This window comes from Agelaius phoeniceus, chromosome 19 (assembly GCF_051311805.1).
Source record: "Agelaius phoeniceus isolate bAgePho1 chromosome 19, bAgePho1.hap1, whole genome shotgun sequence".
NCBI classification, from domain to species: domain Eukaryota; kingdom Metazoa; phylum Chordata; class Aves; order Passeriformes; family Icteridae; genus Agelaius; species Agelaius phoeniceus.
This window is the reverse complement of record NC_135283.1, coordinates 194369-266052: the sequence shown is the minus strand read 5'-3', so window position 1 is coordinate 266052 and position 71684 is coordinate 194369. Positions and strand designations below refer to the sequence as shown.

The window sequence follows — 71684 nt, the reverse complement described above, 5'->3', positions numbered from 1 at the left end:
TCTGATACCTCCTCACAGGTAACCTGGCCTGGTGTCACTCAGTCACCATGGCAGGTACAGGAGAACATCACCCATCCCAGAACTGTAACACACCTGCTCCACTTCCTCCTCTCCTAGCCAGGGCACGGTCATTTGGGATATGAATACAACAAGAGGGATTAAATGTTAATCTGTCCATGGCATATAAATAAAACAGAGCAATTATTATGCTGGAGGAAATAAGGTGAGGGATTATTTTAATTTGATCTAGCTAGCAAATATATTTTGACATTGTAGTTCAAAGATTAAGCATTCCGCTCCCATTAGAGATAGAAAGCAGTAATTAGAAATGAATGCAATGAAACCTCAATTTCCTTTCCACCTGTTTCCCACTGGAACAATTGCTGTGTGGAGCATAAGCAGAGAAAGGAAGGGAAAAACATCAGTCTTGAGAAATTGTGCTTCAGTTGGACTGATTCTAATTATTCCAAGATCTGTCTCTAACAGCTTTGCTAAACTTCTTGATTCCAAGTGATATCACAACAAGTTGGAAGATGAGAAATATTTTCTCAAGAATTAATGATTTTTTTTAAAAAAAAAGAAGCTTCATTTTAAAAATTTACTACTATGAACAATTCTCTGTCAGAAGTATTTCAGGATCTTCACACAGGTGCTTGGACTCTGGTGAAATACACATACATGGGGTCTAATTCTTTGTTTGGGGAGGGGGTAGAGAGCAGGAGTCCTTTGCTTGCATGAGAAATCAGAGCAGCTGGTGAGCAAAGGAAACTTGTGCTCTCTGTTAGGAGTCTAACATTTCAAAACACTAAAGAGTCTAAAATTAGGACAGAATAAAAAAAAAAAAAAAGCTTTTCTTATCATTTTGCTTTTGGCACAGGACAAAATGACCTATTTTCTCACTGAGGTGCAAAGGAGGAAGAGCGGGGAGAAGCAGAATAGTTTTTCCCCTCCCTGTGCATCACTGGGATCCCTTTTTGGCTAAAGACCTGAAACCAGAGATGCCATCATTCTGCAAAGCACTTATTTCAGCTGTTTCTTTCAAAAGATCTCGCAGGTGCACATCTTTGGCAGTGCACCAAAGGTCTATTTTTGCCTTTTCTAAGCTATCAGCATCCATAAGAATGGGACAACTGGGATTCCCACTGCTGGAGCTGGCACCATCCCACCTGGAGAAGGGTTTGGAGAATTCTCTGCCCCTGTGTACAAACCAGCAGCAACATTTCCCACTAATGAGCAATTCCTCAGGAAGGTTAAAGAAAAGTCAAGGTTTTCATTAAGGGCTCTGGCCACTTAATTGGTCTATTCCAACGAATGCAATAATATTTGCAGAAAGGCCAGGCAGATAAAGGAAAGAGTAAACAAAGTCAGAGTGTCTGTGTGAAGCAAAGCCATGGATGTGGGACTGGAAGCTGCTGCTGCTGCTGCCAGGAAGGGGGTGTTCACCCATCCCACTGCTGTAGGTTGCACTTGGGGGTAAGTTGATGCTTGCAGCTATTCAGGAATCTGCCTTAGGGATGAGCAGGCTTTGTGGAATTGAGGACACATCTCCAGACAGCCAGGGCCACAGAAGGGACCACGCACTGCAGATGGTGCCCCAGAGGTCCTTGACAGGCCCTTGGGCAGTAAAAATTACCTAAGAAAATTTGCTTTTCCTCTAAACTTGGATTTGATAAAATAAAATGATAGAATCATAGAAGAGTTAGAGGAAAGGATTTAAAACCCATCCAGTTCCACCTCCTGCTGTGGGCAAAGACACCTTCCACCAGGCCAGGCTACTCCAACACCCATCCAACTGGCCTTGGACACTTCCAGGGATGAGGCATCCTGATAAAAGCCACTGAAAGTATGCCCAGGAAAAGACAGAAAACAAAGCCCCCAAAATTATTTTTTTTGCAGTTTTGTGCCCTCCTGCCCCAGTTCACTTTCTTTAACAAAGTAATTTTCCCCCATAAAGGTGTGAAAAGCTGTGTCTATTATGAGACATTATCGGTGCAAAATCCAGCAACAGACCAGAAGCCCCTCCATGGTAACCCCAGAAGAGCCCAGCAGCCCCTGGAACCCTTCTCTGACACAGGGCACCCGGAAAGATGAGACATGAAGTGCTCAAAACAGACCAAAGGAAGCATTTCTAATGTGAGTAATTATCCTGTGGCGCTTCCTGCCATGCGATACAAGAGAAGCAAATAATGCAGAATAATTCCTCAAAGACCCAGTTACTGAGTTGAATAACAGCATCAGCTGCAGTTTCGCTGCCTAGGTCTCATATTATGAAGGCTCCTGGTCCCTGTGATTCAAACTAATCCCCTGCTGGGATTAGAAAAGCAAACAATATCTCTGTTTCAGTGACAGTTACAACTTCAGGTAATAAGGAGGGCTCAGGCACAGGCTGGGGAAGGAGATAAAGCATTAGTTTTGCACTCACTTCTCCAATGGACCGTTTTAGTTGTCCCAGACTCTTTTCTCCTGTCTCTAGTGGGGATGCCTCACCTTTCCTTAAAGCCAACTGCTGAAAAACCTAAAGGACCTTAGAAGTGTAAGGAGCTTGCATTTTCCTGAACAAGCCACCGCCTCTGGCTGCAGGGAGAGGCTGGTTCCCATTCATCACAACTCCCAGGCATGGCCAGGTGGCTTCACATCCCAGCTTTTTGGGTGCTGAGCTGCTCTGCCCCAGTCCATGCTCAGAGCAGGTTTTTGAGCAGCCAGCCCCGCTGATGAGGAGGATGATGATGGCCATGGCTGTGCCCTGCCCAGGGAGCTGCTGTTGGCATGCCCAGGGTGGCACAGCCCCGGCCCCACAGGTGCTGCCCTGCAGGGTCCCTAGGAGCTGCTATTCCGTGTCCTTACAGAGTAACCCCGGTGCTGTACATGAGTAAATGGGGAAGTTACACATTAGGTCGTAACATTTCAGGCCCTATTAGGAACAAAAGTGCCTTTGTGAACATGCAGGTTACTGAATAACCTCCTCCATCCCCATAAAAAGCTGTGAGTGGGATTGAGCTTTTTTCTTCTTTTTTTTAAAAAAATCTGCATATAAACTATGCAAGTCAGGATCCTGAGGCTCCGTTTTGTTTCTCCACAGCTTGCTTGTTCTCAGCCTATCAGCTATCCTCAGAGCAGGGTTTTGGTAGGACTGAGCTCCAAAACAGCTTTTGGGTCCCAAGATAAAGGGAGCTGAGATTGTGCTGTAGAGGGCAGGAGTAAAAGTGCCCCTGAAACACCCAAGCCCACCCATTTTTGGGTGTGTTAAACCTGCTCCATGCTGCCTGGAAAATGGGAAAACAAGTCAGGATTGGTTTTGGGTTTTCTCCAAACAAAAGCAGAACCGCCCTGAAGAGAGGGAAGTGTAGAGGGAAGGAGAAAATAACAACACGTATACATGCCATCGTGCTGCTGGCACAAGATATCCTAGCTAACAGCCCTGAGGTCAGAGCTGCTCCCAGCCCACGGTGGTTGGATGGGTTGGATGATCCGGGCGATAATGAGGCACTGTGCAGCTGCTGACTGGGCCAGCAGCAGGGTGGGAAGGTGTACATAACCTCCCAGCCCATCCCTGCCCTCTGCCGTGCCCCAGGCACAGCCCTGATCAGGGACCTGGTGTGCCTATTTACCACAGGAGCATTTCCCAATCACTGTGAACCACTGCAGAGGGCCCTGCGCTGCTGCAGTAGCAGAGCCTGCCCCTGCCCAGCAGCCCCTCCTGGGGCACAGCTGCTCCTTCTCCTGCTGCTTTCCCATCTGCTGTCTCCTCCAGGTCACCTCCTGCCATGTTCTTCCTCTCTGTAATAACCATCATTTTTAGGGATTAGCCATAGCAGAGACACTGATGTGCCACAACCACTGGTGCCCTCCACCCCTCCATGGACTGCTGCTCGTTCTCTGCAGCCCTTCCTCACACAGAGCCAGACAGTGCCTGAAAACTGACTGACGTGGGGAGCCCTGGCACTGCCACAAGTGACCTGAGCTTGAATTCTGTCTCCCTGAAGAGCTGGTCAGGCGACCAAAATGACCCAGCTCCTGCTCTTGTGCTGCACTGAGCTGTTATCAGGTTCTCCAAACAAGCCTTGTTTTCTCACAGCGCCAGATGGGTCCCCTCTCCCTTCTGCCAAGCTCCTGGAAACCTCCCCTGCACAGAGCCCTGGGAACTCCAAAGCAGCAGCCCTGTGCTTTCTGACCCTTGTTTCCTCTTGTGAGCTGAAGAGAGTGCTTCTCTCAGAAGCAGACGTCTCAGGCCTCTCCCTTGAAGGAACACTGACGTTTCTGTAATTCTGATTACGTTCCTGGCATTTCCCACCGTCTGCACTGGGCACTGCGCTGGGTCATGCTCAGCTGCTCAGGCCGTGAGACTCAGGAAGGGCCCACAGACATATGGGCCATCAAACAGCCACCCAAAATCACAGCAGAGGCAGGAGCAAAGTCAGCCCAAGAGCTCCCATCTCACCATTCCCAAAGCAGCACCCTCACCACTGGAGAATGCGCTCGAAAGCTTATCTATAAATAAACTTGGGCCTCGTGTAAACCCAATTAGAATACACTGGCAAGCTATTCAAGGAGGCTGGCAGACACATTCTTTACCTCAGGTGTCAGCCACAGGAGAGTGTTACAGGGCTTGCATTACAGGGAACACTTTGTGACTTTGAGTTATATTGCACTTAGCCTGTAAGTGAAACAATAACAGCTTGGTCTGTGGAGATAACACCCCAGATCGACTCCCTCCAATAAATTAGTGAAACATTCCACTCCCCAGCCCTGCAGTCTCACACCTCTAAATATCAACACAAACTTCAAGGGTTTGATGGAAAAAATGGTGTTAAGTCTCATGGTGTTTGAGGAATTTCCCAATATGCACTAAATTAACTTTCTGGCTGCACTAACCATAGTGGTTGAAACCAGCCCTATCTGAGACAGATGCAGGGCAAGAGATACAAGCAGCTGTTTTGCACATGAAATCAGATTGAGATTAACACTTAGCCTTGGAGTTCTCGCTCTGGGGGTAAAATACAGCTTCAGGGACCCCTCTGTTTAAAAATACTTCCAGTTTCTTCAGTGGACTAGGATGGACAGGCTGTGAAAAGCAAAAAAAAAAAAAAAAATCTCCCTTTTAAAGAAAACCATTGACATACATTCATCTTCTTTGATTCCTCTGTCTTGACATTTTAAAGATTAGGCCATGGAAATCTACTTCCTCAGATTCAAGTGGAGTAAACCACTCACTGCTGCAGGAGGACCAAGGCAGCACAAAACATGACAGAAGGATAAGGATAAAACAAGTTTTGTACAAGGAAGTCTCTTAGTGAGGAAAAGAAATGGGAGAAAAGGAAGGTTTTCATGGATAGAAGCTGGTGCACATTTGTGCACTGGGGACATGGACTGTGCTTTTTCCCCATTTATTGGTATTTACATAAATTTAAAATTCTGGAGGAGAGAAGAAACAGCTTAGGTGCTGCCCAGAGTGGATAAAACAGATCAGAATTCCCTGGAAGCTGGTCTCCTTTGCCCCTTCCCTGGTTCAAGGTGAGCCTGAACACTCCCGTGCCTCCCCCTGGCCTGGCAGCGCATCCCAGAGGAATCGGCTCACTTAGGCCACTCGGCAGAGAACACGGGTTTGTTTTCTGAAAGGCAAAGCAATCTGTCCATAAGGATTTCTCACGCTTCATGTGCCAGCCCTGGCCAGGGAAATACAACATTAACTACATCAAAAGAAATTGTTGAATGAATAAATTATAAAAGCATTCAGGGTACCTGTCTGGGGTATTATTTCACACGCTGGTGCTGAGGAGGTTAAAGGAGCATGTTTTGCTGTTATTGCATCCCCAGCTCTGTTTGCAAGGGCCCAGCATTGATGTGAAAGTGAGACTATGGACATGAGCTCCGTGCCTGCGCAGCAGGACCAGGCACAGAATTTGCCAGTGCCACCTCTCCTCCAAGCATTTCCCTGCAGAGGAAGGCAGCACCCGCTGCTCCTGGGCAGGACAAGAGGCAGAAGCGCCCTCCAGACAAAGCTGAACACGAGCCCATTGAAACAAGTGCTCAAATTGCCATTTCACAGCCCCATGCTGGCAGAGAAGCCCTGGCCTCTCCTCCTCGTCCTCCCCCTGCAGCCAGCCCAGGGTGAGCATCTGCCTTAGCCAGCACCCAGAGACAGCTCTGGCCCAGGCTCATGGTACAGGAGCACCCGAGGACAATCCAGACCCAAGGGTTTCCAGGAGCTTTGTAAACATCGTACAATCCAGCATCAGATCCCTTGTGTGGACAGCCTGAGCATTATCCATCTCGGTTTCTTAGCTGTAGAAAAAGAGGGAGACAGTCCTTCAGTGCTTTACCTAATACCTCACAGAAATCCTACAAGAGAATTAGCATTGCCACCCAGATCTTTGGATTACCAGCCTTTTTATATGCAATTTCTTGTTGATCAAAACCCTACAGTCCACCTCAGGGTTTTGCTTGCAGGAAGATTTCTAAGCAAGCAGAATTTACACAGTTGCATTTTTTTCTAAGAAGAAAGAAAAAGGAAAAAAAAAAGAAAAAAAAAGAATAAAGGAGCCTACTATCATTTAAACTGGCAATAAAACACAAAGTTTGTGTTTGTGCTAAGAACAGTCATTGAGAAACTTACAAATCAAGGCTTCCTAAATAGTACAGGGAGGAGCACCCAAAAGTCTCACTGCTAATGCCAGAATTAGCTCCTTTGCTGATCCCCAGTTTCATTCATGGAGCAGCAGGGTGAACACACGACCCCATCAAGCTACAGGACCACAGCCACTCCCAGGAGTGGGACCGGGGTCTCACTTGAGGTTGTTTAGTGGGTGAATGTTGCCTTTGGCATGATGGACCTCCCTGCGCCACTGTAAATTATTACAAAACTGTATTAATTTTGGCCTTTTACCCAGAGAAATAAAATCTTGTTTGGGACTAAAGCCTACCCACATGTAGAAAGGCTCCAAAATTAAGTGGTGGGGGGAAAAAGGCAGCTCAGAGTCAGAGGCAAAAATGGGGATCTGCTGCTGCCTGGCAGCAAACTCAGAGTCCTCATGACAAAAGATTTTAATTTGGCCCCTGCTGCAGAAGCAGAGCCCCGGTTGGGCCCATCTCCCCAGGCAAGGCAGTAAATCACACGTGCCCACACCTGGCCCCCCTGGTCCCCTGGCCATATGTCAGCCCTCAGTGCTGGATACCCGAATGCCCCCAGCTCCCCCGTGCCAGCTGAGGGTGGTTTCAAGGTACATCATCCCAGCTACCTCCCAGAGGTGTTATTTGCCATCTGGAGCTGGGCAAGCATTCCCAATGCATGTATTATCCATCAAAAAAGCACACTTTTCTGCAAACTCAAATTGTTTATATCTCAAATATATCTTGCTTGAGGAAAAAAAAATCCATAAAATAAAATTATTGGTGTTTGTAAAGCAAAATACTTCAGTTTTCTTTTGAAATGGTGCCTCTGTTTTTGAAGTGAGAACAATCTTTATTTATAGAAAGAATTCAAAAGAATGGAAAACTTAAACCCAACAGAATATTTACTGGGTTACTCATAATCAGATGGTCAAATGAAAAAAAAAAAAAATCAAACTCATTGCAATAATTTCCCTCTTTCCATACCCAAAAAAGTTCACGCCAACCCAATTCAGCTTTAGCAAGTCCCACTAAAGCCAAAACCCAGACTAGGGACACAGACAGTAGTGCAACAGGAGAGAAATAATTGCCCCTGTTCCATTCTGCCTGGAACTGTGTGGTCCACAACACGTTTGACCCTAAGGTTTGGGGGACCCAGGATTTCTCGCTGAGCTAATTTGCACAAAGACTGCACGAGGGGGTGACATTCATTCTGCAAGCCCTCCTGGCCCAGCAGTGCTGGTGTTGGTCTCCCTCTCCCCCTTTCCCACCTCCCAGAGCAGCAGCGCAAGGCCCTGCCCTGGGACCCGCTGTGGCTCCTGCCAAAGCTCAGCTGCTGAGCCCTCACCCCGGGCCAGCCTTTCCAGGGTCACTGCACAGGGGATGCTCCAGGGTGGGGAGGGAAAGCCCCACAGCACAGTCCAAGGCTTTCCTCTTCTTTAAATGTGTCTACAAAATGAAATCATTTTGACTCCAGGCTGTTTACAGCTGTCACATCTGAAATGGATTTTGCCACTTTGGTGGCAGAAGGCTGGGTCTGCAAAAAGAGACATAACATGCAAACCTTCGTGATAAGGAGCCAAATCATTTTTAAATTGAGCCATAGTGTCTCTGGTGGTGTGACATTAATTTAATTCTCTTGCTGCCATGCTTAGACAGAAACACTCCCTACCTAGCTTGTGATCACAGAAAAAAGGGTAATAACCACATAACAAGGATCTCCAGGAAAAGAAGCTGGGCTTTTAAAGGGACTGTGCTTCTGAGTATTTACATTTCAATGGATGGAAAATAGTTTCTCAAGTATGCCTTGCCAAAATTCTCTGAAACACCCTTTTCTTTCTGTTTGATTAATCATTTCATGCTTAGAGTCTTTTAAAATACTGCTACTTCTAGAGAGCAGAGAAATGTGCATCTCCTCAGATAAATGACAAACCTTAAGGCTCTGCTTCACTCTTTTCCCCTTTTAGCTACTTCAGCTCCTGAATCAGTGAATACACAGCACAGATTTTCTGGCTGTGTAAGGAGAGCTGGTGGATTTGAAAGACTAAAGCAATGTTGCAGGTTTCCCTGCTTCAAGTAGGGCTGAGAAATTACAAAAGCCAATCTAATAAAAAGGCATTTCTTTCCAAGTGTTCAACGTGATTAAAACCCAGCCAATTAAAGTTGGGATTCAATATAAAACCTGAATGTTTCCAAATGTATAAAACACTTGACACCAGCCTGACATCTGCCCTTTCCCTCCAGCTTTCCATATGGAAAAGAGATCTACTTGCCATCTCTGAGCTGCTCTGCAGCAAAGGAGTTTGGGCTGAGCTAAACTAGATTTGCCAGCAAATCTTTGCCTTTAGCATAGGTCCTAAACACAGATTTGTTTCACTACTCCACAATTTCTAAAGCTGCTTTATTTCACATAAAAATGCTGTACTGGCTCAAGCTCCCTTGCCCTGGACAATCATCGGTCCGACAGTGGCAGCAGGAGATGCTGTTCAGAGAAATGAGCCCGACCACTCCTGTATGACTTCTAAAAATGCCCCTTTGAATCTGCTGATTTGCCACCTTCATCACCTTGCCAGCCTCTCCCACACTGCATTTCAGCATTCTCCTCTCCAAACTGAACTCATGGCCACAGGAAGCAACTTTTCCATCCCCATTTTACTGCAGCACCTTCTCCAGGTACACCATGGTCTTCACAGGATTAATTTTACCTCACTGTGGAGCTATTTTAGAAGATGAGTGGCCAAAGTGCAATTTGGCCACGTGTGCTGCCAAGGGGACACAGGGACTGTGCTGGCACATCCTCAGTGCTGGGCTCAGGGGACAACTGCTGCAATGTGCTGCAAACACAACTCCAGGGCAGCCCAGTGCTGTTTTCATAACGAGGCTGTTTTGCTGTGTTTGTCATCCAGGTAAGCTCCAAAGGACTGTTTCTCACAGAGCAGCTCCATCCTGCTCTCAGGGAAACCTCCTCTGCTCAGCATCTGCAGGTTAATAAATACCACAGTGCCATTTCCTCCACTCGCCGGTTTGAGCAAATGTCAAAGGGCAACAACACTGTAGCAGAAACCGAGTGCTGAAAAGGGAAACAGCAGGGACCAATAACATCTGAAATGGTCCTACATCCCCCATCCAAATTCTTCTAGCTTTACTTCATATTCATGGTTACTTTGAAGAAAAGCTCTGATTTAGTATCACTGCCCAATCCCTTGAAGTACTGAATACCAGCAAGTGGCTGGTGGAAACATTAACATAGATTTTCAAAAATCTACTCTTTTGACACCCCAGACTATCTGACAGCCTCCCCCTTGTCTTGAGTTATACAAAAAATGGAGCACGGAAGTGGATTTGATTTAAAGTTTGTTAGAAAGATTCACAGGTCCATCTGGTATTTCCTTTAAAAAGCCAAAACAAGTACAAGACCCCTACTAACAATGACAAAATCGCCCTAAACTAACACTTCAGTAGCATTTGAAAAAGACAGAGGGAAGCTCTTTGTTAGCCATAATTCTCAGGTCACCACGAAATTTATATTGGAAATACCTGAACAATCCTTCCTCCTCTGTCCTGCACCTCAGTGAAAATGTTATTATTAATTATAACACATAACAGGCTTTAATGTGTCCAAGAAATTCACTGTGTTTACCAGAAACATGAATTCTACCAAACAAGTGCAGAGTGTGATAATTTTTTGGCAGTGAAAAGGTGACTGAGCAGAGATATCATCAAAATTATATTTTTCCCTGAGATATTTTAGGACTAATGTATTTGAGCGAAAATCACTGCCCCAAACCAGGCCAGTCCTCACGCTGCAGGAGTGAGCAGGCACACACCCAGCTCTCCCCATAGCTGACCCCACTCAAGCCTCCACCCTTTTGTAGGGGGAGTCCATATTTATGGAAGTGCTGTTACATAAGAAAGGCTCTTTTCCTCACAGTTTGGAAGCAAAAATGCAAACAGGCAGTTTGAGTCACTCAGCTCCACTCCCAGGATGGAGCCCTGGACTGGAGCAACCCCTGCCAAGGACCAAAACCCACCAGCATCACCTGAAAGCTTTTAATGAGGATTTCAGCAGCAGAGGAGCAGTGGGTGAGTGGCAACTGATTAATCATCAGAGAAGGGAGGCTCCACAGTGACCTGCTGGCCCTGAAGCAGGAGGAATCATTGAATGGCTTGGGAAGGGACCTTAGCAGCATCCTGTTCTACCCCTGCCATGGCAGGGACTCCTTCCACTGTCCCAGCCTGCCCCAAGCCCCCTCCAGCCTGGCCTTGGGCACTGCCAGGGATCCAGGGGCAGCCACAGCTGCTCTGGGCACCTGTGCCTGCCCACGCTCAGAGGGAAGAATTTTTCATAATATCCAATCTAAACCTGCTCTCAGCTCAGGTGTGAGTCCATTGCCCCTCATCCTGTCACTGCATGGCCCTGTAAAAGCCAGGACAGCCACGAGTTTGGTCCATGGCAGCTATGGGAAAGCAAAGACAAATGGGTGGAACAGGAGCTTCCTCAAGGAATAATTTTCCACCCATTTGCCATCTCATGACTGCTGTCGCAGGCTGTGGAGAGCCCAGGGATGGATGCTGCCCTGACCTAACAGGAGCAAGGCCTCTAGGCAGGTTCCAATTAGCTAAAATTAGTCAGCTGTGGCCAGGGTTTGTCTTCCTTCAAGCACCAAGTAGTGTGAAAGCAATAGCCCTTTTCTCCACGTTGCCCACTCAACCCTTTGTGGCCTTACCCCCTTCCCCAGGGAGCCTCCTCCAGTTTTGTTTCTCCCCTTCCTGAGCCATGCCAATTATTAAAGCCTCTGAGTAGCCCCATTATCATCCTGGGCAATTCTTAACTCATTAGGCTTTAAAGTTGTTGGACTGCAGAAAAAACACCCAAACCAAGCAAATGCTTAAGCACAATAAAAGGATGTTAATGTTTCACCCCACCGACAATGACTGAGTCTGTAGGACAATTATTACGGATATTTCCATGGGTTTAGTGTTACTTTTTTCCTGACTTGAGGTCCTTTGCATGGCATCTAATTAAAAATAGAGGAGTTTAATCTGCAGCCAACCTCAGAGGTTGATTTGAATTCTCCCACTGTGAACTTTCAAACATGGAAGCATGCCTGTTTGCACCGATGGGATCCAATATCCTGCCTTTGCAATGGACTTTTTACATTTTGGCAGGCTGCACGCCCAGGATTGTGCCAGACTGCAGCATTAATAATTCACTACCTGATCTGATCTTTCAGCAGGAAACACAAGTAAAGATGACATTAAGTGCTGCTTGGCTTCCCCTCCTCTGCCATTCTCCTGTTGTGTCTTCAGATTGTGCTTAATCTGATGGGAATTTAGTATTAAATTAACACAAAAAGTCACATTTTAGGAGGTTAAAGCCACATCTACAGCTGAAGAGAAAAACTGGATTTCCTGCTGAGTTTACTTTTAACACCAACATTTTAATTTTTGTTTGGATCTCTGTTTAAGAAAGAGATGAAATGTGTTTAGATTAGGATGCAGGAGAGGATAGCAGAAATTTTAGATTCCTAACGAGCAGTGCATTAACACTTTTCTCCTGGTGGCATGAAAATACGGGTTATGTGTGGAGATGAGAGGACAGATGATTTTCCCTCTCGAGGGGAAGAACTCAATTTTCTAGAAAGACTTGGAAGTCTTTTCTCAGCATTGCAACAGAAGAAAAACCTCCTCTATGAGTAAATTCCAAAACATGTTTATATGGTTGAAAATGGTGTGAGCCATTTCTGCAGTGCCAGGAAAGAGCCACCACACTTCACCTGCCCAGCAAGGGGGTTGTGGACTCCCAAAAGCTTTCTTCAGTGACAAACAAAGCTGCTGTCTCAGAGTCTGCAATGCCCAAAGTGACCCAAAAGCTTTAGCAAGCTACAAGTGTTCCCCTTCTCAGAGAGTGGATTCTGCTTTAAAAACAAAACAAAACAAACAAATAAACAAACAAACCCCCTAGAAAACTGAAGAAGATAATGTTGATAAAACTGTTTCGTTCAGGGTGTTTTGTAGAACGTGCAGTTTTTCATGTAGCCCTATGTACTTTCTATTTGATGCCTTAATTATTGCTATTAGAAAAGCTATTAGAAGGAAGGGAAAATACTTTGCTTTCTTTTCCAAAATAGGCTGTGCTACTATTTAGCATTCATCCACTGCTCTGGTGCTGTTATCACATTAACACTTAGAGATCCCAAGCAAGGTCAATGCCTTTGTCTGTCAGCCTTTGTACAGTCAAGAGACAGTCCTTGCCCCAAAGACCTTAAAATATAAATAGATAAGACAGACAAAGGGAGAAAGAAAGGGAACATTTCTATCATCGTCACAGATAGGAAACGGGGAGATAAAATGGTTTGCTGGAGGTCAGTGACACAGAGATGGGGAAAAAACACTCTCAAGTCTCTGTCAAGTGTCTTTAACCATGAAGCTGTCCAAAAAAAGCCGGTATTTCCTCCAGCGTTTCATTTAGGTCCCTGCAGAGATGCCCAGAAAAGGAGGCTGTAAGGAATCAGTGCAGACATTCAGAGAGGCTTGGTTTCCAAGAGGAACTTCTGAAAGGGACATGGCAGAAACAGCAGAAGTTTCACCAGAGCCGAGTCCCAAAGCAGAGACCCAAACTGGCAAGTCTGGACTCCACTACTCAGAACACACAAGTCGAGAAAAGCAGCCCCAGAGCTGCTCCTCAATGTCCATATTAACAGAAAAAAATGGGAACTGGTGGTCAAGACGTAACTCTCCAAGAAATAAAAGCAAGAAAAATGTAGGGCAGGATGAGATGATGCAAGAGTTAAAATTGATCTGCCTTTGGTGTGCCAGTGATAGCACAAGGATACGCCTGGTTTAGTTCCACATTCCCAATAAAGACTGACACATTAAAAAGACAGTAGGACCTATTTTGTGCAGAATTGAAAGTGAAGAACCAAGTTCATGGCTACCCTTTACACTGCTGTACAAAGTCAGAGAAAAAAAAAAACAAAGGGGGAAAAAACCCCACCAGACTTTATGGCACAAAACATTCTGTAGAAGGATTTGCACTTCAGCTCCATTCAGTGACTGGTGCCTGCCTTGTCATGTGAGATTTCCCATCCTTTATTCATGTTTCTCCTTGTGTCATGATGTCAGAGAAAAAGCTCCCCCCTTTCTGCCTCACAACCTTTATGTCCCTGAGAGTCTGGGGGCAGCTGGCTCTGTGATTAGCTGTGCACAGGGTGGTGGCTCTTATTCCTGTCTGTGACATGCCAAGCAGGTAATGTTAGAAGCCTTATGTTGAAACAGAGTTTAAGAGTCTGTTTAGTTAACCTAGGTTAAATTCTGCAGTTTCTCTCTGCTTTCTCTGCCTTCCTCCAAACATAACTGGTCAAGGGAATTTGCATTTTTGGGGTTTTTTTGTGTCTTCACAGCATTGTTGGTGTTAGACCACAGCAGGGACTTCTATAATGGCACATAAACTAAGCAGCAGTGCAGGAAGAAACAAGTCACATCTGTTGCACCAAAATCTTTCAGTGTAAGGGTTTGTGCTCAGCCTTGTTGCAAGACTCTGTGCTGGCACTGGGAACAGAGATTCATTTTGGCATTAGAGTGCAAGAGAGCATCCTGCTCCACACAGCTGCAAGAAGAGCTGCTCCCAGCTCAGCTCTGGATTTTTCCCTGGCTGCCACAAGCAGTGCTGGGCTTTGTCTCAGCCTGGATGAGTGAAGGGGTAAGGCCTGGTCTGGGTCAGGCTGTACCTGTTGGACCATGGCTGCTCCATGGGTGTAACTCTGCCACTTATTCAGCCCCAGTGAGTTGTGCACACTGCAGAGCCACGGGCATCCTCTGCTTCCCAGACCCTTCCCAACAGGCACAGGACTTAACACAAGCAAGAGAAATCAGGGGCTTTAGAGAAATAAGCGCAGCACCAAAATGAGAAACCCTGCCTGCCTCACACTGCACACTATCAGTTTGTCCATTCCTAATGCAACTCTTGGAACATTTTCTTGTCTTTTTCCCCTCCTTCCTCACATCTATTACTCTCCCCTCCACACTTCCCCCAAACAGTAATGCCTTTCAACCCCTCATCTAACTTTTCTCCACAAACACACGGAGCCTGCAGGTCAGGACAGGGAGCAGAGGCCCTTCCTAATTGGAATGGTCAGGAAGACAGTTCCTCTTGCAAGAGCAGCACTCGCAGGGACACCCCGGTGCCCTGTCCTGCCTGCAGACCCACACCTGTCCTTTGTCATAGCTGGCCTGCCCAGATCTGGAATCTAATCCCAGGAGGACTGGGAGGGAGGTTATTTTATCTGTTTTTTCTTCAGAGAAAGGCAAACAGGATGGGCATTCATCGATCTTGAGAAAGAAACATTAGCCAAGTCAAACACACAGTGGGCTCTGGAGAAACAGGATGCCCAGGATGTTATGCCTGGATTCACCTTGGTACCTCCTCTTAAAATAAGGACAGACTTGGAGAAGAAATAAAGAGATGTAAGCACAGCATGAAGAAAATTTTCAAGAAGCATTGGCCATGTCTGTTCTATTTCAATGCAGACTCCCCACAAGAGAAAGGGAGTTGGGACTTTCTGTTGGCAACCACCACCATTAACCCCAGGAATTACCACCACCCGTCCTGATGCCCACTGAGCCCAAGTCCCACCTTCACCTGGACCAACTCAGCCATCACCAGAACACCTTTGCACGGCCCACTGCAAAAAGGTTTTCCTCTTATTTACTCTGTGGTAGTGCCCCTGGGGAGATGGAGACGTCACTGGAGGAAGAGCCCACCCATCTCCAGGTGCAGCCAGACATGGATCAGGGGTAGGCAGGACAAAGACACCTTGGCAGGAGATAGGAGCAGTGGGACAGTGACCTGTGCCCACATCACACACGATTTTGTGGTGAGAGGGATGTGAGGACTCAGCACAGGTTCCCCAGAGGAGCTTGGCTGCCCCAGTCCTGGTTCAAGGCCAGGTTGTTTGGGGCTTGGAGAACATGGGGCAATAGAAGGTGTCCCTGCCATGGCAGGGCTGGAATGAGATGTGCTTTAAGGTCCTTTCCAAGCCAGGCCTTTCTATGATTCTATGGAAATGTGGCTGCCAAGAGACAAGCAAGGAGAGCTCCAGTGAGCACAGTCTCTGGGCTCAAGGTCATTACAGCCCTCTGGCTGAAGATGTGGCATTTTGAAGTTTCTGTTGCTTCCCAGGTCTAATCAGCACTGATGGTCCCACAAGGAGCTGTGGCCCCTCCCTTTCAGTGAGGTTCTCTTGCCAGAGAACTGTGAAGAACAGAAGTATAATTAAAAAGCATTGGGGAGGACTCTGTGGAAACGGGTGATGGCTCTGTTTGAGCTGAAAGTCAAAGTTTTGTTTGATCTCATTTACCAGTTAGTAAATTAACTAGTTCAGAAAACTGAGCACTGGCATGGACCTCAAAAGTTTATTTCCTTGCCAGTATTCTGGGGCTTGTAATACCTTCTGTAACAATAACACTAAAATTAGACCTGCACTAATGCTGAATTGCAGAGATTTCACAAAAGAGAGCGAACAGACCTGATCTGACCATCCGGGCACTGATGAAAATGAGCACCCCTGAGATGAGTGTAATAAGATTTGACACTTGCAGGCTTGCCATGAGAGACCTGTGTTTGTGTACCAGCTTTCCTCATTAAGCCCAGCAGCCCCCCACGCCCAGGCAGACCCTTCTGGACACCCCAGCAAGTGGGAAGCCACACACATCCCATGGAGGCTCCCCTTGATCCAATCCACCCCCTGGTTCTGGTTAAGATCTTTTAGCAACTACTTTTAATGCCAAAACACAATGTTTCTCAGCTGATAGGAGATGTGCACATTTCTCGTGGGAAATGGGAATTTGTTTTAGAGCGCTTTTGCCGGAAGAACACATTCAGTAGGTGGGGGGTCTTCCCATTTCCCACTTTTCCTGAAGAAGCAGTTCATATTTCCTTTGGAAGTTTTCATTCTCCCTGTAAAATACAGTTTGTTTTTAAGCTGGAAGCTTTAGTTGTTTTGGCTGAAGTGGCACGTTGTTACCCCTGGGGTTTTAACAGTGTAATTTTACTGTTTTGAAAAAACGTTTGAGAGAAACTTACCTAAATGGGAGCTTTTATCACAAAAGGCCATTAAAAGTTTTGGAAGACTTATGCCTAAGTAAAAATTGCTCTTAAATAACACTATAGTCCTGCTCAGATTTTACTTCTCCCTGTTTATTTTATTTAGTTTCTGCAGCATGGTTGCTGGCAGGAAATTGGAGGCAATCCCAACCTCAGATTTATTAACACACCTTTCTTGAACATGCTTCTAGAGATTTATGACTGTCAGCTTTGACTTAGCAACATTTGAATGACAAACCTTTCAAATGAAAGAGTTTTCAAAAATCTCTGTCCAGGATCAGCACCTTGTAAATTTGCCTGTCACAACTGATTCTGTTTGTACAGTTCAAATTTATTCTGATATTCAAGTCTGTATTGAAAATGGAAACTGTATCTAAGCTGTTATTGAGAAATATTATTTAAAAACAATGAGGAAAAAAGTAAGCAGGTTCATGGGGGCATTTATGATTTTTAAATTTAAATAAAACAAGCCAAATTTGGAGGTTTACAGAAGATAAAAAATTTACAGAGGAGATTCTCATCACAGATCACCTCATAGTGATTTTCTGTTTCCTACCAGCACTAGAAGTCATTCAAACATAGCAGTAAAAAGAAAAGCTGTTTTAACTGAGCACCCTTGCCCCCTTTTGCATCCCTGAGCATCTGCAGACCATTGATTCCAGGCAGAGGGAGCACGCCCAGGAGTCTGTGCTCTAAGAGGTGGGGCAGGGCAGGAGGCAGGAGTGGTGCTTTCATCCCAGGATGCTGAGGAGGAGGCTGGAGAGGTTCTGGGATACCCTTGGAACACTGGCCCTCGAGTGTTGCCAGTGCTCTAATCCAGGGGTATTTGAAATTTCAATTATTTATGTGTTCATGCTGTGGGTTAATGCTGACTGACACTAAAACACTGCCTAGATTTAGCTTCATAAAATTTTTATCCCCACTATGAACTGCAAGTCTTTCTCCAATTTCATTTAAAGGAAACAGAGTATTGAAAAGCCTACTGAGGAATTCATGAGCAACTAACTACAACCTCACTTTTCCTCCTAGCCAAATCCTGGGACTTCATTACCATGGCAACATGTCATAATTTTAATTCCCTTCCTGATTGCCACTGCAGAGAAACCAATACGTGTGCTTGCTTTCCTTGCAGCCTGCCATGCACTTTGCAGTGGGTGTAAAGGTTCATGGCATCTGCTTCCAAGGGCTCATGATCCAGAAAAGGATGCTGTGTCCTTTTTTTGGGTTAAGCACCCAGAAAAAAATCAATAAAATTCAGCAAACCTGACTCAGGCAATGCCTGTGGTGTTCTGACCTCTGGGCATCTCAAACAGGCGCAGCCCAGGGCAGTGGAAGCCCCTGGAAAGAACAAGCTCCCAAATGTTGTGGGGTTTTAGGAATTACACAAGAAGGAAGAGCAGCTTCCACCAGAGAGAACAGGAAAAGGGATGGGAGGTCTTTATGAGGACACAGGGTCTCCAGCAATCATCAGTTCCTGGTTTGAAATTTCACTTATTTTGGAAATCATCACACTCCAAAGCACTTACAGGATTATAATCTCCCTGCTGGAATCTGAAATGGGGCCTGAAACACCAACAGACTGATTATTATCCTAATTATTTACCTAGTTCACATAAAAACACTTGTTTGAGGCTGAAAAGCCTCATTCAGACTCAGAGCCCTACAGGGAACTCGGGCAGGGGGTCACAGAGATTTGGTGCTGCCTCACACAGAACATGGGTCAGTGAGCCCTGCAGAAATTCAGACAAGATGAGCCAGGGCTGGACACAGCTGCTCCAACTCTTGGCATGATCCATCAGTATTCTGTCAGCCCCAGAGCTGATGTGCTGCAGCTCCCATCCCCTTGCCATCCCCTTTCTCCTGGGCTGAGCTCCAGTGCTCCCCTCTCAGCGCACCCCAGCAGGGACGGACACACTGGGTGTCTCTGCAATAGGCACTGCTCTGGGAATTAGACCTTCCACTGGCAGGAGATTCCAGGGCTTATTCCCACAAGCCTCCTGGTAATTCCCAGCAGCAGCTATGGAGCAACCATATTCCCAGTGATGGAGCAACCAGAAGGACAGAGCCCATGGGTAAACTTTTTCTAGAGCCCATTACACAGACGTAAAGGTACAAAGGATCTTCTGGAGCTTGGACCTGCCCTCTAAACTCACTTGAACTGCATTATACATGTGTATTTATCATGTGTGTGCACATATCTAATATTTATTATATGTACATGTATTTATAATGCCCAATTTTGTTGCAGACATCTGGAGAGTCACAACTTGTCTAAGCACAGAAAAAACATGGGAGAATCACCTTTCTTTAAGGGCAGGAATAAAGAAAAGAGCAGGTTGAAATAGTGGAATATATGTAGCTACAAGCCAGCCTTTTCCCTCACCTCTAAAAATCCAGCCTTCCTGCTTGCTGAAGGGTTAAAATTTCTGAACAGAAACCACAGTGTTTCCCCTCTTTTTTTTTCTGAGCTTTTTTATTTAGTTACTCTTTCATTATTGTTTTTCTTAATCTAAAAAGTGATCTAAGTAATTATAATCATAAAATGGATGTGAGCAAAATGGGTACTGCGGGGCTTATAAAACACAAATCTCCCTTTTCTGGGAAATTTGGTCTGTCCCGCACTTAAGCCTTTCAAACTCTGCCCAGACTCCTGAGGTGGCACGAACCCCGCAAGGCCTGTAAGGGCTGAAGAGGAAATCACTGCAATTTCCAGCTCCCTCAGCAGATGCAGGATTGCTAACACAGCCCTGAGCACTGCCCTCACTGCACTGGGGAGGATAAAACTGATAAATGAAACTGATAAATGCCTAATAAATGAGTTTGGCAGCACTGGACATGCACAGGAACCTCACCTTTGGTGGGGGAGAATCATTGAGCTGCACTTGCTCACCCATGACCAGCAGGCTGAGTGTCCAGCCTGCAGCAGGTAACGCACACCCTGCAGGAATCAGCTCCTCGGCCAGCAAAGGACCCCATTCCGTTTAGGCTTTTTAATTTTTTTAAAAACTGTTTTCTGAAAACAATCCAAGAAAAACCTTCCTTGATGTTCACTAAGCTGTTACTGGCAAAATATCACTGATGTGAAAACAAGGAATCTTTCTTAAAGGTTGAATGTAGCCAAAGTGCTCCAGCCCTTTCTTTCTTGCCATTCCTCTATTCATTTTTAAACTGGTAACTACTCTCTGAATTTTAATTTATGCAGAATGGGGGAATTCCACTTTGATTTAGGAATGGAAAACACCAGCTCTCAGCCTGAGAGATCATTTAACCTTCATTAAAAAATAACTTTTATGTCCAAATTACTAGAAAATCCTCAGAGTGTGTCAGGTCTGAATGCTGTGTCCCCTTGCTCCAGAGAAGGTTCTCACTCCACTGTGCAGTGGCAGGTAAGAAGCTCAAGCCTGGTTTTATGTCAAAATCTGGCATTACTTCTGCAGTGTGTTTGTCACCTCAGCACATGGAAGCTGTGTACAGACTCCATGGGAGATGGCAGTGTTGGCAAATTAGGTATCCCAGGTCCTCTAGTGTCTGAAATGAGCTGCCATACATCCCAAATAATTCACTTACAGGTTATTCAGGGCTATGGACCAAAATCTTCTCTGCAGATCCTTCCAGAGCTGTTCTGCCCAGAAACCAACGAGAATTTTTTTGAAAAGAATTTGCTTTATAGCTGCATCCTGTCACAGGGGGTTGGAACAGCTGTGCTGGGAGGAAAGGCTGAGAGGATTGGGATTGTTCAGCCTGCAGAAGAGAAGGCTTTGGGGTGCCCTCATTGTGGCCTTCCAGCGCCTGAAGGGAACCCACAGGAAAGATGGAGAGAGACTGTTTATAAGGAACTGGAGTGCCAGGACAGGGGGGATGGCTTCACACTGACAGAGAGTAGGATTAGATGGGATAAGGGTGGGCAGGCCCTGGCACAGGTGCCCAGAGCAGCTGGGGCTGCCCTGGATCCCTTGCAGTGCCCAAGGCCAGGCTGGACACTGGGGCTGGAGCACCTGGGGCAGTGGGAGGTGTCCCTGGGACAGGGGGAGGTGTCCCTGGGACAGTGGGAGGTGTCCCTGCCGTGGCAGGGGTGGCACTGTGTGGGCTTTGAGGTCCCTCCCAACCCAAACGCTTCTGGGATTCTGGGATTCACTGATGCTCAGGACATGAAGATACAGCCCTGAGCTGTCATGCAGTCTCCCTGCAATCAGAGCAGAGAAACAGCCAGTGCCAGAGGATGGTGCAGTTCACACTAAAGTAGAGGCCTGAACTGGAGAAATTTTCCTCCTCCTAATATACAGAAAGCAGTGATTTAGAATGTACATCTACACAAAACCTTCACCCGCAGCAGCAGGCACGACAAGTCCCACCTTGACCTCATTCTGTTGAAGTTCATTTGCTGGGAAAACCCTGCAGGGTCTCCAGATGAGTTTGCCTCTGTCCTGGCCCCAGGGTGAGGATCAGCACAGTCAGATTCAGGACAAACAGCCCCATCACAGGTGACAGCAGGACCCTGTCAGGAAAGCGTGGAGCTCTGTGGAGCTCTAGGAAGAACACAAGACACAGAGAAGCACCTGAGGTAATGATGACAGCGTGCCTGATCTCCACAGCAGGTTGATTGATCTTTGCTGAAGGCATCAATGACCTGATGTTCTCCTCAGGTTTTCTTCCCAAATCCATAGCCAAGTGCAGAGTATAACGTCATTGAGACCCTGGTGAAACTCTGGGAAGGCAGAGGTAGTACCAACAGCTCTGTGAAACAACGTGCATTATTACACTAAGTATAATTTTGTTTGATGTGCTGATTTTTTGGCAACATGTGAAGGAGCAAAGTCAGTCAGACCTTTCATTTCTCTAACCAGCTTTAAGGGATTTGTAACATTATACTCAGTTATTGGAGAACAGGAGGAAATTGTTTGTCTGATTACAAACCTGTTATTTATTGTGCATTAAGAGCACAATCACCTAATGCTGGATATTTTATCCCAGTTTTAGGGAGGTGGGAGTGGAAATCAACAGTCCTGTCCCACCGAATGACATAAACCCACTCTGATCTCAGAAGTCACCTCCTGAATACTAAAGAGCTGGAACATAAAGGCTTTGAAAGAATATAGTTTCCAATTAGGTCATTGGTTTCAAACAGAGGGTGTACTAAATTAGTAACATTTGGTGGCAAATTTCTTTGAAGTTCTCATTAATCTTGGTCTCGGATTTGAACTTTTCTTGGCAATATTCCTTATAGAATTTGGATCCCAGTTATGTCAAAACAACTGATTAGCCCCACAGTTTGAAGGCAGGGGGGATTAGGTAGGGCGGGTGTTAGATTTCATGAAAGGCCTATTTACCTACTCGTTTAGCATGACCAAATGGGAGGGCAGCCAGCAGGGGAGACGTGTTGGAAAGGTTCCAGCGCTCCTGTCTAATTAGGGATCTCCACAGCAAAGGGTAGCAATGGATTTGTGAGAGCAGCCACTGTTCATATGCAGCTGCCCACTGGGTCTGGGCAAGGGCTGAGGGCTTCCCTTGACCTGTGGTGGCTCTTCTGCATAATTGACTGCCCACTTCCTCAGCTCTTGGGAAATTAGTGGGAAGGAAGAAATACTTTGAGGGAACATCTTTAGGTGGTGTCCTTTCTTCTTTGTGAATGGGCTAAAGCAAACTTCCCCCAAAATCAATTGAACTCTTTCCATCTATTTTAACTAGGCTTCTGAATAGCTCAGAATCACCAAAACCAAGAATTCTTAAGAAACTCAATGGGAAGTTCTCATGTAGCCTCTGTCCAAGGTGCAGTAAGTTTGCTTCATTACTTAATGAACCAAAGCCCAGAGGAGAAAACACACAGTGGGTCACAGCAGTGGTGAAGCTTGAGAACTTCTCAATAGGACCTGCTGCAATGAATCAGACCTGGGCACGCTCGTGTCCACCATGAACATCTCCTTCCCAAGGCACCAATTAGCCAAAAAACAAAGGCAGACACCTGGAGGCCTTTCCTGGAAATCACAACCCAGCAGCAGAGACCTGATAAGGAGAATGCTCAAAATTGCATGAGGAAGAAGTGCTCTGTATTACTGGAGCATGAGTGAGAGACAGGCTGCTGTCATCCCTGGGCTGCTGTCATCCCTGGGGACCCCAGCTGATCCCAAGCCAAGACAGAGAGCCAGCCCTGGAGGGTGCAGGGTCAGTGTCACTTGCAGGTCAGCTGGGTGCACCCGGGCTTGGCCTCAAGCCTCTGGTCAGCTCCTGCAGCTACTGCTCGCTTTGGGGGTACTGGGGTGGGCAGGAACAGCATTTCTGGGTGCTAAAGCTGCATGAGGCACCAGCTGGCCTTGGGGGCTCCCTGGGAGCAGCGCTGCCCCTGCCTGGGCTGGGAAACTGCCCTGGAGAGGAAGATGCTCATGAGGAAACTGCAGCTGGTGCAGCAGCAGCAACACTTGGTAGGGAGGAAGGACAACACCAGTGCAGTGCTCAGTCACAATAACATGCTATGAAAACTTTAAACTCATCTTTTCCTTGACAGGAAAAACCCCAGCCCTCAGGATTCTGCTTTAATTTGAGGAAATTATTGGTTCAGATCTTATTTTATGTAAAACTCTTGCTTCCATCTGTAGACAACTTATGTTAAACATTTCAGCAGTGATCAGAAAGTCTTCTCTTAGAACAAAATGCAGCTGGCCGCAGCTTTTGTTCTCACCATCCCTGACATGCAGTTTTCAGCACAGATCCAGCCTCACTGCCTTTAGCAGGAACTCAACATCAATAATGTCTGTACATATGCAGAGGTGTTTGCAGGATCGTGGCCACAACATTAGTACAGAACTAACTTTAATAAGCCTAATTAGGGTCATTCTGCAATAGTGTGAAAAGTAGCACTGATACCTATTGGCTGGGGAGGGAGAAATCACAAGTACTTTCCCACAAGTTGGTGACCTCAGGGTAGAACTTCAGAAATCTCTCCTATAAAACTGGAGCCACTGAAAACCAAGTTAGCTGCATTTAGAGGAGCCATGGAAACACTTTTTAAAATTTTTTTCCAGCAGAACTTTTTGGCTCTGAACCATTTCTTCCACACTTTGGGGCTCAGTAATGTCCTTCAAATAATAATATCAAAGCATGAGAGGAAATAACCAAGAGGAGGAGAAAAAGTGTGTAAGAGCCATTTTTTTAAGGATTAAATTCTAAAAAGGGAATACTTTTAGGGTGTTCAATAGAAGTTGCACAGGCAAAAAAAAAGAAGTGTCTTGTGGCACTTGTTGTCTTGCCTTCTTCAGAAATATAAGCTGCAGCTGGAGGACAGGTGGCACAAATCCAGTTCATTCACCTTCTGGTTTTGGGACCTTGTTTTCCACCATTAATGAAAGTTTTCTCAACAGAGCAGAGCCATTCCCACTATTTTTTCTCATCCCTCTGGCACAGTGGACCTGCCACACAATCCCAGAAAAGTCTGAGTTTGAAGGGGCCTGCAGGAGCACCTTGTTCCATCTCCCTGCCTTGGCTGGGGATGCCTCCCACTAGAGCAGGCTGCTCAATGCCCCTTCCAGGCTGTCCCCAAAACAAAGCAAGCAACCCAAACCCACACAGTGCTCTGGGCTTTCCAGCACTGCCCTGCCTGACCCCAGCACGTGTCCAAATCTTCAGCAAGTCCAAAGGCCATGAGCTGTCCCTGAGCACTCCAAGGAGACGCCAGCAGCGGTTTGAAGGCTGGGTGGTACCTCTGGGTCCTTTCTGGGGGCAGACCAGAACCTCCCCTGACCCTGGGATGCTGCCAGTGCTTCCATCAGGTGGAGACAGGGGCAGGCAGCACATGTGTGCTCTGCAGGGGAGAGAAGGTGGGAGTTTTCCAGGGTAAAGCATTTCCTCTGGTTCACGTTCAATTAAAAATCATTTGGTGGCCGAGAGCAGCTCCTCATCTGGCATATCGTGAAACCACTATTTCAGCACAATTTACAGCCTTTTGGGGAAAGGAGAACTCTGTTATTTAGTAACTTCCCTGCTTGCCCTCAGGAAGGTCAGATCCTTTTGTTCCCTGCCAGAACAGTGAGAGCTATAAACTACAGGAGGGAGGGAGTGTTGGGAGCTTGTACTTGGAGCAGCACACCTGGATAACCCTGCAAACAGCCCTACAGTGCAGGGAGGTCACACACAGAGGAGTGGGATGTTATGGGATTGATTCATCAGAGCAGGAACATCCAGCAGTGCACGAGGGCAGCTCAGGGTGCTACAACACAAAGCCCAGGGCTTGGATGTGCCTTGATGAGATTGAGATAAGATCTGCAGATTAAAACCAACAGTGCAGTGGGAGTTCCAGGAGGAGCTGATCCCCATTAATTTCCCCTTGGTAGCCTTTTTTTTTCTGTTAAGAGATGGAAAATAGTACAGTAAGGTTCAGGTTTTCTCCCCCACAGCTGCTGCCACCTCTGGAGCTGGTGTGGGACCAGCTTTGCTCCCAGGCTGTTGTCAGCAGCTGCCTCAGCTTGTAGGGCACTGTAAAGCTTGTATGGGCTCATAGCACTGCAGAAAACCCAGGGCTAAGCCAGGAATGAGATTTACTTGACAAGGAGCTTCCCCCCTCCAAGAGAATATTAATTATTAAAATTCCAAATAATAATTTTAAAAAGTTAGTAACATTATTTGTATGCTGCCTCATGTCCAACATTTCATAGATATTTAACTGTTGTTATTTTTGACACCTCAGGCAGGTTCATGTGGCACAGACAGTACAGGGAGAGAGAAGCCAAATGAACACACCACTAATTGTTATACTGTTTTCCCATGAACCTCATTCAATTTCCAACCAGGAGCTTAGGGAATAAAGGTCAAAAAATCCTCCAGGCTCAGAAAATTCACAAGAAAGAGAAGGAAACAACTTCCATTGTTGCTACACATTTGTTAACATTTCATTTCACAAGAAATCAATACAGCCCAAACATTTCTGCCAAAAGCACAAAGGAACAATGGTTCAAGGGCTGCAGAACATGGAGATTTTTTTTATCACTTCACCAAGGTATAAAACAAACACTTTCCCTCTGCCTCCCTGTTTATTCTGAAAAATATTTGTCCAAGAAGAGCAGAAACTTATCTCCAGGAAGTTTGCTGAAGGAAGATAGTGGATGAGCAGAGAATCAAGAAAAGCATTTTGAACAGTGCAGGCAGAGATGTAAAGCAGCAGTTCTTCCCAACATCATTTTCACCTCCGTTTGCTTGCTCAGCCTGACAATCAACATCTTATTATGCAGCCCCAGCATTTCTCTGCAATTTAAACAAGGAGTCAGTAATGGTGTGTGATCTTCAAGGTCACTTCTGGAGAGTTGTCTTTAGCCCAGTGGTCATCAGCTATTTAGGACTAAAAATGACAATTTCACCAAAGCAAACTACATCCTGGATGTATAATGCACTGCAGCAAATGCACTGGAAATTATCAGTGGAAGATCCAGCTTGGAATATCTTAGCTGTCTTGTGCATGAAGGAGGTTTCTGAGATCAGGAAGCATTCCAGTGTAGCCCTCAGAGGAAGAACAGCCCCTTTTCATTTATCTCCAGGTACACAGATTCAGAATTGCAGCATTCTCTTCCTGTTGTATCTGGATACATCAGCCTGTTTAGAATGTATTTCCTTGGAGGTTCTTTACCTTGCAAAAAAAGAATTAATCTCTGCCACACAGAGGGGAAGATTACATTCTGCACATCAAAAGATCCTTTAACCTGTCCTAAATTTCCATTCTTTCTTTTCCTATGCTCTTATCTGAAGAGAATATTTTTCTTCCTGCATTCAGTAACTGGCTCCTGACTGCTGTAGCCAGTAATTTCCTGGGGCTTTCCTGTGATGAATAATGATGTCACCAAGGCCAGGCTTGGACATCACAGAAGAAATGGGTTTTTTTGGGGAACAAATGGATTTATTTAGATTTAACCAATGTTGGTAAATGACACCTCATATGTGCTTATGAAACTATTGGGAAGGAATTTCTCACCTCATAGAGAGACTAACCAAGGTCTGGAAAAAGGAAGAATATTTAGCAATGCATATTCAAGTCAACTTGAAGAGAATGCTTGGAGGAATTTGTGGCCTTATTCATGGTGGAAAGAAGGTGATCTAGACCCATGGGCCCACTGGAACACAGCAGCAAGATGGGGACAAGATTGTGAATGGAAGAGGAACGTATTTAAATTTAGCTGCCAGTAATTTACAATGGGCAACTTTTGATGCCTTTCCCCACTTCATAAGGACATTATAAAGAATGACTTGCAAAATTATCATATTCTTAATTCCTATCAAAGTTCGTGCACTATCAGCTGTGCTTTGCACATAAATCTAACACATGCTGAGGCAGGGCTGTGTCCCTGACTTGGCTGGAGGTGGCAGAACCAGCTCTGGAGCAGGCTGTGCTGCTGGGCTGGGTGAGCATCGCTCGGCTCCCAGGGAGCCTCACAGTGCACAGTGTCTGAGCAGCATTCAGATTCCTGGGGCTTGCATTTATTAACATGCCAATTTCTTGGTTAAAATGAAGGGGGGAGGAAATCTTTCAAACAAGCTTGTAAATGGGATTTTTTTTTTCCTCTCAGTAGAATGACAGCTTTTGTATGTTAAGTGTATTCCTTCTGGCTACAGTGCACACACAAGGAAATTCTGAGCAGCATAGTGCCATGTGTACAGGTTGCTGACTTAGAATACCTTCCCCCAAAACAAAGTCTGGCATCAAGGACACAACCCAAAACCTGAGCTAGCTGTGCTTAGCAGATTCCTCAGTCTTGCACAGCCTTGCACTTCACCCAGCTCCCCTTGGAGTCCAGCAGGATGGAGCAGCTTGTCCTGTGCGTGTCCACCATGAACACATGGACTAGAGAACTTCAAAGTTACAAAAGGATTTTGTGCTCCCTTGGGGATGGCGGCCAGGACCACGGTGTCTAGTGGACAGTGTTTCTTTAGTTGCTTCTTTTCATAGTGAGCCCTGGAAGAGTGTAACAGCCACACAAGACCCTGGCTTCCAGCAGTAGAAAAGCCCCAAGGTTTACCAGTCATTTCCAAGAAAAGCATCTGTCATTTTTCGAAAAGAGATATCATAACAGCTGGAAACACCACAGCTGCTCCCTCCAAAAACCTGTGTTGGAGCAACAACCAGCCTCATGAGAACTTTACCAGTCACACCTAAAACTTCCTCAGGACTGAAACCTTGAGAGGCAACTGAGCAGCAGGAAACACACAGTTCAGGCATGTCACAGTGATTTAGACTGTCTTGAAATGTCCCTAAATCTTCGTGTGTTGCCCAGTTTTATGGTGTCAACTGCTCCAGCACTTCAGAAGACTCCAACACCCCAAGGCTGGGAACTGAACCAATTTGCTGAGAGCTCACAGACATGAGATTAAAACCTAAAACATTAAGGCCCTTCTGGGGTTTGAGTTTTCCCCCACTTCCTCTCTCATTGGAATCAGGAAGTGCAAAGAAGCAATTGTGGAAATAAAACTTCATTTCTTTTCAGAAAGTTACTTGAACTTTCGGAACCTTATGTTCATTCTCGTTGAGGGCAAAGATCCAAGATAGTTATTCCTGTACATAAACCAGGTTCAGTCATCCTTACTAATTAAGGGCACTAGATCAAAAATTAAATTTATTGTACCAGTAGCACAACCACAATGGATCTTCATAAAATTTAACCACACAGAGAAGTGGGTTGCCTGAGATCTGCCATTCAAGCAGGCTTTATTGCATTTAAATATAGAATCATAAAAAATAAATTAGGAATGGGGATGACCCTTTGTCTACCTAGAGGCCTAGGAAAGATGTTTGCCTCTGATACAGTTTGCAAATTAGCATTTTATAGGACCTGGGATGCTGCCTGACACACAAAATACTTTAAAATTCTGTAAATAATGTAAGTAAATTAACAAGAGATAGTGACTGCAATGAATAAAACATAAGTTAAGTACCTTTCCATTTCCTCTGAAGCCTAGAGGAAAAAAGTGACTAGATTCAGCTCTTTGGGGGAAAAAAATTGCAAGTACTTGTAATGTTTGGTAGGAGAACACACAGATAATTCAGAGAAACACTGAAAAGTCAGTCTGAAGCATTGTTCATATAACTATGGAAAAGCCAGGGGTTTGTGGCAAAGTCCTTGGGTTGAGTTTTAGCCTTGTCCAACGCCCATCAGGTGCTTGGGAAAATCATCAGGGATGAGTCTTTCCCCCTTCTTTCTTCCCCTGCTCCCTCTGCACTCAGCAGGTTCCTCAGAGGAGGCTGGTCATGGGCACAGCTCAGGGGCTCTGTCCTTCCACCATGGGACACTGAGTCCCATCAAAACCTACCCTGCTCTTTGCAAAGCAAGGCAGAGCCCAGGGAGCCAAGGAAGAGCAAGGAAGTCTGAGTCTAGAGCTGTGAACTGGGAATGTATATGAAGTGCATGACCATCACCAGCCCCAAACCCATTCCCACAGCAGCACGGGGCTCTCCCTGCTTCCTTTAGCCCATCTGGAAGCCTAGGCACAGCCAACATGTCCTAGCATGTCCTGTCAACAAGGTAGCATGTGGCTGTCAGGTGGATTTGTCTGGGGACAGAAGTGAGCTTGGACCTTATTTAGATCAACCATCATTGCCCAGTCCCCTGCACACCCTTTAAAACAGAGCAAAGTGCCATGAGGATCTGACAGGACACTGGACAAGAAAATAAGTACATGTCCCAGAGGGGAGCTCTGAGGTCAAAGGCATACAGCTGGTGAGGCGTTTGGACAATAAATCCTCTATTTTTCTATTTACAGTTTGTACGTGGCCTCAAAGCCCTAAGCTGACATCCCTGGCTAGGGCAGAGTGGGAATCCTGCAGCAGCATGCCGGCTGGAAGGCAAGAGCCTTGTCAGATGGGCTGGCAATATGACAGCAAGAGCCTCTCCCAGGATGTTTTGGCTTGTGATCCAGGACGAACACCTGGAAGCCAAGAGGAGCCTGGAATAGATTAAGTGAGTTGGCCAGACTTTCTCATCTTGTTAACATGCTGCAGGCTTCATTTGTGCTTTGGGCAGGGATTCAGAGTGATTCTTTATTTGATTCAAACCAGATAGTCAATCACAAATCCCAGACTCCTGCTCATATCAGCATCACCCAGACACTGTCCCTGCAGAAAATGGTCTTTGTGACAAGAACATCTGACAAAGTCAAACAGCACACACAGACTGGGGGTTGGTTGCAGACAAAACCTAGCACAATATTCCACTTTGTCTCTCCTTTTCCACCTTTCATCCCCTTTTTTCACTCCACCACATTCAGTTTCACTGCCCCAGTCCACAAGAAGACTCAAACCATGGAAGCTTCCAAAGCTTCAGGAAGTTCAGCTGCCAGCTCTAAAGGACAAAACCCACCAGCACCTCCCTGGAGAGCCTGACCCATGGCCACAACATGTGCCATGGCCAGAATCTGCTGGGACATTGTGTCCCACCAGCCCAGACAGCAGCTTCTGGTACTTTTCCTTCTGACAGCAATGTTTTTCTCTCAAATGCACGGAATAGACTCCAAGGTCTCATAGAGGTCATGTTTCTGTAGCCATCTCTTGCCTTCAGGAGATGTGAGGCCAGGACAGGTTGGCCCAGGTGGCACCAGTGAGGACACACACACTGCCACAGCCCTCTCCTTGGACCTACATCCCTGTTTCACCCAGGACACCCAGAACACAAACTTTCTCTCAGGGAGTACAGTGCCCCATAAGATAGAAATTAATTAAAATTTAGCTGAGCAGCAATATTAAACTAAGAAAATCATAACGGGTGGGGACCCAAGACAGCAACACCGCAGGCACAAAAAAGGTCTCTCTCTATTCTGCACCTAAACCAAGTGGTTCCTGGCCAGGGAAGTCCCAATATGACTGTTTGCATTTACAGGTAGCTAATAAAAGCCAAATGCTTCAAGAGAAAGGCAGCTTTTGCTCCTTCTCCTGCCATGGACCAAACATCTCATCAATCATTTCCACATGGTTCATGCTGATGCTTCATGCAGGCATGGAGCTCCTGACATCAGTTACCAAACCAAGAAAATGGAAGGATTTTATCAAGTACCATTAGTGCCAGCTCTGCCTGTGTCTAAGGCATTCCAGTGATGACAAAAATCAGTAGCTAAATGGTACAAAGTGGGGTGTATGGCTCTGCTGCTAGGAGAGAGCCTGGCTCAGAGGTGAGGGAAATGGTTCTGACCTGCTTCCAGGGAAGCCCTCTTGTGTCTCTGCACAGCCAGCTGGAACCAGGAAAAATTAGGGTTCTACCCCAAATGTTGTCATTCTATGATTTTGGGCAAGGTACAGCCCCATTTTTGCCTCAGTTTCTCTAATTATAAGTGAAAGTGAACCCAGCCAACTTCTGAGAACTGCTTTCATGAGGAAATAAAAGAAAAACCCAACAACATTAAACTTTCCCCCCACCAAAAAAGAAAACTAAGCCAAAAAAGCCAAGCAAAGGTTTTACAGACTCATCAGTATGAGGAAACAAGAACTCTTTTTTTTCCTTTGCAACAGCAGAAATCTATAAAGACACTCTCAGGCTCTTGCAGCTGGTAATGGGAACACACAAGAAGTGTAGGTTTCCCTTTTAATGATTTTGGTCAAAGTTGTCCCTGCCTAGGGACTTTTCACTTAGAGGACACAAGGATTTTAAGTTCATTGTTTTACAAGCAGACAGAATGGGTTTGTCGTTGTTAAAATCATTTTCCATTGAGAACTGCCCAAACAATTTCCCCTCTCCATCCCCCTTTGCTGCTCCCCAGCCCTTGTACACCAGCACTATCAGTTCAGCTCTAGCTTTGCTTAAATGCCATTGAAAGACAGCAGGAAAACTCTGTCAGAATGATGTCTGTCAATGTTTTTGGAAAGTCCAGTTTTCTTCTTTTCTTTTGGATCACGGCAGCAGCTCACAGTTCATGGCTTGGGAGAGGATTTGTATCCAGGGAAGCTTCTGCCATGATCATGGTGCTTTTCAGGAAGACAGGGAGACCCAGTGAACCTCAGACACAGAATCCCAACGTGGTTTGGTTGGAAGGAACCTTAACAACCATCTCATTCCAACTCTCCCACGGGCAGGGACACCTTCCACTAGACCAGGTTGCTAAAATTTATGTGTGAATTTCTGGGCAGTGTTTTGAGAAAAATTGCCATTAAATCCAAACCAAAGCTGGCTGTTTCAGGCTCAGGGACACTTGGACACTGGCTGGGCAGCCCAGGGGCTCCAAGGGAGGCAGAGCTCAAGGGGGCTGCTCAGCAAAGTCTTCCATAATTTGATATTCCCGAAGCAGAGTCAGCCCAGCTTACACCCAGAGCTGCTCCTGGAGGAGATCCTGACTTCAGAGGTATCTGAGAAGTGCCTGATGCTGCAGAGCTGTGCTGCAAGCCCCAAGTACAAGATGGTGCATAGGACAGAATGAATCGGTCTGCTCTGAAGAAGAAATTCTCCATTCTAGGGAAGGAAACAGCTTTGCCTGATGAAAAATTAAAGAACCCCTGGCCTGGTGGTTTCCTCCTGGGGTGAGTTAAAGCAGCAGCCTAAAGAGAGAGGCAAACTTTCCCCTTACATATTAACAGCAGATGCACTGCCCATCTCAGAGAGTTTCCTCAACAAATCGCCCTCTTTGTTCCCCTAAAATCCAGAGGGATGTTCATCCCTTCCCCTCTCCAGAACAACTCTCCAAACAACTAAAAGAGGAACAAATTCAGTTAATTTTCAGTTAATATTTTGCTGAGACTCTATTCTCAGAGCTGCACCAGCCCAGAGTGAGCCAGCCCAGCCTCTCCCTCATGCAGCAGGAACGTTTGCCACTCTGATTTTGGAGGGAAGAGTTTAATGTGGGCATTTACTGCTGACTGACCAAGGTTACTGCGTGGTTAATGAGAAGAGAAGCAGCTCCTTTGGGGTTTCACCATCTCCCAGGTTCAAGGGGATGGGAGCACTGCCCTCCTCACGACTCAGCTCTCTGAGGAGCAGGGCAGGGAGGACGGAGACCTTGCCCAGCTGTGGGCACTCATGGCTGGCACCGCATGAGCAGAGCAGAGCCCGCGCTCTCTCTGTCCCTTCCCAGGGGGAGACCCAGCTGGTCTCTGCCATCCCAGCACATGGAGAGGGCAGGGACAGAACTGGGCATGAGGCTCTGCCCGTCCCTGCTCCATTAACCACCACTAAGGCCCTGAGGGAACCCGGTGGGGCTCCAGCAAATGGGGCAGCAGCCACGCCCGAGGGACAGGGGAGGCTTCCTTCAGACACTGCAGCTCTGCTACCAAACAGAAACAAAGGCACGAGCTTTCCATGTTCTTCTATTACCCACCTAAAAAAAAAACAACACAACACCGGTCAGGCAGTGCTGGATTCGTGTTTTTATGGAGCCCATCCTGCCATGCTATTGCTCCACAAGGACATCACTAATGCCATTTAAAAACAAGCCCCAGCCACTCCGTAGGCAAGGGCTGTGCAGGAGTCATTCAAAGGAGGTCCCTGCAAAACCTGATTCTGCCTGGCCACGTGCTGGTGAGGCCAAAGCAGCAATCACTCTGCATCCTGGCTGTAAAATCAAATTAATTAAAAGATCCCATTTCACCAAGGGCCTAATACTAATTTGTGTAACATTTCCATTATACAGTGCTGCCTACAGAAAACATACACTAAAGCACTTTGACAATTTAACAGGGAACATTCCAATAGGAAACATTATTAGATTTTCCTATTAAGCTGCTTGGGGCACGTGCTCGCTTAATAGACATTAATTACATTAGCAAGGCTGCAAATACAGTCCTCGTGGAATCCAAGTGACTTTTACAAAATTGACTCAGTCCTGAAATTTCTGTAGGGACACAAGAAAAAACAAAAACAGATAGAAAATTGGAACAAAGCCACTATGTCACCACTTTTTCAGCAGTGGCTTTAAAACACTTTAATGTACTGGCATGTTTTGCTTTCAAATTTCCAGAGTGGAATTTTCACAAATTCTCCAGCTTGGCAAAATAATTGAGGACAGCTCATGATATTAGAATAATGGATTTTTTTTTCTTGCATGTGGAAAGAATGGTTGAAACAACAAAAGGCTGAGTATTTCAATTCAGTCGTTTTGTGAAAATATTTAATATTTCCTCAGCATGCACTTATGCCCTATTACATTCAATGGGGGTTTAAATACACACCTTGAGTTAGACATGTCCTGATTAGCCTAAATCAAGATCAAATTACAGAGGATTGTTGACAAATCATCTCAGACAGCATGCAAATGCAAGTGAAACAGTAAGTCACTTACACCCAACAGAATTACTCTTTTTGAGACAATTAACTCTGGCCTGAATGTGTCAGGGCCAACACTGAGGGCTCTGCTCCCACAGACAGCTCATCTCAGCCACAGTTTGGGAGTGTTCCCAGTTTTCTGCTGACTGCTGAGGGAGCCCACAGATGGATTTGAGACTCCACAGCTGTAGACATTTACGTCTGGCTCTGTCATTGACGTTTTGAAGGTACAGAGGAGCAGTAAGGACACAAGGGATTTGCTCTGAGGAGTTTTGGTGCAATGAACTCTTCCCACATTTTTCCCTCTCCTGGTTTCCTCCTGAATCAGGATAGGGGGCTGGCAGGGAGGGAAGAGGGGAAGGAAGCATCTTCATTGAATACTTCAGTGAATTGGTCAGAGTTGCCAGCAAAGTGTGAAGCTCTGGGGTGTCTGATGTGGAAGTGTTGTGCCATGTTTCCCTCCTATAATTACAATTTCGTCATGTAATGATGGATGATGATCATGTAATAATAGGCTGTGTTTGCTTGTGAACCTTCACTGCTGCAGGAAGTTGGTCATGTGAAAGACCTGATTGGTCACTGGAGCTGTCATTTGACCATGTGCAAGCCCCTTCCACCAGCTTTTACAAGGAGAATGAAAGTATTTTTAAAAATAAGCCTTTAAAAGATCCCAGGCCACTCTCAGGAGACTCCTAGCCCCTTCCTACCCTCATTGTGCCAGCTAGAGAGCAGGAGGCTGCTAAACAGCTCTTTCAAAAGGCATCTTTGGGTGCTAGAAATGATGAAATGCTAGACATTTGGGTGCTAGAAATGATGAAATGCTAGAAATTTGGGTGCTAGAAATCTCCAGAGATCCTTCCTCACCTCAGAGCCCCTCTGGGTGGGGAGACCCTGGTGAAGGACAGCAGGGATCACCCCTCAAGCTCCACAGGGACAGTTTCAGTGGGTGGCTCTGACTCCCAGACAGTTTCTGCTCTCTAATCCCTCCGGAGAGCAGGGGCCCAATCCTCAGATGGGATTCGTATCTGCTTAAATGCTTTAAAGAGCTGTGGGCTGAGAGCCAGGAATCCACCTTTGACTGCAGGCACTGCCTCAGGCTCCCTGCCTGTCCTTGGGTGAATCCCTTTGGTGGTGCAGGGATGGGATTTCTCCTGCCTGAGGGGCAATGCCTTTGGAGGCTGGCACTGACCATTGCACAGGGAAGCTGTCCTTCCAGCCCAGTGGGATTCAAGGTGATCAAAGACCTCTTGGAAATTCCTGCAACAGCCGCAAGGACCTCACACTCCAGGCTTCATCTCTTCCCATCCCTGTGGGAAGCTCAGCAGTTTCCCAGCTGACTGTAGGCACTGCTTGATGTCAGTACGTTAATAAACAGAGATCTGCCCCTGCCGGGGACACAGCCCTGCACTGTGCCAGAAGTGTTGTCAAGCAGCTATAACTGCCTGTAATTGAGCTCTCAGAAGTATCTGCCCTGAGGTAAGCCAAGGAGAAGTTTTACAAATGAATATAATAGACGTTTATGTCACACACACACACACAGAGCGAGCTACGATCGCTCACTTGATAAATCCACTTTCAGCAGTGCTTGCAACAGCTTTGTCCTCCACAGCTGGATTGGGGTCTCTGGCAGCATTTATGCCTCAGCAAGCAGGGCTGCTTCTTGCCCTGCACTGAGCCATGCCTGGAGCAGGTCACAGTAATCCATGTAACAACATCTTTATCCCACAAATATTCATAAATTTCAGCAGATTTCCAGACAGGATTCATTATCTGCAGGCATTCACCAGAACATCTGGAGAAACAGGGCCAGGCACATTGTTAACATCAATCAATTCTGCTCCCTTGAAGTCAACGCAGCTATGCCAGCTTGCCCTTGACAAGAATTAGTCAATCTTTGCTCAACTATAAGCTGTTCCTGAATTTACTGTTTATTCCCAGGTTACATAATTATTTAAACTTTAAAACAGGAGAGTGAAAGTGGTGAACAGCAAAAAAAGATACGCATGGATCCATCTGTAGTATCCAAGTGCTGCTTCAGAATTAACAATTCTGGATAAGGTATTTTTTGCTGCTGTGTTTTGAGCTTAGAAGCTCCATAAGTGCAGGTCCCACCAGATGCCATAAACCCCACAGAAACCACTGAAATTACTCAGGCAACTTCAGCCGCAGCATGTGAAATGGGGCTGATTTATACCAAACTGAGGATTTGGCCCTCCACATTGGAATTTGATACAAAGGCTTGAAAAACAATGCAGTATTGTTCCATGTCCCTGTGTGAGGATCACCTGAGCAGACCACAGCCCATGCTGCAGATGCAACATGTAGAATCATGAAATGGTTTGGATTGGAAGGGACCTCAAAGATCACCTGGTTCCAAATTCCCTGCCATGAGCAGAGACACCTTGTGCAGAGCCCAGCTTGTGCAGAGCCCCATCCAACCTGGCCTTGGACATTTCCAGGGATGGGGCAGCCACAGCTTCTCTGGGCACCCTGTTCCAGGACCGCACCACTCTCACAGGGAAGAATTTCTTGCTAATGCTCAGTGTAAATGTGCCTTCCTTCACTTTGAAGCCATTACCCCCCTACCCACATGACTGAGAGCCCAGGTTTTGTGTAGCTATCTGCTAAATCCTGCACTGCACTTCAGCAGGGATGCCATGCCTGTGCTTTCTTGGTGCTGATGGGCCCCAGGAGATTTGTGCTTTGGAGCTTCCCCCTGGCAGAGCAGCACCTGCCCTGAACTTTACTCTTGCCATCATTCTCCCGACCAAAGCAAGCCAAGGGCTGTCTGACAGTTCTGCAGCCCCTCCCGTGTTAGCCCATAACTGAGCAGCACTTCAGGAGGGTTTGGACACCAGAACAGCCCAGTGGCTTCAGCACATCTCCCTGTGTGCCTGACAGAACCCACCCGCAGGTCTGCTCAGGTATCAGCTGGGATATTGGGCTTTTCCCTGCCTCTGCTGCAGACACATCCCACTGCCAAGGTCCTCACCCCCGGCTCCCCACTGTCCCATCTGCCTGCCTTCGGGCCAGAATCAGCACAAGTGTTAGTGCCACTCCATTTTCCAAAAAGATGTTTTCTTAGTTTTTAACTACATGGAAGTTTCTGCAAAGCAGGTTTTTGTGGGTGAAGTGGATTTTCCATAGGAAATAATGAAATTCTGGGAAGCAGAAATGAGTCAAAAACTCCTTTGGATTTTAGAGGCATTTTCCTTGTTTGGGTTTTTGATTTTCAAGTTTTGTTTTGGCTTAGGGGCTTAGGAGGAAGGGAGAGGGGACATAGAGTAGAGCAGCTCTGCATCTCCTACAGCAGGATGTAAACATGGTCCGTCCTTTGCCACTGAGATGTGGGATCCTGGACTGAGAGCAGCTTTGCCAGAGCCTCTCCCAGTCCTCAGCAGAGACAGATCATGGAGCAACCAGAGTCCTCCAGCCTTCTGGGCTGCAACAACATGAATTTGATTTACCTGCTCACTTTCCCCTTGTTCCTCCCTTTAGAAATTCAGCACTGGAGCCTGGTCATCCAGGAAGGCACAGGTAAAAACAATATGCTGGTTTGGGCTGGGATAGAGTTAATTTTCTTTATAGTAGCTGTTACAGGGCTGTGATTTTCATTTGTGCTGGAAACATCATTGATAAGCCAGGGATGTTTCCCCTACTGCTGAGCAGGGCTGGCACAAAGTCAGGGCCTTTTCTGCTCTCCACCCCACTCCATCCCCCTGCTTAGGAGCTGAGGGGGCACAAAGCCTGCTGTAACCACATAGCCCTTGAAAGATGTTGGTGAAGCACCAGGGAAATGCTGAACTGTAGGTGACTCATCCCAATTTCACTCCTGGTGTGAGTTCCACGACCTGTGGCCACTCAGCCATTTCCAACTTGAATTACACTTCTGTTGTCAAGGTGGGCATGACCCCCTGAGTTTCAGAAATGCTCTTACATATAAGATTGCTCTAAGCAGCCCCAGCCCATGCAGAGGGCACAGCAAAGCAATGTTTGTCCCTGTGTGGTGCTCCCTTTGACTCCACACTCCCCTCCAGCCATCTGCTCCTGCCTGCAGCTCCCTCCCAGCTCGCCCTTTGAAGGCAGCAGATCTCTGCCAGCTGAGACTCGGCCTGCCTGGCACTCCTGGCTGTGCTGCTGCTGCTCTCTCTTGCTGTGTGCCCGGGTCACTGCTAGCCAGGCTCCCTTGCAGCAGCCCGGGCTGGCTGGCAGTGGCAGCTCCTCCCGTGGGACATGCAGAGCCCTTGGGGGCTGAGGGGAGCAGGCTCTGCTTCTCAAGTGCTTGGAAACAATGGGATTTTTCTGGAGGTCAGGCCAATGTTTGTAAAGCATCCAACACTTTCTTGCCCTCCTAAACCACCAGAGTTTCTTTGCTCTGTAGCTGGGACTGGCCCTTTCACACAAAGGGTATGTGCTGGTGTCTTTAGGTTATGCTCAAGGGCTTCACTGCAACAGAAACGCCAGCAGAGCACAGACCTCCACATTACAGGTTCACCCTCTTCACCCATGAGCAGCAGGAAACAAAGGTTCATCTCCTTGCTCTTGGAGCTATCTGGGATCAGAGGTGGGGAACGGGATGAAAAAAACAGTCCTGCCTGGGAGCATCCTTGGGGCTTGCTCCAGGGACTTGGAAACAAGCTGAACTTGAAGAAACAAACCATTAGGAAACACATACACACACAAACCAAAGCAGTAAAGCAGGAATACAAACACTTCCAATAACCAGGACACACATGCCTGAGACAGAACTGCGCATGATCCAAGTGAAGGAGCCAAATTTTAAACCTCAGCAACCCCCTGTACCTATGAGAAGAGCCAGGGATCCTGGGAGAAACTGAAAAGCCACTAATGCTCAATGAAAAGCACTTGAAAAAATTCCCTGAGAAGTGCAGGAAAAGGCCTCTTTTTTGGTAGACTAAAAGCCCAAACCAGAGCCTGAATATGCAGGGTGATACTAAAGGGAATTTCACAGGGAGCAAGGATAAGCTGAAGTCCTGGGTAAGACCTGGGATAGAGCCTACCAGAGTTTCTGGCAAGGGAGGCTGGAGTTGTGCCATGAAACCTAAGCTGCACTCCCTGCCCCCTTTCAAGGGTGATGCAGAATTATCTAGGGATTCTCTCTTTATTAAAAAGAAAAAAAATTCTTTGTTTCAATGCCAAAAAGTTATATAAAAATAATTCATGGCCAGATTAATGACAGAGAGTAAGTCATTAGAAATCAAAAATGAGATAATTCTGTTGTAGACATGAGTGATGGTGAGAAATAAATTATATTTGGCTGACATTACTTAATTAGCTGGAATCATGGTGCTTTCTTAAATTTTCTTTGGTGTAGCTTTTAAGGTTTTGACACATCAATTCCCAGCTAAATAACCTCAATGTCAAAGCAGTCAGTTGGATCTTCTCTGCCAAGCCATTTTTAGAGCATATTAGTTTGAAAATTCATCCCTTTGTTCAGGATTTTGGTGGCTACCAGCACATGGCCTGTAATTTCTGGCAAAAGACCAATATCCAGATTTTTCCTGAGGTAGCTGATACAGATATTCTCCCTACTAGTCCCTGGTGGGATGGGGAAAAGATCAAGGCAAGAAAAACGGTGATGCTTTCACTGCTGTGAGCAGCTCAAATAGCCAGGAACCCTTAGCACTGCTGCAGTGCTGCTCATCAAGCATCTCAGACGACTTAATGAGCATGAATTAAGCCTCACATTTAGAGCTGACTCTATAAATAGTTGCAAATAGCATTCCTGGAGGACGATGCTCTCCAGTTCTTAAGCAAATTGCTCCAGTGAGAGTGGCTGATTCTTGCAATCCTATTTGTAAGACCCTTCTCAGGGGGAAAGAGTAAACTGCAGAAGCAGAAGTCAAGATCTAAAAGTCCTGCAGGACTGCTGGAAAATCAGGGAAAGCAGCAGGAGGAAAAGAGAGTAAAAATCTTGGTGAGAAGAGCTCAGAGACAGTGAGACCAGCCAACCTAGTGAGTGCTTGGGACCACCTGCTCTCACAGTGAATTAGGCTGTAGGACCCTGCAACAATCAGGTGTCTTAAAGAAATTAATTTTAATCTGTAAATAAAGGGGTGGGGATATCCTGATTTACAGGAAGGTCTGAGGACTTGCAATGGTCATATGGTATTACCCCAGCTGAAGGTACCAGCCCTATCATTTGACACAGAAATTCCTCTCTCTAATAAAAAAGCCATTTAACAAGGTGCTGAACAATTGCCTTGCACAGAAATGTTTGAATGATTTATAACCAATTAGCCACTACCTTTCTAAATATATGCATTAGGAAAAGTTTTAATACAATGATTCTTAACCACAGAGAGAAATTGGAGGATAATAGTTTAGCTTCAAATAAAGCAATTTACAGACAGATTTAGCGGCTGGGTAACATTTTTGAAGAGGAGAAAAAAATAACAAAAACTGCAATGCCCTGGTGGTTGGGGATCTGGGACTACCAACAGCACAAACTCTGAGACATTTGAACACTGGGCACAAGGAGAATACACATATACAATAAAGATATCTTCCTGAAAAAGGCCCCAGTGAAAACCTCAAACTTCAAGGTGCTTTTAAATTAATAATTTTGGCCCAAAGCTCAATAAATGCAATTCTACCTATGGAATCTACCAACTTTTTCAATGTCTTTGTTAGCATGGACTCAACTCCAAGATTTACCAGCACTTCTTGCCCTCACAGATCCTCCCCAGATCTTTCCCTGGTGCTTACATGCTCTCCAGATTATCCTTTGCCATTTCACCCTTCCCTCACCTTCCTCAGGGAGGTCTCAACGCTCCCTGAGTGCCACACAGAGATGTTGCTGGCTGTACCCTTTCAGGTGGATTCTGCTCTGTGTATTCTCATCCCAGCAAGGTGATGCTTCTCTGGGATGCTGCCATCAGCCCAAGCATCTCCCCTAGAAATGCCACATTCACTTGCACAACCTGGAGACCTGTTTGATTTCTATGTTAAAGAAATTGTTTCTCATCTTTCCTGTATGAGCCAAGAGAAAAAGTAAATCCACCTTGGTTATCACCATGCTTAGCAGCACTGTTACAACAGTCTCACCTACCCCTTTATCAGTCCATTTGCCTTCAGGAACTTCCTCCTTCAGCTGAGGTTCCAGATCTACAAGGACACCCTTCAGCCCATCTTCTTCAGAGCAAACCCTCCTCTGGATGCAGGCCCCCATGAGCCACAGACATCCTTATCCTTGTCTTCTGGATGCTCTTACCAAACAGCACCTGAGAACGGTCCCCAAACCAAACTGGGGAATGAATCCACAATATCCACAAGCCCAGGTACAACTGGGAACAGTTTTCAGGGATATACAGAGGACAGGGCAGATGCTGAACCCCACAAGGACTCCAGGAATCCCCTTCCCTTTCCTCTGCAGCACCAATCTACCTGTGAAGGAACAGCACCCACATGCTTTCCAACCCAGAACTGAGCAGCTCACATAAAATACAGAAATGAGGGACAGGGGTCCATAAGCTGCTGTAAAATCAGGGTGAACTCAGATCCAGGCTGCCTCCAGGACTGACATCTGCTGGGGCATTCACACCTGGTTTGGAATGAAATCAAGGGGAGGTGAGAATGAGGTAAGGAACAGCTCAGCTCCATCAAGCTGAGGTCATCCAGCTGTGCTGCTTGAAAGTTACATGGGAATGTTAAAGTAAAATCTACATATTTTAAAAATGAGACACCTATAGAGTTTAAGCATTGCCAGAGTTTGGGAACAGCTAATTACACCCCTGACCAGCTGGAGGTTTCCAGGTTAAATTCTTCCTAAATGGCTAAATTAAATCTTGTGCTCTGTTCTGACTCCTTCTCTAGAAGGTCTCTGAAAAATGGACAATCTGAAAGAGTACCATCAATTACTCTGCACCAGATGCAAGGCTTGCAAAGAAAAATGAAATTATTTAAATTCATTTTTAGTGGCATTTGGTACATTATATAAATCTAATTCTTCAGGTGCTGCATTGTATAGCACTGGCCTGGGACCTTCTGAATTTCGTGGTAATGAAGTTTTATGCCGAAAAATGCTGAGGGAGCAGCAGTAACCACTGACCCAGGAGGCTGGATCAGCATCACTACAGTGAGAATAAAGCTTTGGAAAAGGAACTTGGCACCGGAGAGGTTCCCCATTGCAGCTGTGAAGGACTGAGTTTGTCCTGGAGTGTTCCTGAGCCCATCCAGTGCTCGCAGCAGGGCCAGGGGCAGCCCCAGACCCTGAGCTGGTGCTGGGTGCAGCAGGGGGTGCCCAGCTGGGTGTGTCCAGCAGGGCCAGGGTCAATCCCCCAGACCCTGAGCTGGTGCTGGGTGCAGCAGGGGGTGCCCAGGACAGGGCAGCCCCAGACCCCGAGCTGGTGCTGGGTGCAGCAGGGGGTGCCCAGGACAGGGCAGCCCCCAGACGCTGAGCTGGTGCTGGGTGCAGCAGGGGGTGCCCAGGACAGGGCAGCCCCCAGACCCTGAGCTGGTGCTGGGTGCAGCAGGGGGTGCCCAGCTGGGTGTGTCCAGCAGGACCAGGGGCAATCCCCCAGACCCTGCCTGGGCAGCCCTGGGACACCTCTGGGTGCCCCAGGACAGCCCCTGGCCCCAGAGCAGCCCCAGGGAGCCCTGGCCCAGGACCGTGTCCCTCTCCTCAGGCTCCCCAGGGGCCCCTGGGCCAGCATGGCTGCACGGACAGTCCTGGCAGGGACAGCACATCCAACCCTCCCGAATGAACACAGCCGTGCCTGTCGCTTCGGAAAATAGAGCTTTTATTTGTTCATACAAATAGTATGAATTATCAGAATTTCATTTTCCTAGAAACATCTTTCTCTGTGTAAAATTAATTTGTGTTGTACATACCACAAAATACTCCATATACTTTTTTTTTATATTTTCTTTTTTGTGGCTTTTTTTGTTTGTTTTCCTTTCTATTTTGTACTTTTTTTTTTTTTACAAATTGGCTACTGGACTATAGAACCATGTTACAGACAACACATCACTAATAGCTATACTGCACTTCTGAATACAGGACTGAATGAAACTCAGCCATAAATTAAAGTTACAATGGGAAAAAAATACCAACTGATCAAACTTCTAATCACACCTCCAAGCTTAATTTAAAAGAAATAAGGGGGGTATTTAAAAAAAATGCATGGATTCCAATATTAGCAACCAGATGAACACCACAGAGAATTCACCTTCATTGTCATATTTGTTAGGTAAGGCTTTTTTGCATTAAAAGTCTACTGCAGACTTCATTATGAAGGATATTGAGACAATTTTCTTATGGTTAGAAGTGTTATTCCTCACTCTCTGTATTTCCACTCTCCAACAAGTTTGCTCCACAAGAGTTCTTCGCAGCAGGGCTCGATTATACAAATTAAGCCCACACTCTGCTGTACAGCTGAGGAAGGCATTGGGATATTAAAAACTTGTTTGCAGGAAAGCAAGGAAGACTTGCAGGGGGATGCAGAACTCTCCAGGCATTGAGCAGCCGGCAGAGACTCCGGAGGGAAGCACCTGGGAAGGAGCCCATGCCAGCACAAAGGTCCTGGAGGCTCCACCAGTGAAACACTGGGAGGTGGCAGCTCACCCAAGGGCCAAGTGCAGAGGTCAAGCTTCTTTCCAGGCATTGCATAAGCTGCTAGAAGGAAGACTGAGGTTTTGAGAACCAAAAATCACTTGTTTTTCCACCAGGAAGCATTTTCTTAGTGCCTGCAGCTCCTTCCCCTCAGTCACCCAACAGTGGCAGGGTCTGGGATAAAGCAGACACACTCCTGCACTCATCACCTGTCCTGGCAGCAGGAAACAGAGCCAGGGATCTGGCTGGAGCTGAGGCCAAACCCCTCAAAAGTGCATAGATCCACCCAGCTGCTCAGGCCTGCAGCTGGATTTTGTAGGACAGAGGGAAAGCAGGGGCTGTCAGCCTGCAGAGCCCAGCAGGTCCCTCATCCCACCTGAACCCTCTGAAGTCAGGCTGCATTGGCCAGCCAGAGCACCCAGGGACTGCCAGGAGTACCCCAACCCCAGCGTGCCCAGATTCCCCCTGCCTTCCTACAGATTCACCCTTGTTGGTGAAGCAGCGCTTCTCCCTGGCTCTAAGCAAACACTGCTCCTTGGGAGAGACCACAGCTAGAATTAAGAGGGCTAAGGGTGATGTTCCCCAGTCTCACGTACTGGGTGTGCTGCGGTGGCCGTGGGCTGGAGGTAACAGTGCCTGTGCCATGTGCTGGGACACACTCCATGCTGGCCATGATGCCAGGCAGGCACCTGAGGTTTTCCCAGTGGTTCTGCTGGTGTCTTTGGTGGGTGGAGGGTGCTCCACATGCTGCAGGCACTGCCATCTCCCAGCAGTGCCTGGTGTGCATGGGTGTCCCTGGAGCAACACTTTCTGCAAGTCGCTCTGACCAGCACCACACATGTCACACACAGACACAGCATTTTACATTTGTCCTGCAGTAAAGATTTTAAATGCATAGAGGGATTGTGGGAAAGAACCTCCTGGACAAAAAGCAGGAAGGAAAACTGAGAGCTTTGCCTTTGCAACCAGCTCTGCAGCTTCTCTGCTGGAAGAAGAGCACATTGCCCTCCTGGCAATCCTGAGCAGGAGCCCTTGGCTTGGTGTTCCCAGGCTTACACCCACTGGGAAAACATGCTGCTGCTCAGCAGAGGTATGTGGGGTGCAGGGATGCCCCAGGGATGCCCCAGCCTTCCTCCCACCCACCCCAGAGAAACACCCCCCCGGGCCATGGAACTAGCCAGAAAAATGTGGGATGAGGGAGCACAACAGCGGAGCAGAGACTGGGACACTGGAATAGGGAAAGCAACCGTTTATAAAGGCCAGATACCCGTAACAAAAATAAACTTGTGCTTTCCCTCCCTCCCTCCTTTTGATTTTTAAATACAAATTTTGTTTAGGAAAAGTGGAAGCACTGTCTGTTACAAACCAAACCAAACAGAAAGAAGAAGGAAAAAAAAAACAAGGAAAGGAGAGACATTAGAATTAAACACTGTGGAATGTTAAACAGGTTACAGGCTACCGTTCTAGCCAGTGCGGTTAGGCAGCTTAGTGAATTAATTGCTTAGGAATTAAAAATAAATTATTATAAAATAGATTTCTGTACATTTTACATACATATATATCTCTTTATATAAGCAAACCGTGTTGGGCAAGTAATAACAGGGGACTTTCCCATGCCAGGCTCAGTCCCAGCCGAAGTCCTGCCCTGTCATCTGGTAGAACTTCATGTTGAAGGGCCTGTAGAAGTCCCTCAGCCTCTGCACCACCTCCTGGTCGATGTCAGGGTGGGTCCTGCCTTTTGTCTTGCCCAGGCAGTGGGGTTTGCTGCTGCCCTCCGCCTTCTTCAGGCACGGGAAGCCCTTGGTTTTGTTGAAGTAGAAGTGTTTGTCCGTGATGATCCTCTTGAGGCCCAGAAAGTCCTGGACCCTGCCCAGCTCCCCCGCGGGGTCCCTGATCAGCCTCTCCCCGCTGACAAAGAGGATCTGCCCGATGGGGAAGTGCAGCAGCCAGTTCTCCAGGTGCTTGGCGTAGATGCCAATCTGGATGGCGCTCCACGAGGTGTCTATGAGGCCTGTAGTCCTGTTTTTGAAGGTCAGGCTCTCAAAGGTGGGGATGTCAGGCTTCTTGGAGAGGGTCTGGGTGTAGTCCGAGATGGCTCTGGTCACGGGGTCCCGCACCACCACGATCAGCTTGGTGCCCTTGCTCATGGAGGAGATGCGGGCTGGGGCCTCCTTGGTGACAAAGTAGCTGGGGGTCTTCTCCATGGTGATCTGCCCCTCCAGTGTCCTGGGCATCAGCTCCCTGCCAGCAAAACACACAGACATGGGTCAGAAGGGCAAGGAAGAGGAACAAAAATATCCATATGCATTTACAGGTATGTTCACACATAGATACACAAGAATTCTTCTCCCTAGAATGCCTTCACAGGCCATTTGGATCATACAGACAAATCCATTTCCCATTGATTTAGGGATTAAGGGAGGATTATTATTAAAGGCCACTGTATTAGAAATCCAGTTGAGTAATCCCCCAGTTATTCATGAGTGGATTAGCTGAGCTACACTCTGTGCTTGGACCATGGCTGAATGTACCACACCAGCTCTAGACTGGTCAGGATGGGTCCTGAGCTGCACCTGAGGTGGCTGTTTTGGCTCATGACTGCACCACTGAGACCTCAGCCCCAGTCCAGAGCTCGTTTCCCCATGGGAATGAGAGGATGGTACAGCAGAAAAGCAGGAGATCACTAGAGTAAGTCCACCTCATTTTCCATCAGCATTCCAAATGCAAAACTTTTCCCAATTCAGGCAAGAGGGCGCAATTTTTCTCTGGCTTGCCAACAGCAGGACTTCACTCACAGGTGTCCTCTTGCATCCAGTTTCTCCCCCTGCTTTCCTATTCCCTATCACTTGTTTCCTCATATGAGCAAGAAAGGGCATCAAGAGCTGCCCATGGCATCTTCAGCACATCCCAGTCCAAGAGACAAGGAGGACAACCCCACTCCAGCACTGCCCCACGGGCTACAGCAGGCCAGGATATGGGGTACAACTGTGGAGAACACAGCCTCAGTACATGGGCAGGACATTCCTTCACAAAGTACTTTTAAAACTTAAAGCTTGCAACAATTCCACCTTATTCCCTGCCTATTCCTAATTAACCACATGGGGAAAGAGTAGGGAGCTTGCAGAATTGATGGAAGTGGCATGAAGCAGGAAGAGTAATTTTTTCCTATTATTCACTAGGCAAGCTAAAATATTTTAGACCATTTGCCAGTTCTTTCCCTTTATAGCCCTAATGGAGTCATTTGCTCTGGGTTGAGAGACAGTTGAAAAGAAAAGGCAAAAGGGGAGTCAAGTACGAAATTAAAGTTATAAAACTTGATTAAGTTTTCAAAGCATCCACCCAGCACAGAGAAATAAGCAGCCAGCGTGTGATCTGCAAGCCTGAAGCTGTGCTTCCCTCAGCAATAGGACACCACACAGAGGCTGCTCCCAACAGCCATCTCCTCCCTGACTGCTTTCATGCTTCCACAGCAAAAATCACCAGGGCTCTTGCAATTAAAACAGCCACTGATAATTTGTGCTAAAGCCAATGGTTGCCCTTATTAAGAACGCAAGGGAAGAAAGCTGACCAGTCTGTTCTGAGGGCAAATAACAGGGGATCCAGGAATGAGAGGTCTGTTTGCATCGAAAATCATCCCATGTCTATGAAATTTAGTCAGTAGCTGCTTATGCAACCATTGGTGAGCTCACACTGTACCTGGTATTTTACTTCACCAGCCTCTGGCATTGCCTTTGTGCAATGTGTTTACTGGCAAGGGGCACCCAGGGGCTGCACCTCCATCCTCCTGTGAGCTGTGCCTACAGGCTGCCCAGAAAGCCCCTTCTCCACAGTCCCAAGGTGGGAGACATCCCCGTGCCAGACCTGCATGGCACTCGGGTAGGAGTGGAAATGGACGAGGTGGACTGTGGAGGAAGGGGATATCAGCTTGTGGAACCTCCAGTCATGGCCAGAGGTGGTGGCAGCCCTGAAGGCTGGGATTTCAAGTCCACACAAGTGGAGTTTCACATGCAGATAAAAATCACGCTGGTCTACCAGATACCTGGGATGTGAGAGCTTCTGGAAGGCAGGAGCTAGTATGTGTGCCAAAACCAGCAACCAGAATAAAACTCTGACTAATCCTTCGCCTTTCTGGCCAACTCTGGAACCCCATGCTGTCACAGAATAGGGCCAGTCAATAACACTCAAAGCAACTCTTAAATTTGTCGTGGGCTGAGGTAGATTTCAACATTTGCTCATTAAGTGGTGTCCCCTTTTATGGCCACATTTAACCCGAGTTCTATATCCTGCACTGGCCACCAACTGGTTTTCAGCTTGATTTAAGAGGTTGTTTTCCACCCATGAAGTCCTTAATGGCCTGGGACCTGCCTAGAGAGGAGAAAGCTTCCCAAAACATTCTCAGGTTGCCTGTGTTCCACTGAAGCCCTTCAGCTTTAGGTCAGGTTCATTGGATTGCTGCTTGTATGGGGCTCTGCATTTTGGGACTGATTTCTCCCCCAGGACTACTACAGCCAGCATTTATCAGTCTCATGGGAATGATGCAAGGTTTATTTTTCCCCTCCTTGCACAAGAAAGGCATTGGGCAGGGCTGTGAAACAGGAGGAAATTGCTGGGGATGGAGTGCCAAGTCAGTTGATTCAGTTGGGAAACACAGGTTCTTAATTAGCATTTCAGCAAATACAGAGGAGCTCACCATAAGTGGAAGAAAGCAGGGAGTAACTCTTTACCTAAGAGGCATCCACTGGCCTGGCATCAGCCCCTTTGCAGAGCAGTTCATCTCCTGGGCCCACACTGCACTTGTGGCTGAAAGTATTCAGTTCTGGGCAAGCCCAAACCTCCCAGACTGTTATTTTTGGAGCGGGCCTAAATTCCTGGCAATTTAAGAACATTTTGCTGGTGACCTATCACAGCAAGCAAAGCAGAACAAGGCACATTGACACACCTACTGCCCTCAGGTTGGCCAACATGGGCTGAGGCGAGCAGAGGTAGAAGCAGAACCTTCATCCCATGTACAAGGCCTGGATCCACCAAAAACAGCCCTCGGGCCCCTGCTCGTGCTCTCCCTTCATTGGACCACATGGGTGCCAGGCACAGCCCAAAACTGACACCCTCAAGATTGTCTCAGACTCTGCTTTGTTTGTAAAGTGGCTGCATGAAAGAAAGACAGCTGCAAGAGAAGCCAAATATTGTGGCCCATAGAGGTTGTTTGAACCTCTGACAACACCACATCCAGGAAAGCAAAGTTTTACTGCATGGGCATGTCAGTTGTGGGAGCTTTCCCATGGTTTCCATAATCTCCCACAGAGGCACCATCCATCATCCTGGCAGCCAGAGACAGCAGAGCCTCAGGGACAGAAGGAACTGGTACGTTGGCTGGTCTGAACTCATAGTGGTGGAAAGAAGAAGAATTTATTCACATTCAAGCCACAGCTGGAGAAGGGCAACTTGGCCCAGCAGAGCCCTGCAGCTCCAACACAACACCCTGGACATACACTTTGGTGGGAGGAGGACCAGATCCAGAGCTGAGCATAGCTACTCCTGGGGCTCCAAGACAGCAAGGGCCATGCTAAACTACAGCTGCTGCTTTGGGAGGGGAAAGAGGAGCTGTGATGGTGAGGAGCCACGATGCCCTGGCGGGATGCAGCCCCTTGGGAGAAAGGACTGGGGTCCAGCAGAAACCTGCTTTCAGGTCAGGTGGATACAGATCACCCAAGGCAGCTTGTGACCACTGTGGAGCCTCTTTTTCCATGGAGGATTCTCAGGCACCATGGAGACATGGGCAGCTCCTGCCAGCACTGCCTGACACAAGGTGAGAAAGGCAGAGGTGCAGCTACCACTGCTGTCCATACAGGAGAGCAAAGAGAGATGAGAGAGGGAACCAGGCTGTGGGAAATAGCTCAACTGAGCCCCAGGGCTGGATAGAGACACCACTGAGGGCCATAGTGGAAACTGGAGTAGAAAATACAGCATGAAAACCTTGGCAAGCCATCCCTCCTGCCTTGTTATCCTCCTGCCTTCTGGCAACCCGGAGTTCAAAGACCTCTGGAGACAGCATCTGCATCCAAATCATCCTATTTCATAGTGACTATGAACTGTCTAATCCTTTCAAACCCACAAATACTTCTGGCCTTGAGAACATCCCACAGCAGAGAGTCCCAGCACCAAAGCACTGCCTCTACCTGTCATTTGAACTCCATCCCCACTTCCCTGCTTGGGAAGGGATGAGGCACCTGCTTATTGAGCATGGAAGAAGGAAATGAGGATGAGGAGCACCAGCAGACTCCCAGCATCCTTCATTCCCCACCCAGCCCAGCCAGAAGGCGCTGCTGACTAGGGCAGAGCTGCCAGCAGCTGGGTCCCAGCAAGGGAGGAAGCTGCTGCATGAGCACAGCTATGAATTTTGCACAGCTATGAATTTTGCACAGGCAAAGAGCAAGCCCCTAACCCTGAGCTATTAACATGTCAAGAGGGACAGAGGAAAAGCTTTTCCTTTAATGAACATTTCCTCGGTGAAGCCTGCACCCTTCGTAGGCGAAGTGATAGGCTTAGTCTAAAGATGGATTGGCCTACTTTACCTATTAACCACTTAAACTAATGTAATAAAGGCTCTCTTCATTCAAACAGCCCTAATCCCCAGCCCCATGCAGCTCTGAAGCCTGGAATAAGAAGGGATACGAAGATGAACTCAGCCGGGCTGTTGCTTGGAAAGGCACTGGGCGGGGGGGTTTTTAAGCGCAAACTTCTCCAATGTGAAAATCAGACCCAGAGTGAGATAAATTTACAAAGTGGGGATGACAGGTGGCCACATGGTAATCCAATCCTGAAGCCTAATGCCCTTTGTGGCAGCTTTTGTCCGCACAGAGGGGCTCCAGGCTAATCTGCTGCTACTTTTCAAGGAGGACCATGCCAGGGGGTGAGAGGACCCCCACAACCTGTTGCTGCATTATTTGCCACAGGTAGGACAGCCCAGTGCAGGGCAGAGCACAGCTGTGGTGTCTGGTTTTATCCCTGGGGACGTCTGTTGGCCCCCCATGCACCTCCTGCCACAGCCAGCCCCTGCTGGGATAAACCCTCGTGCTCTGCCGGAGCCAGGGCAGGGCTCACCCGGGCTGCAGCCAGGACCGTCTGCCCTGGGGCCACCCCCAGGCTGCCCAGCCAAGGCCCAGCTCGCTCAGGTGTCCTGCTGCCCAGCAGGAGCTCCAGAGCTGAGCGATGGGCTTTTCTTTCTGAGGTGGTTTCATGCTGCGTCCATTCCTATCCAGCCCCTGGAGCTGCCCAGCACCACTCTGGGAGATGTTCCCCCTGCTCCAACAAATTCAAGTAATAAGTCCCACAGGTAAGTCTTAAAACCGGGGTGTCCTGTGATGCAGCTGCAGCAATGGCACCTTCCAGTCTCCAACCTCTCTGCTCCACACCACCACACTTCCTCAATCCTCTGTGCTTCCTCAGTTTCCCTCGGCAAAGGTGATAAAAATCTCCTGGGGGAGATGGAGTGCCCTCACAGCAGTCCCCACAGCAGCTCTGCCAGCAAATACAGCAAGAACACTTTAGCACAGAATTTCTAGAGTTTCCCCCCATAGCTGTTCCCTAGAAGCAAGGAAAACATGGGAAATGTGAGGAAAAGCAAGTCAAATTATTTGGGACATCAGCCACATTTATGCCAAATTAATGTCTGTAACCCACAACCATTTGCTTTGCAGCCCAGCACTGCACACACAAAGCATCTTACCTATCTCTGACCAGTTTCTGTCCCATTCCTCACTGATGTTTCAAGAAGGCAAAAAGTGATTCCTTTTCAGAAAACCCAATTTTGACAATCTGATTTTTCATGGGAAAGTGCCCCCCAGATCCTCCCAAGAAACTGCATAAATTAGATTGAAAAGTTATGGTGAGAAGGTGAATAGAAATACAAAAGGTAAACAACAAAGTTCTTCTCCTATGCTAGGGGAAAACAGATTTTTTAGCCTGCAGAGTAATGACAGAGGGTTTGAAAACCCAAGATGACACCAAGCTAAAGTACAGCCAGTGACAGAACAACCCAGAACATGGTACAACTTAATGCACATGATGAATTGAAGATTTTTTTCTGTATTTTTAATTTACAGGTTGGAAAGCAAACAGGCCCAGCAGTGGCCTGTTCAGTCTTGGAACAGCTCTGAGGAAACAAGTGCAGAAGATGAGGGAGATTAAAGCTGCATCCCCTCAGAAGCTGATTCTTTCCAGCATGCTGCATCTCCCTCTGCCTTGTCCCTACCCCAGGGCAGTTTGGTACCCTGTTCCCACCTCAGCATGGTCCTGTTCAGCTTTGCTCTGGTCAGGATCCCACCAAAGCCAAAGGGCTCATTTCACACTGCACTCGATCTGTCCATCTGTCATCTTAAGCGAAACATTTTTAGTAGGGCTTTACTGCAACAGCCAATTCTCACTCTAGTTCCTGCTGCTTCCCTGCCTTTTCTCTCCTCCCCATATCAATAAATAAATTTAGGCAGAGTGAGTTAATTCTAATATCTTGGAAAAGAGCTGTAGACACCCAGGGAAGGATGGGGTGGTACCTCCATTGGTGGTAGCTTTGCCTTACACTCATCCCCTCTGCCAAGGTGATACCCAGTTGCTCCCAGCTCGCAAGGCAGCATGTTGCTGTCAGAAAGCAGGAAAAATGTACAGTGCTGGCAAGAGCAGCCAGGGGCTGGATCCAAACCACACAGCTGGAGCACATACTGGCACCTGACCACGAGCAAGAGCTCAGATGCTCATCAATCAAAACCCCAAAGCATCACCAGCTCAGCTCCTGAGGCCACCACACTGGTCCCCTCCCGACCCTGTCAGGCCCCCTTGCCTGCATGGCTGATCACAAAACCATTGGATCCCAAGAACACTCCTTAAAAGCAAGGACCTAACCAGCTCTGGGAAAGAATGTTAAAGTAATATAAAGAAAATAAATAACAAAAAATAAATAAATAAAATAAAATAAAATAGTTTTAATTACATCACAAACCCTGCCACCAGCACACAGGTCAACTGGCTTCGAAATTACCTGCTTGGCTTTGACTCTGCTTTCTGGTGACAGCAGTGGGAAAGGGCAATGAGGGAGGTGGAGGAAGAGGAAGAAGTAGAGAGAGAAGCAACAGCAAATTCCTCTTTGGGGGTGTGAGTGCTTGCTGCTTTATTATTTGATACATCATCTTACAAAAAATTTTCCTTGGCTTCAGCTGCTGTTGCACCACAGACCTGTACAGTAGCAGGCAGTCTCTGCTTTTTTATGACCAGTGGTAAGAGCAACATGTGTGCCTTTGTCTCAAGCAGGAGTCTGTTGTTTGGGTTGGCAAATTATACAACAATAAAAGGGAACGGCTGGGAACCAGCCTCGGCCTTTTTGAAATGGATGTAACTCTATCCAGCTCCGTCGAACACTTGCCACGATGATTACACAAACCAGATGATGGGAATTAATGAACTTTGGGGGTGAGGAAGGAGTAAGTGAAGAAGGAGGGAAAGGGGGAAAAAATACGTCGGCCTGAAATTAATGTTTTTCTCACCCTCCCTGCTCCCTGTCCCCAGATCTGCTAGTTGCCCTTCACTTGCTGGGGAATTTTGGGGATCAAAGAAGGGAGAGGACAGTAATTGTGTGTGAAGAGCACCCATGATGAAGGTGCTCTGGGACTTCAATGGGACCAAAGAGCTGGTGGCCATGGGTGGCATCAAGATGTGCCCCAGAGGAACAGGCTCAGGTCTGGCTGTGGAGCCTGATCTAAGCTCCTTTGATGCTGATGAAAAACTCCATCAAAGGTCTGGGGAGTGGGGAGGTGCAGGGCAGTGGCAGATGGCCCTTTCGTCCCACTGCACGTGGCACAGCCGGGACGCACCAAACGGCCCTGGCAAATCAAAGCAAGAAGTGCCCCAAGGAGGGGGCAACACACCACAGCAAATATCATGGCTTAGGATATTTTTGGGGTTTAGGTTTGTTTGCTTTTTTTTTTAAATAAAAGACTTTATTCACCTCTTCAAAAGTCACTGCCTTCAAATCAGACCTAGGAGCCACCACAGAGGCTTGACCCTCTCTATGCTGGGACATGAGGAGCTAACCCAGCCACAGAGCTGAACAGACAGTTTGCAGCAGCATCTGAGCACCAACCGAGACAAAGCAGGGCCTGATCCATGAGGGTTTGTGCCTCTGGGAACAGCGATGGGTACAACAAGCTCCATGAGCCTCTGCTGCAAAGGCAGCCTCCCACCCTGTGCCAGACAAAGCACAACTCTCACCCACATGCCTTCCCTACTGCATGAGATGAAATGGGTCAATTAGAAGCAGTCTCATAACCAAGATATGACATGCCATCCCTTGCAGGGCTGCTGCCTTCTATATCAAAGTGCCACATACGGTGTACCATATAGCTGCAACCTACAGAGCAGGAATGACTTAGATCAGCAGAAACACCTGGTGGGAGCCTTGTCTGCACAGAGCAGGCTTGTGCTTCCACCAGGAAGCACAACAGAGAAGCCCAGGTTCCACAGGGACTCCTGGGCCATGGATGGGTGATGTCACCATCGCTGCTGGGACATGCCAGCTCCTTGGCAAAGGATGCAAGGGCATGAAGGCGGCCTTGGAGGTGGCTGATTGGGGCAATCCCCCTTCCTACCTGAGCTCACGCTCCATGCAGGGCAGCCCCTGGGAGGAAGGGTTCAAGGAGCCGAGACCGCCCTGGAAAGCTGAGAGAAGGGCACCCTCCTTGCAGACACTAACATGAATGTGCCCACAGGGTGCAGTCCTCTCCTTGTGGCCCTCTCTCCTGTGGCCTGGGGATCTCCAGCCCTAGCCAGAGGAGGGAAAGGGCAGAGCAGGAATGGGGCAAGCAGCATGCTGTCCCCTACTGCTTTCTCAGCCTCCATCCAAATTCAGCTCCAGAGGCCTTCTTTTGCCTGATGCACTTCATCCACCTAACAATCCTCAGTTGAACTCTCTTCCAACCCCTTGTCTAGGTGGCTGCCCCATTCCTGTAAGTGTTCAAAGCCAGGTTGGATGGGGCCCTAAGAAATATGGTCTAGTGGGTGGTATCCCTGCAGGGGAATGACATGAGGGGATATTCAAGGTCCCTTCCAACCCAGGACATTCTATGATTTCTCCTGAACCCCTGCATGCACAGCCCATCCAAGGCGAAGCTCCTTGCTTTGCCCATTTTCACCAGCCCCTGCCCTCACACCATAGCCCCAGTCCTTGCACCATCTCACCAGTCCACCCCTCCCTCCATCTCCAGCCTAGCTCCAAGTCTGGCAAGCACCATACCTTCCCCCAAGGAATTTCTCTGCCAGGCTGAGGATGCCCAGGCTACTTGGTCATTCCTCCGACAGAAATTCCTCCAGCTCTACAGAACAAACTCAGAATGTTGCCGCTGTCACTGGGTAGGTGATGCACTAACTGAACACAGGCTGCAGGGATGTGGATTAGGAAGAGCTAAATTTCCAATTATTTTTTTACCTCTTGCCCAAATAACAGCGCAAGATGTTACAACTGCTAAGCAAGAACTTTCCCTCCTCCTTTGCTGGAGCCAGGCAAGATATTCATCAACGTCCCCAGTTCATTACACAGGCCCTCCTCTTCTCTTTATGTAAACACGGAAGCCTCTTTCTACTCCTCACCATACTTAAAAGCTCTGAACTTCCACTAAATAATTATCTTCACCGGGGGGGAGAGGAGCAGCACTTTACATATCAAAGGGCTGCTTTGGAGGGATTTACAATAATTTAAGATGAAATGGTAAATATTCTATTCACTCCAGTTCATCTCCAGTAATAATTATAATCCTATTAGCAAGGTCCCAAGAAAGTGATTTCATTATCATCTAGCGAGCATCTATGTGGATTTCTTGGAGGGGTGGGATGGGGGAGGCCATAGGCAAATAAAGAAGGAAAAGCAACAAAAGGTGCAATTGCCAGCATCTCCCTTCCCCCAGCAGGATTTGGGCTCCATTGTCCCGATGCCTCAATAGTGCTTTGCTCTGAAAATAAGAGCTTTTGAGCGCAGTAAGGGGGTGGGGCTGAAATGAGCATCTTATCCCTTTCGGCCACCGCCGCTCCCCTTTCATGGCCCAGGGTCCCCTTGGTGCCGCTCCGGCCACAAAGAGCTCCCGGTGCTGTTCCGGCAGCCCCGGGCAGGCGGCAGTGCCACAATTAAAAGCTAATTGCTGTTCATGGGTGAGTTCTTTAGAATATTGCCCAGCATCGCCGGGCTGTGCTGCCCACCGCTCAAGTCATGTGAGATAACTCTAATCTGTCTCCATTTCCCCCAAAAAGGACAAAAAGACTGGTTTTGTTTAAAAGCAGAGCAGGGAGAGGGAAGTTCTGTGAAACTCATGATTTAAGGGGGAAAAATCCCCTAAACTCAGCAGGAAATATGACTGAGCTAACTGACAAACTGGGACTAAAGCCCCTTTATCAGCAGATCGCAGCACCAACCGTCTACAGCAAACGGTGTGTTTTATTCCTGCTCCATGTCAGCTCCTCATACACCCCGTTGGAGTGTTTAACTGGAATTTATCCCTGCAGGAGTGCCTCAGCTGCCCCGGTGTAATCCTCTTCCCTCTCTTGTGGCACCTGCAGGGCACCGTGTGAGTCCCCAGCCCCTGCACCAGAAGCAGGCAGCTTGGCTCTGCTCGCTCTGGGAAATCAGCAACTGCTCCAAGTTGCAGACTTGAAACAAGCCAAGATTACTGTCACAGTGTGCGAGAGTTTATTGCAAAGCTGTAGAAACATTTTTCTCAATAAATTAAACAGACAACAGCCTGAAAGGGAGGAAAGAGGAAGAATTTTAGGCATCCAGAGAGATTTCAGTGCTTACAACTCATTCCTGGTAAAAAATAAATTCTCTGGACTGCCTCTTACTCTTTTGCAACCAGAAAGAGCAGCAACTTCTCCTCCCTCCAGAATTTATAGCCTAGAGTTAACATTATGTGTACTAACCTCCTACTATGTAAAGATTTGATAGATCCACTTACAGACTCATTGCAAGACAAAGTTCTGCTCTTGAAGAGTGCTAGCTCAACACATCCTTGCACCAGAGACATAAATTCTTGAACTCAGCTTTACCTAAGTAGCACCAATCCTGCCCTCATGAGAAGCTGAAACCAGCATCTGGACTGGGTAAGCACCTGCAAGCACAGAATGTCCTTGTCCAGAGAAAAGCCAGCAAAGTAAGAGAGTCACGGTCTGGAGTTATTGGCTTAATTGTGGAGACAAAAAAGACAAAAACCCCACAGATCTTGCAAGGCGTTTGCTCGCTCAGAGTAGGCCTGTGCAAAGAAAGCAAAGGAAGCCTGGCTTGGAAGAGGCTTAAAAGCATATGTAGAAATCATAAGGGTGGGATATCCAAAACACATCCATGGTACCCAGGTGACAGGAAGGTCTCCTGCAGCAGGGGATGTGGGCTAATACAGTCCACGTGAATACAGAGACTCTGATCTCAGGGCTTTGGCTTCAGCTCCATCAGGAGAATAACTGGGCTGTCCCCACAAGTCCCAGCCAAAGCCTACACCTCGCTGCCAGCTTTCTTGCCCCACAGCAGCCACTCAGACATGTCCAAGAGGCACCAATGCCCACTGCTCACACCACAGCTTCTTCCCTCTCACCCCTTCCCTGCCACCAAGGCTCAGGCACAAATCCCCAGTGTGGCAGGAGCACCAGCCAGTACTGGTGGTACATTCAGCCATCGACTCCACAGCCCCAAACTGCTCCCACACCCACCAATTTGCTCTCTTAATTGTAGCAACAGCACTAATCCTCTCAAAGTCTTAAACCACCCGGGGCACTGCTCCTTACAGGTCTTCAAGACATCTCTCTTCCTCCTAGGTCTTGGGAAAATAATTTCTTGCAGTTAAGGGAGCAATATAATCCGGTTAAGCCCCAGAGATGTGAGGATCTGGGATTTGGGGGAGGCAGAAGTGGGTACTGAGACACACAGAGTTGGCACTGCAGAAAGAGTGCAGCCTGTTGGCATTCTGCTGCTGTCCCAGGAGCACCAGGTGTTTCAGGAATTAGATGCCCAAACCAAGTGGCACCAGAACTCATCCAAGGGTCGAACTACCCACCACTGCACATGGACCAGCACATCCTCCTGGCTCGTTCCACCTGTGACACCAGAGCACTCTGAGGCTCCTGCCCCTGGCTAGGACACCTGCAGGTATTCCCAATCCAGGTGGCCCCCAGGAGGTTATCCCACCAGCCTCATCCCTACAGTGCCTCTCTTCCAGGCCCTGTTCCAGTGACTCATTTTGCTGCATGCTGGAGGTGGGGAGCCCAGCGAGCGGGGTACACCTCGATCTGGACCCAGAGAACACATCTGGTGTAATCAATGAGGGGAGATGGTCACATCTCCTACCCCCCAGTCATCTGTACGGCAGCAACACGCTGCCACACTGCTTCTGTAGCCCTGCTGCAATAGGGAACTTTGCCAGTTTCCCAGAAAAGGAGCTGGTTCAACAGAAACCACCTCTGGTTTGGGCCATTCTGGGGTGCAGGTCCATGTCAGTTATATGGATATAGATTTCTATGGCACACACTCATAAATCAACTTTCTGGTTAAGTAACCCTGTAGTGACCATGGCAGCAGCCTCTCTCCAGCCACCAAAAAAGCAGCTGAATGTGAGTGGCAAACCCTGGTCCAGCCCTGCTGACACTCAGAAACACCTGACAAATTTCTACCCAGGAGAGCACTACAAGGAGATGAACTTCCCAGGCTTTGCCTCTCCTCTGGGGCACTGCCAAGCCACCACATTTCACCTGCTCCAACTCTGCTAGAAAGAGAGAAAAAAACCTCAACCCACACAGCAAAGAGCCAGCTCCAAAAGGAAATACAAGTCAACAGCCACTCCAGCAAGATACAGGTAAGACCATGTTCCCCTAATGCAATGTCCATAAATCACAGCCCTGCTGAAAGGTCTTTTGTATTTTCCCCAACACAGAAACAAATGCCCTAATCTGTGTGCCTGCACGGGCAGGTAATGAGTTACACTGATAATGTTGCCTTTTGTAAAACACCTGCACGAGTGGCCCAGCATTTGCACAGGGAGGACTTTGTTTGCCACCTTGACACACATCTCTCCTAATTAAGCCCAGCCTTCCTGCTCTGGGTCTTTACAGCCATGATTAGAGAAAAAAGCCTCCTGATAGACTCTGGAGACCTGAGTGATACCCCAGCTCTCACCCTTTGGATCATAACTCATGCTGGGCGAGTATCCCCCCTGATTTGTCTACCCTTGCAGTAAGACATCATGCCTAAGTCAGGCTTGAAACACAGTGCTGAGTTAGAGCCCCAAAAAGGGACTGGTGGCAGCTCTGCTCCTGCTCCTCTTCCTCAGCATGGACATAACAAAGCAGGGAGGGGGAGCAGGGACACTTTATTCACCCAGCAGCACTTTGTGCATTGACATGCTCTGGAACAACTTCCATATCACATCTGAACCAGAGACCACTTGCTCTTCCACAGCATGTGGGAAGGGATCTCACAGGGTGGCCAGGGCCAGACCAGGCTTGAAACAAATCTTGAGACACATTCACATCTACAGTTTTATGAAAAAGCCATGCAGAATCTCCAGGAATTCACTTTCTGCACCAAAAGGGATCCAACAGGCATCCAGCACCACCTGAAGAGAAAGAACTTCAAAACAACAGCACAGAAAACAGTCAGCTTTCCATTTTCATTATGAAGAAAGAAAGTTATGGTTTTTCCTGCCCTTTCTGATCATCTACATATGTTCACAGGCCAAGTAATGCCAACGAGGTTCTGTCAACCCTCAGCTGCACGACTCCACCTGCCTCTTCAGCAACACCCAAACCAGCCTTGAAACTGTGCAGCACTGAGGCTTCTCCTCAGCTGTGGGAGAGGGAAGGGGGTGCCCCTCTGACCATCAGAGGACCTTTCCCGTGGCCAGTAACGGCAGGGAAGAACAAATCCATCAGAGGAAAACCAGGAGGGTGCTCAACCAACTAAGCATGTCCTGTACTCACCAGCTGCTCACTACCCTTAGCATCTCATTGAGTGGGTCAAGAATTTAAAATTGGTTTTGACTTTATTCTCAGCTGAAACACCTTATTAAGTTCTGAAAGTCTCCTGCTTCCTTCTCAGAAGGGAGGGGTGGCACCAACCCCAACCATCACTAATCTGGGCACTGACCAGGTCAGTGTGACCCTCATTGGGATGAGCTAATTTTGCCACCCACTGGAACAAAAGGCCTGGCAAATTAATACACCGGTGATCCTCTCAGTACTGATCCCTAAATGCATTTTAGCACAAATGGGATTGTCACCTCAACTCATTTGTTAATGGATTTGTGATTTGCTCTCATAAAGGAGTAGTGCTGGAAATCAAGATCTCTCTGTGGCAAACAGGGAAGTGAGACATCTGTCCAAAATAAGATTTATTCCACCAACATCTCTAGTCAGGCCAGGATGAACCTCCTGATTCTCCCCTCCCTTTGACACCTCACATCAAGCATCCAAAGAGAAAACACAATTAATTTCCAGGACTAAAATCCAGCATGCCCATTGAGGCAATCAGGCTGCAGGTTTGTGGTGCCACCAGATCCCTGCACCCCCAATGACACAGCAGGACTCGGGGTAAAGCAGAAGGAACCAAACCAGCCTTGGGAAGGAGAGAAATTCCCAGTGAAGGAGGGAGACAGGTGCCAATTAGGGAAACATGAAGGAGCAGGTCTGTCTGCAGACTGCCTTTCTGCCCAGTCATTACCTGGGATCTTGGCATGGTCATAAACAGTCAATGACACCCAGCCAAGAGCTCTTTAAAGAGCAGGCTCAGCTGGTGAAGATGCTCTGCTGCAAGTACAACAGATGCAAAGCACTGCTTCTCATTAAAAAGGTATGCACATAATTAGAGACTTCACATGGCCATACCAATGATTTGATCTAGTCCAGAGCACTCAGGCACTATTTAGGAGGGCCTGTTTGCCATTTCTGATGGCTTGGGCTGTCTTTGTGTGTAACCCTGCCATCTCCTCACACCCCATGCACTGCCATGGCAGGTCCATGGCTATGTTGACAACCAAGAAGGACTTTACGAGTAAAACTACACGTGCCAAAGCCCTCCAGCATCCCACCCTGCTTTCATTCAGAGCCAATTTCCTTCCAGAGCCAGCCATGGGGCTGAATTATCCATAGGTCCTTCAAGCCCTTGTACATAAAGAGCACCGTGGACCAGTCTGCCAAGGCCTTAGAGCACAACCCAAGTGAAATGACTTTTCCCTGAACACTGAGGACTCTGAATGACAGCTATTATTATTCAGATGAAACCAAGTGTCAGATTAACAAATCAATGGGCATAAGAGATATAAAATGGGTGACTATTGAAGCTTTTCAAATACCCAAACATATGGATGAACCAAATGTGAATTGTAATTGACTCACCCACACCTTTGATCTCTACACCCTTGGGTTCTTAAAGAGACAGCACAACCCCCTCTGACCCAGCTGAACTGCTCTGGGATTCCATTGTGAGCCTCTCAAAGTCCTTTCTCTCTGCCTCCATCTCCAGGATGTAGATGCAGCCTGGTGCTTGAAAAGTGAGAGAAGTCAGCTCTGCCTTGGAGAGCCGGGGAGCTGGAGATGAACAACGTACGCTACCAAAACACAGCCTCTCACATGGAGCCCACCACCCCGAGCATCTCCACCAGTCCTCACCCTGGTGGTGGCCCTCAGTCACCTAGATGTGCATCAGGAAATGTCCTAGGAAGCAGCAGAAGAGGGTCCAGAGCAAACATGGGCAGTGACGATGCTCATTGCCCCAGTCCTGGAGCCAGACATGGGGTCTCTTTGGTTTTCAAGGATTTCCCTGTGCAAAACCAAGGGCCAGACTTTGCTGATGGGTTCAGGGCATGTATATGCCCCTGCTGTAAAACCTGGGCTGGTCTGGAAGAGCTGGAAGCTGCTCTGCCCTTCTCCAACTGCCTTGACAGCACATAATCACTAATGCTTGATTAAGAAATCTGATTTTTAATTTTCACTAAGATGTTTCTGCAGATACATTGGAAATAACAAAGAGCTTAAACAAATGTTATCCCTAATTTTTTAAATTTGGAGTTTGGAGAGAGCTTCAACCAGTTTTATATCAATACATGAGAAAATGAATAAAAGAGCATTATCAATTTTGATACCATACAAACCTCAGCTCCCCAGGAGTCACAAGACAAGCAATTGTTTGGGTTTAGCTTCAAGCCTCATTACAAACTTAAGTTTTCGTAGCTCTTCCAGGAAACCTAGCCCATCTTATTCTTCCCCTCCATTCTGCAAATGCCACACAAATATGCCTTCAGGGAGGTTTTGAACCCCACACTGCAGCTTCCCCATGTTGGGAACAAGCTGTCCAGCTTAGCTCTTGCTATACTGAGTCTCAAAGCAAGAGGGGCTTTGGAATACCTGTTACTGAAGGCAAATGCCAGCAGCTACTCCCAGCTCGGGGCTCTTCCCCATCAGGCATCACCACTGAGTGAAGGGATTCGCTCTGGGAAGGCAGAGATTTGGCATGTGCCCTGTCCTCTGGCACCAGCAGTGGGTTTGGTGGGGGAACTGGGTGGGGCAGAGCAGGCATTGCTCTGCCCCCGTCATTTCTGGGCTCTGACCCAGCTGTGCAGCTGCTTAACCCAACTGCGAGCGCTGCTGGAACAGCCGAGCCTGCGACAACTGCAGGGCTCACCCGCAGAGGAGCCCCGGAAGAGGAAGACTGTGGGGAGGAAGGAGGAGAAGAGGAAACCCACGGGCTCTTAAGCTACTTTAGGACCACATGAGCTTTCTGTTTATATATAGCCCAATTAATTGTTACACTGCATTGAGCAGTTTGACCTTGGAAGCATCTCCAGGGGGAGGCAGCAGTGGCAGTGCACCAGGGCAGCTGGCCAAGGCTCCGGTGTGTGCCTGGTGGCTCCTCTGCAATTACCGGGGCACACAGCAGCTCCTGGCCCCTTTGGGCTTGCAGCAAACCCAGGCTGAAACCCTAACCGGCTATTCCACTTCTGCTTTGGCAAGGCTGATATCTCCTCTCAAGGCTTCCTTCCCTGCTCAACACCCTGTATTAGCTATTCCCTCTGCTTTTCCAAATGCCATGCAGACAGCCCAAGGCTCATTAGTTACCAGACCAGCTCAAGAGGAAAATTAAAAGGGGAGGAAAAAAAGGTGTTACAAGCTTTGTGTTAAGTTGCAGCAAGTCAATGCACTGCAGGGAAAGGGAAAATGGGCCTTGCTAAGCATGTCCTCAACAAGGGGCAATGCTCAGGCTGCCTGGCTTTTTGTAGCTTGCTTTGGTTGGTCCAGCCATAGTAAAGTCAGAGCAGGAGCCCAGGGATGTTCAGAGCCACCCAGACATCTACCACTGCCCCACTGGTCACAGGTGAGACCTTCATGAACTTGCTCCATTCCAACCCACTTGTGGAAGATGGAGCCCCCTAGCACTCGGGACACTGGCTCTGATCTAGCACAATTCACTGAACGTGGCACCAGAGTGTGTGCAGGGGTTCAGAGCAGAGGCACAGCACCTCAGTGGCAGGCAGCACCTTTGTTCCCACACGCAGAGACGTGGGGCACAGCACAGTCACAGGGTCCCTCTGCAATTCATCTTTAGCAACTGCATTCATGGCCCTGTGTACAAACAGCTGAGGACCGTGTACAGCCACTCCGGGACCGAAGGGCTGGGACACACCTCCTGTTTACTCCAACACCTCCTGATTTCCTTCCAAGTCTAATACATCTTTAGAAAAACAAACGGCAGGCACGCCAAAGCTGCAGGCCTTGCCAGTTGTTTTCTTTTAATATTTCATAGCTCAGTGAAGAAGCAAAGCAGTTTATTAGGAAGATGCTGGGGTTTCATCCTCCCCCTAGTGACAAGAGGATCCATGCTCTGAGCCTGCTCAGCCTCTGGACCCCATTCCAAATCAAAAATATTACTGGAGCATAACTCCAGCACAATTGCTCTTTCACTAAATGAACACTTTTCCAAAGATATCCTATGCCTCCCTGTGCCATTCACCCACACTTGAAGTTTAAGTTTTCAAGTTTCAAGACTTTCAAGCTTTAACGCAAGTTTGCGTTTGATAATCAAAAGAGGCTGAAACCTTGGGGCTTTAATATAAAACTTGTCAAGATACTTTATTGAAGTTAGTAATTGTAACAGATTTTGGTTTCTGTGGGGACATTTTCTGCACAGTGACATGGATACACACAAAGGGTTTGGTCTTGGAGCCCATCTCTAGGCAGAGTTCTGGACTGCGTTAGACACAGTCATGTTTGGGAACCTGGTTCAGTCTGTCACCACATGCTGCTGAAGACTCGTCTCCTCATCAGAGTCAATTTCCCACATGAAAAAGTGTATTTTTAAAGGGAATTAGTGTAGCAGAATACAGTCATACTCCGTACTGTTGGACCACATTTGTGGCAATGCAGGATTTGGCCTTGTGTTTACTTTTAGGAAGGATCTGTCAAATGCACACATCCAGCTATAATATTGTACATTGGCACATAAAATGAAAGCCCGTGCACAATAATTCTCCCTCTCTTGTGGAAGAGCTGCCTGCTGCATTGACAGGAATGCAAAGTCTGTGTCAGTTCCAGGGAAAGGTTACAACTGCTCACTTTTATTACAAACCAGCCACTTTGGTGTATTCGTAGAAATCCCCTGTACCAGCAGAGAGGACTGGCCAAATTACAGCTCTGACCTATGGAATTTTATCAGCACAACACTCACAATAAGACCAGGACAAGGGAGGATGACACCCACCAGCACAGGGATAGCAAAGCCAGGCTCCCTGTGTGACACCTTACAAGCCACATGGAGGGCAGGGTCAGCCACGCTGCTCTGCATCCCAGACAGGCTGCAAATTAAACTCTGGGTCAGACCTGCTGCCAAACAGAGCCATGACTCCCTTGGTGCCAGGGCTAGGTCACACCATCCCTCTATAGAGATGTTCTTCCTCCCTCCCTTTTCTGTATGGAGAGAAGAAAACAAAACTGCTGTAGAAGCAGGCTGGTTCCAGGGCGTTTCCAAGGAGGTTAACGCAGATGTAAAGCATTGAGCAGAACCTGGAATTATTTTTCTCTAAATAAAGTTTCTCTAGCCACCACATGGCAGGACACTGCCATGATCACATATCTTGACAGAAAGATTTTAAAAATGAAATTATTCATTTACCAGAAATCAGTGTGAGATCTGCCAGCACCACCTGTACACCTATTTTTCTCTAACATTCCCACCAACATCATCTAAAGTCCCAAACACCAAAGTTTCTGGTCTTGTCGGAATGATTCCTGAGGCCACAGGGCCAGGAAGAAAGGTCAGGCAGCCAAGCAAGCCAGCTCCCAAAAGCCCCTCCTCATCTCTGGACTTTCCCAGTACAGGGGCACCACATGCTAAATCATCATCACTGAGGTAATTTCCTCCTCCTTCATGGCTATTCCTAGGAGGAAAACAACCACAGGGAATACGCAAAGCCAGCATGGCACCAGGAGAGATTGTCCCCACTGGATCACTATTATGAATGGACTAAGGTACACCGCACATCCCAGCCAAGCAGACCCTGCTCTCCCTAGGTGGAGACAGAGGGATGGCACAATCTGATGCCCTTTCCCACTTGTCTCTGCCCTACTTCTCACCACCTTCAGACTGGGAGCAGCTCCTTGAAGGCAAAGTTACACCACCACAAACGCCTGTCCTGAATTCACCCCTCCTTTCCTCTGAGCCTGCTGATAATCAATATGTTTTGTCACAGGACCCCTTGCTTCCATTAAGAAAGCTAAGATAAGGTCCATTTACTCCGTTGCCTTCTGGCTGCTGCTGGGCTGAGTACCTTTAAAAAGTACATGGTGTTTCTGGAAAGCTAATTAAACATACAGCAAGCTGCTGAAAGACCTAGAATTGCAATGGTTAGGGCAAGCCCCAGTACAGTCATCAGCAGCAAGTCAGGACCCAGCACAGCACTTAGTCATTTCCCACAAACCAAGGAAGAAGCCTCTCCAGCCTGTCCTCATGCACCACATGGTGACAACAGGTAGTAGCTGATAGCCCCTGACCCACTAATTACACCACTGAGACAACGTGCCCCACTATTTGTTGTTCTTTGAACCCATATGTTACCCATCCCACGTGGCCCTGGCCCATTCATTATCACCTGAATCCATTGGTCACCCATGGTCATACCACCAGGAGACATGAATCCTGTGCTGAATGGTCACTAAATTAGACTTCTTCCTAATTAAATAGCTCCAAACCCAAGCTCAAGTGAACAGAGCAGCAGCAAGAGTGGCCCAAATACAGGACATTCTTATCATCAGCAGATTGGAAATACAGCTCCAAAGAACAGTAGTTTGGGTAGAGTCTCTATAGCCACTGCATGCAGGGCTTGCTGGATGCTTTTAAAAACAAAGACTTGCCTGGAAGTGCCTTGAGATATCCAACGCTCGGGGTGTGTTACAGACACCTGCCATGGTCCACTTGAAAAGAAAAAAGTAATAAATCCCAAACTCAGAGCTGAGCCCGTGGGTTTTCATTCCCATCATTTTCATGCCAAGGAGCACAATGCTCCCGGCAGGCCACGGGGTCCTGCACTAACACGATTAGCCAGGCAGATCCACCATCCGCATCCGTCACCCCCAACGCTTGGTCAACTTTGAAAAGTTCAGCAGCTCAACAGGTGAGGCCATGAAACCCGATCACAACAGACAATGTCATCCCCCCAGCGTCGTGCTGGGAAGAACTCGTCACGTGCGTCATATCGGGCAACATGCTTGAAACAGAGCAGTGCACTGAAACCCCAGCAACACGAATAATCTTTGCCATCTGTTTGAACAACTCAACCCTCCTCATATCTAAAGGAATGATCCCATGCAAACACAAGGGCCTTGCTGACTGATTATAGCAGTCCAGCCCTTCTTTTGGGGGCCATTTTCCTTTCCATTTCCATTTTCCCAACGTTACACAGCAGCTCAGGACACATCGTGGGGAGCCGCTGCAGTGGCCAAGGAGGCACTGAACTCCATGCACATTCTGAGGGGGCCACTAAAAGTCCCCAGTTGCAAGGTAATAGTTGAGTTTTAATTTTTTTTTTCACATCAAGAAAATAAAATCTCAATACCAAAATTGTTTGGCAAAACCTTCCCAGAGAACACAACTGTCCTTTAGGAGATGCTTGTTCTGACCCAGCGCAACTCACAGGAATGCAGTGGAGGAACCAGTCTTTGCTCAGATGCAGTCATTTGCACCCAAAGTCCAGTTGGGAGTATCAGGACTGTTCCCACACTTCCTGGGGCCAATAAATCCTGTGACACTCAGTGGAAACCAACCACAGTTCTGTCTGTGCTGCTGGGTCCAGCATCACTGGGAAGGCAATTAAGCAGCAGGTATTAAACCTTCATTAAAGCAGAGATTATAGACAATGGCCAAACACAGGGGCAAAATCCTGCCTTGCTCAAGATTTGGTTCATCAGGGCTTTCACCCCAGACTTTTAACCTTTTTCTTCCCTTGCTCACAGCCTGGCCAATTGCAAGCACCAGCTTGTACCCCCACACATTCCTTGGGGGAAAACAAAGCAGGCTCATGGGAAAAAATACGAAAAATAAGGAAGTTTCTCACAATTTAAGAATTGCTTTCAAGCAGCACTTTGCACCCTAAATTCCAAACAATTTCAGGCTCTAAGAAATGCATATTTGAAACAGTTTATCATGCACCACCAGACCACAGGGCCTGATCCTGCTGATCCAAATCACCCAGTAGCAGCAAGGACTTGAATTAAGGCAACCTAGGAGTAGTGGGAAGAAAAACCACGAGCATTTTAAGAATTTTCCATAAAAGAAAAGAAGAAAAAAGAGGTTTCCCTGGTGCACTGCTAGAAGCAGAGGAGCGCAGCCTCGTCCTGCTATCGCAGTTACAGCCGGCACAGGCGCGGCAGAGATGTTCCTAGCAGAGAGCTACAGACTTGAAATATAAATCAGTGATGCTGAGTAGGGCTGACAACATCAGCCCAAGACAGGAGGGACTGGGCATTACAGTCCACTGGGCTGAAAATAAGAACAAAAAAAGAAAAAAACCAAAACACGTAACACTAATGACAATCATTTTTTCTTACAATAATTAGAAGACAACAGGCTTTCAAGTCCATAGGACATTTCAAAATGCATCATTGTTGAATCAAATGAAGAAAACCATAAAAGAAATTCAACAACTGATTTTCTATGCATGGAAGAAACACTTCCACCAAGCTCTACAGTAAACCCCAAAGAGAGCAATGACATCCCTGAGGCTGCTCAGCCAGACACATGCACACAGGCTGTGGAGCTGAACTCCCTACTGCCACAAAGAGGGAACTTCTCTACTACCCAAAAATTCAAGGCACTTCATAAAATTAGTTTGCAATAGTGGCTGGATCCCATTCCTCCCCTGTCACAAAACATATTTTCACTAGAAGCAGTTAACATGCTGTATTCATTATGGGGCGGGGGGAGAAAACCTTGCAATGTGCATACAGAAGTTATTTCCACCAAATTTTAGTTATCTCACTATCGAAAAAAAATCATTTAATTAGTCCTGTTTCCCCCCTGCTTATCAGGAACGATACTCAGCACCACTTGATGCTGTTCTGCATTCCACACTACGGAAACAAACCAACAGATTTCATTTCACTTGACAGAAAATGGAGCAAGGAACAAGTATGTGGTTCCTCTTTCTAAAGTTATTTTCAATAGATGAAAACTTCAGGCAGAAACAAGCAGTTAAACAGAATTAATCACAATCACCCAAAAATAAGAATCCATCAAGCTAAACAAGTAAGTCTCATGCCCCTCTGTCTTGAAAATCTGAAAAAGCTTTTGGATGCCAGGAACAACTTAAACAAACAAAAACTCCTAACAAACATAAAAGATTTAGTCAATTAGCTAAAATACACTTCAAATGAGACATGGGTCAAAAATTCTATCTTCATCTTTTCAAAGCCAGGCAATTGGATTTGCACTGCACTCTGAGTGCTGAGGACACAGTAACTCCCCCAGTTCCAAAGTTGAGTAGATTGGAGCAAAAGCATCTGAAAAATAAAGACAAGGCCTCCCCAGCTCACTGCACCATGCTGACACCACACAGCTTCTACAGCATCTTTAATCCAACTGTATTGAAACACTATCAAGAAGATACAAACACATCTCCTTATTGATACTAAGATAATAAATAAAAGCCTCATTAGGTCTGGGAGAAATAAACGTGTTCTTGAGGAGTGCTGGGAAGCCGAGATTCACTGAAGTCAGCAAGAGCTTGGAGTTACTACTCTATAGGATCTGACTTCTAATGACTAAATTTATAGGAACAAACTTCTGTATCTAATTCTAATTAAGTTAGAAAGAATGCACAATATATAACAACTTGTCTGCTGGTTTTCATCCTCTCCCAAGTATTTTGCAATAATTAGTTCCCCCCCAGTTGACACAGGCCCCAGTCCCACAGACAGCCACACTCCCATCTTCGGGGTAAATCACACACAACTAATTTCAAGGCTTCCAGCATGTCTTGCTGCTTGAAAGCATCACCATTCAGACCTCAACATTCGTCAGACCTCAGCTAAAACAACCCTGTTGCAAAAATACTAATGAAAAACTACAGTATATTTGCAGGGATAGGGCCCACACTGCTCAAAATTCAGCAGCTGATAAGGTGAAGCTTTAGGAAGCTAAACACAATACCTGTTCTCCAAATTTAAAAATAATGTATATCCTTTAAATATTGGCTTTCACCCACTACATCTGGGATAACAGATGAACTCAATCATAAAGATTATTCTCTCCTTCTCCCCTTCCACCTCCTACTTGTAAAAGATTAATCAACCATTTTATGGTCTAATTTAGGTGCTTAATTAAAAACAGAGTTCAACACATACAACACCATTTTGCTGATAAATCCTGACAGGATTTCTGCTCTGTTATATGCAAGTTCTTCTTTAAAATGGGAGATTTTTAAACTCAGCTGAATTTACAAAGGTTTCATTTGGGCTGCTGTGGGACAACAGCTACAGACTCCACCGGGATGACAGAATTTCCTAAAACGAAACGGCTTTCAAAGACTTCCTCCTCATTAGATCTTATCCTTCACTCATTTCACTAACTGCTGGGAGATGGCAACATTAAAAAAAAAAAAAGAGACATAAACCTAAGCGGACTTGTCGGGTGGGAGTTTCAAGACTACAAAGAGGTTACAATTCGTAACTTCACAGCTCCCATTTAGCTTCAAACTTTCCATCTCGGCTTCTTTAGCATTCCTGTAAACACTCAGTAGAAAGACGTATTCAAAACACCCCTGATAAAGAAACTTCAGTCGGAAAAGGGTGAGAAAAGCACCGAAACGGGGGTCGCCCCTCGTTCGGTGTCCGATCGCGCTTCTCCTCCGCACCCGCCGCCGCCCTCTCCGCCGAGCCCACCCGCACACAGACATCCCGGGCCGGGCTGCTCCTCGCAAAATCACTTACAATTACATCCATCCTTACAGGATACAAGGACAAGTTTATAATTTTCTCCCAGTGCAAAGGGTTCATCCCGTTCCCGACGCGCCCGTTACCCGCTACACCCCACACCGCTCCCGCAGTCCAGCGCCGGGCGATCGATCAGCTCCGCAGATGATTACGGGGAAGGAGAAAGTTAACGGAGACTGAATGCAGGCAGCGAGTGAGGAAGTTTTACCTGGAACGTGGAGCTGCCGCCTGCCAGACCCAGGCAGCGCTCCCGGAACGGGTCAAATCCCCTCCAAACTTGCAAAAAAATTCACAAATGGGTAAATCCTCCCCACCTCGCCTCCCCCACACAAAAAAGGGAAAAAGAGAAAACGGGTCAAGTCCCACCCCAATGGGTACAAAAAAACCCCCAAAAAACAAACAAACAAAAAAAAAACCCGAACCAAACGGGTCAAAAACCCCGCAAACACGCGGTCGCTGAGCGCACCGCCCGCCAGCCCGTGCAGACCCGAGAGACACGCCAGTCATCCCTCAGCAACACCCTGAGCTGGAGGAAAAGTACTTTTGCTCCAGCAAAAGACCGGGAAGTACAGCGGAATAAGAGTGTTTAAAAATATTAAATTAATATGTAACCTTCATAAAAAAATTTAATAGGGTTTGGCTCGCGCAAAACCTGCAGACGCTCCGCCGCCGCCTGGGCTAACGGAGACCGCAAGTTGCGCTCTGGCTTTATTATATTTTTAGGGGTTGATTTTTCGGGGGAAAGTATTTAGCGGAGCATTTTCTCTTCGCCTCCGACGCTCCCCAACCTGCTCCGGAGCCCGGGGCGGCCGCATCCCCGCACCGGGGCGGCGAGCGCAGGACGGCTGGGATCCCGTTCAGCCCCGTCCCGCTGCGGGGCCGCCCCGGCCCGGCCCGTACCTGTACCAGGCGAGTCCCCGCTCGTAGTTGCGGTCGAAGAAGTGGGGCTCGGCACCGACGGCGCGCACGTCGGGGTGCACCCGCAGGAACTCCAGCAGCGCCCGCGTCCCGCCCTTCTTCACGCCGATGATGATGGCCTGCGGCAGCCGCTTGGTACCGGAGCCGTTGAAGAAGCTGGAGATGGGGCTGCCGGCGTCGGGCGCTGCCCGCTGCTCCTCCAGGCTGCTCTCCTCGCCCGGCTCTCCCGGCAGCAGCGGGGGCAGCGGCGGGGCAGCCCGGGGAGGCGCGGGTGACCCGCGGGTCGTCAGCCCGGCGCAGGAGCCGGCGCACGAGTAGAACATGTAGAGCCAGAGGAAGAGCATGATGAAGAGCAGCAGCAGCCTCCGCCTCAGCGGCGGCAACGCGACGGGGACATCGAGGCAGCGGTTCAAGCGCTGCCCCATGTGCCCGCGGGCGCACCGGGATGCATGGCTGGAGCCCGCCCGGCTCGGCTCGGCTCTGCCCGGCGCCTCATGGGCACCCGCGGAGGCTCAGCACGGCCCCATCGCCGCCGCCGCCCGGCGCTGCCGCCCGGCCCGCTCCGCGCCCGCCGCCGGGAGCACAGGCAGAGCGGCGGAGGCGGGGCGCGGGCCCGGGGGACGGGCGGCGCCCTCGGCCAATCACAGCCGCGGGTTCTCGCATAATAAGGAGGGGCGGGGCGAGAGGAGCGGAGGACGTGTTGATTGGCTGGCGGCAGGAGGGGCCGCACCGTCGGGGCCCCGGGCCCGTTGGGCATCCCTGGGCGGCTGCCGGGGGCTCCGTGCGC

The 71684-nt window shown here is 47.6% G+C and overlaps 1 protein-coding gene across 1 annotated transcript; it reads right to left on the bottom strand.

Moving 5' to 3' along the window:
- Positions 1 to 44662: 44662 nt before the first annotated feature.
- On the bottom strand, positions 44663 to 71467 carry LOC129128128 (heparan sulfate glucosamine 3-O-sulfotransferase 3B1-like). The gene is made up of 2 exons (XM_054645245.2): positions 70880 to 71467; positions 44663 to 45733 (listed from the first exon to the last, which is right to left on the bottom strand). Exons 1-2 carry the CDS (start codon positions 71320 to 71322, stop codon positions 45115 to 45117), a joined length of 1062 nt encoding a protein of 353 aa, XP_054501220.1. The 5' UTR covers positions 71323 to 71467; the 3' UTR covers positions 44663 to 45114.
- Positions 71468 to 71684: the final 217 nt, after the last annotated feature.

Coding starts and splice junctions, on each gene's coding strand:
- LOC129128128 (XM_054645245.2), bottom strand. CDS start 71,322: ATGGGGCAGCGCTTGAACCGCTGCCTCGATGTCCCCGTCGCGTTGCCG. Junction 45,734..70,879: donor CGGGGACTCGCCTGGTACAG/GTACGGGCCGGG, acceptor TTTTGCTGGCAG/GGAGCTGATGCCCAGGACAC.